This window comes from Oncorhynchus kisutch, linkage group LG18 (genome assembly GCF_002021735.2).
Source record: "Oncorhynchus kisutch isolate 150728-3 linkage group LG18, Okis_V2, whole genome shotgun sequence".
Taxonomy (NCBI): domain Eukaryota; kingdom Metazoa; phylum Chordata; class Actinopteri; order Salmoniformes; family Salmonidae; genus Oncorhynchus; species Oncorhynchus kisutch.
The window spans coordinates 39,843,339-39,915,427 of record NC_034191.2 but is presented as its reverse complement, the minus strand read 5'-3'; the positions used below and the strand labels follow the sequence as shown (position 1 = coordinate 39,915,427).

General features: G+C 42.0%; 2 protein-coding genes across 3 annotated transcripts; one reads left to right on the top strand and one right to left on the bottom strand.

Annotated features, from left to right (window-relative positions):
* Window positions 1–25,330: 25,330 nt before the first annotated feature.
* On the top strand, window positions 25,331–58,738 carry gipr (gastric inhibitory polypeptide receptor). 2 transcript variants are annotated; one of them, XM_020507713.2, is made up of 14 exons: window positions 25,331–25,493; window positions 46,035–46,205; window positions 46,692–46,788; window positions 47,050–47,157; window positions 49,749–49,870; window positions 51,360–51,466; window positions 51,922–52,075; window positions 52,209–52,368; window positions 52,466–52,526; window positions 52,622–52,691; window positions 53,614–53,702; window positions 54,585–54,723; window positions 54,947–54,988; window positions 55,439–58,738. In XM_020507713.2, exons 2-14 carry the CDS (start codon window positions 46,152–46,154, stop codon window positions 55,793–55,795), a joined length of 1,560 nt encoding a protein of 519 aa, XP_020363302.1. In that variant the 5' UTR covers window positions 25,331–25,493; window positions 46,035–46,151; the 3' UTR covers window positions 55,796–58,738. The 2 variants fall into 2 exon arrangements, with proteins under 2 accessions (XP_020363302.1, XP_031652091.1); XM_031796231.1 differs by lacking the exon at window positions 25,331–25,493 and adding an exon at window positions 27,612–27,749.
* A 3-nt stretch (window positions 58,739–58,741) lies between these two features.
* Window positions 58,742–68,633, bottom strand: LOC109908921 (cytochrome P450 2M1-like). Its single transcript, XM_020507716.2, has 9 exons — window positions 68,393–68,633; window positions 67,493–67,655; window positions 67,196–67,345; window positions 66,766–66,926; window positions 62,494–62,670; window positions 62,133–62,274; window positions 61,584–61,771; window positions 61,344–61,485; window positions 58,742–58,963 (listed from the first exon to the last, which is right to left on the bottom strand). Exons 1-9 carry the CDS (start codon window positions 68,582–68,584, stop codon window positions 58,764–58,766), a joined length of 1,515 nt encoding a protein of 504 aa, XP_020363305.1. The 5' UTR covers window positions 68,585–68,633; the 3' UTR covers window positions 58,742–58,763.
* Between the last annotated feature and the right edge of the window lie 3,456 nt (window positions 68,634–72,089).

The following is a 72,089-nucleotide window of genomic DNA, read 5'->3' as shown; positions in this document are numbered from 1 at the left end:
TCTCCATCCAACCTCACTGAGCTCGAGCTGTTTTGCAAGGAGGAATGGGAAAAAATGTCAGTCTCTCGATGTGCAAAACTGATAGAGACATACCCCAAGCGACTTACAGCTGTAATCGCAGCAAAAGGTGGCGCTACAAAGTATTAACTTAAGGGGGCTGAATAATGTTGCACACCCAATTTTTCAGTTTTTCATTTGTTAAAAAAGTTTGAAATATCCAATAAATGTCGTTCCACTTCATGATTGTGTCCCACTTATTGTTGATTCTTCACAAAAAATACAGTTTTATATCTTTATGTTTGAAGCCTGTAATGTGGCAAAAGGTCGCAAAGTTCAAGGGGGCCGAATACTTTCGCAAGGCACTGTATGTATGCTAATGACAAAGGTTTCCTAGGTTGCAAACGTGTGTTAGTCAATAGCACACTACAATCTCCAAGACTCTGGTTCTTGTCCCCAACAGTGCCAGACTGTGCCTGACATGACTAGTCACTGTAATGATAGAGGGAGCCATGTTGGTGGTTAAACGGCTAATATGCCCCAATAGAGGAGGGGTGTGTGCAAGGCTGACGCTCCAAACTAAATAGAAAAAGAGAACAGACTCACGGTTCAAAATAATCATTTGATGAGGTCATTTGACTCAAGTAAATCAAAATCGACAAACCATGACATGTTTTTATTTCTCTGCAATCCAGAATGTGTTGGTCTGTTTGGTAATGTGTGTAAATCTTTGAGATACATCAGTACAATTACGTCATTAAATGTTTTTTTTTATGTATCTTATTTTTCATTTGTAGCAGACGTTCTAATAGAGAATCTAACCAGCAGTTGTTAAGTCCAGCCCTGGTTTCAACAAGGCTTACATTTGTGTGTTCCTGGGAAAGTGAGGACCAAATTACAGTTACTATGGATAGATGTGATTATAACATTCCCAGCTCTGGATAAGAGCGTCTACTAAATTACTGAAATGTAAAAATGTAAGTGAACAATATTGGTTTTGTGTAAGTCCTTGATATTGGATGTCAGACGCCTCCCAGAAAATCAGGAACATTCCCAGATCATTATCTAAGTTTCACTTTAAGTTCTAGTTAAGGTTTTCTCCACTGTAACATTAGGATGATACCAACAAATGTTAGCAAATTAAATATCTTTGGAGTGTTCTCCGAAAGTTCACTAAAATGGTGTGCACAACGTCTGCAACAACCACCACAGAACATTCCCCAAATGTTCTCATTAGGTTTCCAGGTAACGTAACAACAAAATGTGACGACAAAATGTCAGCGCAATCAAAATGATTCTGAGAAAACACTATGGGAGCGTTCTGCTAATGTTGATGGAAATGTTATTAAAAACACCCATAACAACAAGCAGGGAATATTCCTACAAGGCTCTCGTAAAGATATACTGTGACGTTATGACATGATAACGTCATGTTCCCCAAAAATTATTCAGCAATCATGTCTGGATGAAATCAGTCCTGAAAAATCATGACTGGAAAGCTCCTCTAACTTTAAGTAGAGGATGTCCTAAAAATGTCCTAAAAATGTCCTAAAAACATAACTGCCTTATGTTGCCAGGGAATGTCATAACACAATGTTCCGGTAATGTTCTTGGCGCAGCGGTCTAAGGCGCCACTACAGACCCGGGTTCGATCCTGTGCTATATCCCAACAGGCCATGATCGGGAGTCCCATAGGGCGGTGCACGATTGGCCCAGTGTCGTCCACGTTTGGCCTTACAAGTAGGCCGTTATTGTAAATAAGATGTTTTTTCTTAGCTGACTTGCCTAGTTCAATTAAGGTTAAATAAATACACAAAATGTGGGAGCAATAGAATAACAAGCAGGGAATATTCCCACAATGGTCTTGTAAAGTTATAGCGTGACATTATGACATGATGGCTTTAATAACATTTCCTGAGCATTCTTCAGCAATAAAACGTTTGAGCAATAGAAGCTGTTCTAAAAAACATATTCAGCTAATGTTGATGGAGACGTTACCACTAACAGAACAAGAATAAGAACAAACAAGAAACATTCCTGCGAGACTCTTAGAGTTTCTCTGTAGAGATGGGAGAACCTTCCAGAAGGTTCTGCAGCACTCCACCAATAAAGCCTTTATGGTAGACTGGCCACACGGAAACCACTCCTCAGTAATAGGCACATGACAGCCCGCTTGGAGTTTGCCAAAAAGGCACCTAGAGGACTCTCAGAAACCGGTAGGCATTATGACAGTAACCTTATTAGGCCTATTAGATGTTGCTCTCCTTTTGATCTCCCTTCTCCCTCTCTCCTCTTCCCTTCTCCCCCTCTCCCCTCTCCCCCATCTGACTCCACATTAGGGGTCCAATCAGTGCTGAAATGGTGAAATCTTTAAACCCCCCTTCTCACACTGGCTGGGGTGCCTTCCACACAGCCTACTTTCAACCTCTGGACATTAATAACATGGGTAAAATGCATGCGTGCTACCCAGGAGAAAGGTATTTGCTGAAGGATAGGACGGCCTGAAATGAACGGCTAGTGTCGTCATCTGGTGCCAAGCCTCCACTGTCTGCCTGACATTCATCTCCAAAGGATTGAACCTTATTGGTGAGTGGTTTTTAAATGTAATACATCATCGCCAAGAGTCATATACTGAATATAATGCACCTGCTTCATCACATCCTAATGGACAACTTTCAGCAGTGCTCCATCCATTTATCTGGAGGGTTTGGCATGTGGCCGTGGCCAGGACAGTGCCTTCAAAAAGTGGTTGGCTGAGGAACACTTTTTACACCCCTCCTCTGCTTTCCCTGCTCACCCTTGCTTTTGAATGATGTGTTTATATTCACCTCTAAAAGGGAAAGGAGCCTGTCCTTCCCCCTCCATCTCCACTGAGAAAAGATTCCTCAGGGACTCTGTCCCTTGTTAAACCAATCCAGCAGCATTATTACATAAGTAGCAAAAGCACTAAACTGGCACATTCAGGAGTCATTCCTCTGCTTATTAATCACCCCACTAATTCCAATCACATGAAATGGGGGCTTAAACCAGGGGTGGGTGAGTTTGACAAAAGCCGTGGTTGGTTTGAGAGCCAAACTTGCATAAGCTCACTTACTAAGCAATGATATTTCTCTGGTACATTTAACGACAATGTTACGTTTTATGGCTCCAGTCCATGGCCAGTCTGTGGCTAAAGTCTGGGGAAGATCAGCTCTGTGTTCTCTCACAATGATTAAGCAGTTTAAACTAAGTTGTCATAAATTGACCAGAGTCTGCAGATCTGCTTTACAGTGCAAGCTCCCGAAATGCCTCATTATATAAAACATTGTCAATCAACACTGAATAAGCCGCCATGATAATCCAAGTCTTAGAGTGGGAAACAAACACTTGAAGGGGTTGACCTAGGACCTAACTCTGATGAAAGAAATACCAGTCGTTTTAAAACCATCTTAGAGAACGTTGGAGAAAATAGAAGGTTGGTGTATATTTGTTTAACCTTAGTTTCAGTGATGGTTGAAATGTGGTCCCTGAGAACCAGAAATCTATCCAATCTCTATGTTTGTTTGTAAACTGACTGGGAATATAAAACTATTGCAGGTATAAAGACAGTGGTTATGGACTGGTGGTGTTCACATTTGCAAAAACTAGCACTCCTTGCTCTAAAGCCATGTTATGGCTGTGCCTTGCTCTACATAATAATCCAGGATATGTGACAGAGAGGTGAAGGGAATTAGCCATGCGATGTGAAATGTTATATATATCCAGCCCAGTAAGCATGCCCCTGGATGACGGGGTATTTCGGCAGCCTGTTTGTGTTCATGAAGCTCATTAGGCTTACAGCAATCAAGGCTTGGATCACTTCCACCTCAGCCACAGCTATTATGCAATGTCATGGATTGTTGCAATGGCCACTTTCCATTTATTTTTTCACAGGTTATCCATTTGTTATTCACCAACCCCTTTAACGGCTTGGATAACCTTCACACTGTTTTTTAAATGTATCAATGGTACTGCAGTGCCTTGCAAAAGTATTCATCCCCCTTGGCATTTTACCTATTTTGTTGCTTTTACAACCTGTCATTTGAATGGATTTTTATTTGGATTTCATGTAATGGACATACACAAAATAGTCCAAATTGGTGAGAAAAAAAAAGAATTAGGTTTCAAAAAATAAAAAATGGAAAAGTGGTGCCTGCATATGTATTCACCCCCTTTGCTATGAAGCCCCTAAATAAGATCTGATGCAACCAATTACTTTCAGAAGTCATATAATTAGTTAAATAAAGTCCACCTGTGTGCAATCTAAGTGTCACATGATCTGTCACATGATCTCAGTATATATACACCTGTTCTGAAAGGCCCCAGAGTCTGCAACACCACTAAGCAAGGGGCAACACCAAGCAAGCGGCACCAGGAAGACCAAGGAGCTCTCCAAACAGGTCAGGGACAAAGTTGTGGAGAAGTACAGATCAGGGTTGGTTTATAAAAAATATCAGAAACTTTTAACATTCCACGGAGCACCATTAAATCCATTATTAAAAAAAGGAAAGAATATGGCACCACAACAAACCTGCCAAGAGAGTGCTGCCCACCAAAACTCACAGTCCAGGCAAGGAGGGCATTAATCAGAGGCAGCAAAAAAAAAGATAACCTGCAAAGCTCCAAAGCGGAGATTGGAGTATCTGTCCATAGGACCACTTTAAGCCACACACTCCATAAAGCTGGGCTTTACGGAAGAGTGGCCAGAAAAAAAGCCATTGCTTAAAGATAAAAAATAGCAAACTCTTTTGGTGTTTGCCAAAAGGCATGTGGGAGACTCCCCAAACATATGGAAGAATGGACTCTGGTCAGATGAGACTAAAATTGAGCTTTTTGGCCATCAAGAAAAAAGCTGTCTGGCGCAAACCCAACACCTCTTATCACCCTGAGAACACCATCCACAGTGAAGCAGGGTGGTGGCAGTAGTAATAGTAATGCACGCTCAAGTTTTCTATTTTTATGTATTATTTGTTTGTTTCACAATTAAAAATATTTTGCATCTTCAAAGTTGTAGGCATGTTGTGTAAAGCAAATGATACAAACACCCCCAAAATCTATTTTAATTCCAGGTTGTAAGGCAACAAAATAGGAAATATGCCAGGGGGGGGGGGGGGTGAATACTTTCGCAAGCCAATGTATGTCAACTGTAAAAGGGTATTGTTACAATTATTTATTTCCCACAGTGTCTGACATGGCATATTTTGCTTATGGAAAAGACTCCTGTTTCTTTTAGTGCTCTTCATGTTACTGTAACGGTTCTCTTTAGTTGAAGGAGAGGCGGACCAAAATGCGGCGTGATGATGATTCATGTTTGTTTAATGAAGAAAAAATGTACATGAATAAATTAACGAAAACAATAAACGTGAGAACTCAAAACAGCCCTATCTGGTGCAAACACAAAGACAGGAACAATCACCCACAAACACACAGTGAAACCCAGGCTACCTAAATATGGTTCCCAATCAGAGACAATGACTAACACCTGCCTCTGATTGAGAACCATATCAGGCCAGACATAGAAATAGACAAACAAGACATCCAACATAGAATGCCCAACCAGATCACACCCTGACCAACCAAAACATAGAAACATACAAAGCAAACTATGGTCAGGGTGTGACAGTTACATTAATGTATAATCTATACATGTACTTATTGTAGACTGCATCATCTTTTTATTACACCTTGTATGCTTGCCATATTCATCCTTTAAGTAATAGTTACACAGTGCTATAATGCATTTGAATGTCACATTGTTCATGTTTGATTGTTCAATAGTACAGTCGTGGCCAAAAGTTTTGAGAATGACACAAACATACATTTTCACAAAGTCTGCTGCCTCAATTTGTATGATGGCAATTTGCATATACTCCAGGATGTTATGAAGAGTGATCAGATAAATTGCAATTAATTGCAAAGTCTCTCTTTGCCATGCAAATTAACTGAATCACCCAAAAAACATTTAGACTGCATTTCAGCCCTGCCACAAAAGGACCAGCTGACATCATGTCAGTGATTCTCTCGTTAACACAGGTGTGAGTGTTGACGAGGACAAGGCTAGGATCACTCCTGTCATTTTTTTTTACCTTTATTTTACTAGGCAAGTCAGTTAAGAACAAATTCTTATTTTCAATGACGGCCTAGGAACAGTGGGTTAACTGCCTGTTCAGGGGCAGAAAGACAGATTTGTACCTTGTCGGCTCGGGGATTCAAACTTGCAACCTTTCGGTTGAGCAAGGTGAGTCCTGTGTCATGCCAACAGTAAAGCAGCCTGAGACTATTCATGTGTGGGGTTGCTTCTCAGCCAAGGGAGTGGGCTCACTCACAATTTTGCCGAAGAACACAGCGATGAATAAAGAATGGTACCAACACATCCACCGAGAGCAACTTCTCCCAACCATCCAGGAACAGTGTGGTGACGAACAATGCCTTTTCCAGCATGATGGAGCACCTTGCCATAAGGCAAAAAGTGATAACTAAGTGGCTCAGGGAACAAAACATTGATATTTTGGGTCCATGGCCAGGAAACTCCCCAGACCTTAATCAGGATGTGGCCCAGAAGTTAATTGATAGCATGCCAGGGCGGATTGCAGAGGTCTTGAAAAAGAAGGGTCAACACTGCAAATATTGACTCTTTGCATCAACTTCATGTAATTGTCAATAAAAGCCTTTGACACTTATGAAATGCTTGTAAATATACTTCAGTATTCTATAGTAACATTGACAAAAATATCGAAAGACACTGACGCAGCAAACTTTGTGGAAATTAATATTTGTGTCATTCTCTAAACTTTTGGCCACAACTGTAAAATAAAGGGTTCACCCATCAACAAATATCCCATATTTTCTATATTTTTGTCTTTCCACTCTTGCTTGGATTGTACAGCAGTAATTCAATTATATACTGTATTTGACAGATATTAAACAAATGGAGCCACATAAAAGCCTCATCATCTCCAAACCTTTCTCTGTCTTCTTCTGAGAGACATTCTGAGTGATATGGATCAGATTGGAATGGAATCGTTTGTTTATGTCATCAAATGAAGAGTACATAGCATTAGCACCTGGCTGAGATGAGGCATTCATACAGATGATTTAAAAAAATGGCGCTTTGTTGTGAGCCTAAAGAGGTCATACTCCTTCGCATGTAGCCAATCACGATTCATCATGGCACAGCAATGCACTTGAGACTGCAGAGACAGAGCTGTTTAGCATGCTTGTTGAATGGTTTGCTTTTTGGAACAAGTCATTCTTTACTGTTTTGATATTGTATTACTTAATGGAATTGTTGTCATGCTAGAATTGTTATCGTACTAGAATTGTTGCCCAACAAACCATAGTAAATGTATTTGCCTAAGCTGTCACTTATCAAGAACACATGATTTAAGATATCATTCACCAACTACTTTAAAACGGGACATTTCTTAGTCTTCACAAACCACTAGTTGACAAAGATTTCACATCCATCCATACGAAGTCTATAGAAATTGGACTATGCTACATACTGTGCCTGGGAGAAATTGGCTTGTCAAAACTGGTAGATGTTGATTCGAACATAACACATGCAGTATATTTATCCAGCCACGTCTATCACAGGTCTGCATGCATCTTGTCACAGCTCTGTGTAGCGCTATTGCTCTGTCTATGCACTCTCTTCAGTCAGAATCCTCTTGTGGCCATCTCTTTGGGTTTATATTGGCACAGTGTGTACAAATGTCAATAGTGTGAGTGAGAGTCTATGGTGAACTGTGCCAAGCACCTGTCTCTGAACTCAGTGTCCCTCAATGTTGTGAAATGGTTATCCTCGTGGAAGGTTTCCGACCAAGTGAACCCTTGAAAACTATAGGCTGCCATAAGTCTGCAGGATAAAAATCTACCACTCCTCTCACAGCCCTAAGTCTAGATTTAAAGCTATGAAACTGGGCTCTGGATTCTGTATTCCTACATTATGCTATTTTGATAGCCCATGGACACTGTTTTTTCTGCAATCTGAGAACGTGGTGCAGGTGTGCTGTATTGACTATGTCCATGTCCGAAATCTGGCTTGCTTACAATTTACTTAAACTGCATACAGTTGACTAATTTTACTACATACTACTTAGAACGTCCTGTTGAATACAAAAGTCTGCATTAAGCAACAAATATCAACATATTACTCATCCATACTGAGAAGGCGTCATCGAACGTGCAATTGTGCGTGTTCCCCACCATTCGTTCATTTTTGTTGTGCGCATCCCCTATTCTGATGATCAGCTGTTGTTGAACACATGTCCCACTGGGCACTGTCATGATGTTGGCCTGGGGGGTAGGTTTATGACAGTCATAAATACCTCTTCCCCCCTTTTTCCTCTCTCTACCCTGCTGATGTTACATTTGCAAAACCCTTGGTTAACATAGAGATTCTGGAAACATCAGAAGGTGGGGGGAAATTAACTATATTCTGGTAATCAGACCAATTGAACATATGCGATGGTACTTAATGATGACATAAAGATGACAAACTTTACAGTGGAAAGTCTACAGAGTTATCGGATTCACATGGAATTGTTGTTCAATTTAAATGTTTGAATATGAAATTATTCGTGATGGGATGAAATGGGATTTTAGCTTCTAAAATGTGAGATTTGGGTTGTCATAAGATTGATCAGAGCCCTATCAGTGGCTTGCCCCTGTGAAGGGACATGGGCTATAAAACTTTTCAAACATGCCCTCCTCTCCCTTCCTATATAAAGCCTTGACGACAATATAACCTCCTGCTCCGAGGACGTGAGGACGACGGTCCGATGTCAGAATGGTTCAGATAATAACTACAGAACGAAGCCAACATCAGCGTGAGCTTTGGTTGCGAATGGAATGAACTTTGAACTCTCATTCATTACAGAAATGATACCTCCTAGCCGTTGAGTTAGCAACAGCCGCTGCAAACGAGGGATAGGAAGGAACAGACAGAGTCTCCCGTCTACCACACAACGACGTTACTACAACATATTCAATTTACCAGCAGAGACATTCTTCAAAGGACAAAGGACTCAGTTGGGCAACACGGCCTTCCATCTACCACCAACCTACTGAAGCGCAGCTCAGAGTAAATATTTATTGCATTTTCCTTTTCCAAATGGGCGGTAATTTAGAATGCATAAGATACTGTATTTACGATAGCACAGCTTCGCCCTTTGTTCCTCAGTCTTCCCGCTCTTTCACTCAAACCCAGCCCCTTTTCTTTTGTGTAACCAACTGTCATATCTGTTCCGCCCTCTAGGGACGTTTTCCTTTATGACGTAAATTGTAATCAAGTTATGATTTAATTATGTGTATGTGTTATTAGTTAGGTATTTGGTAAATAAATTATTAACCCCAATTTTGTATTGCTGATTCAAATTGTTAACCAGGGTTCATGCAGATAACCAAGAATTTACAACTTTCAGATGAGACTGATTTCAGATGACGATTAATATTGACTGCTATTGATGTAAAATATTAGGTCTTTAAGAGTTTATTCGGAAGATAACAGCTCTATAAATATTATAGTTAATTACATTGACATGATTAGCTCAATCAGGTAATATTAATTATGGAGAAATTATTTTATAGAATAGCATGTCATATCACATAGTCCGGCATAGCCAAAGACACGACAGCACAGACGTCAGTTCAACATCTACGTTTGATTTACATTTACTTGAGTCAACTAACGTCAATTCAATTTGAAAACAACAAATACATTTACCATGTCATTAGACTTCGGTTAAAAAGTTAGGGGATGTCCTTTTCAAATCCAAACAGTTTGACATTGATTCAACATCATCACATACATTTTTTTTTGTTAAAATGGCATGGAAAAAAACATTGATTCAAACAGTTTTATTCCCGGTGAGGTGGTGTGGAAAGATGATTATCTTCAATAGTCAAATCAAATGAAAAAAAAAATGTATTTGTGTCATGCGCTGACTACAACAGGTGTAGACTTTACTGTGAAATGCTCACTTACGAGGCCTTTCTCAACAATGAACAGTTACCAAGTATTTTTTATTTGTTTTGCTAAATAATGGTAACTCAATAAAATAACAGCGAGGCTATATACAAGGAGTACCGGGACCAAGTCAATGTGCAGGGGTATGAGATAGTTGAGGTAATATGTACATGTAGGTTGAGGTAAAAGTGACATGGCAATCAGATTATATAATAAACAGTAGCAGCAATGTATGTGAAGAGTGGGAAAGTGTGTCAATGTGTGAGTGTGTGCGTGTGTTTACTTTTTCTCTGAGCATATGTAGTGTGTGTGTGTGTCACGCCCTGGTCTTAGTATTTTGTGTTGTCTTTATTATTTTGGCCAGGCCAGGGTGTGACATGGGTATTTATGTGGTGTGTTTTGTCTCGGGTTTTTTTGTAGGTTATGGGATTGTGGTGTAGTATAGTAGTCTAGGAAAGTCTATGGTTGCCTGGAGTGGTTCTCAATCAGAGGCAGGTGTTTATCGTTGTCTCTGATTGGGAACCATATTTAGGCAGCCATATTCTTTGGGTATGTCGTGGGTGATAGTTCCTGTCTCTGTGTTTGTTTGCACCAGATAGGGCTGTTTTGGGTTTTCACATTACGTTTAGTGTTTTGTATTGTTCGTTATTATCTTTATTAAAAATGTATCGAGATAACCACACTGCGTTTTGGTCCTCCTCTCCTTTGACAGAAGAAAACCTTAACAGAGTGCGTGCGTGTGTTGGAGTGTCAGTGTAGTATGTATGAGTGTGTGGGTGGAGTTCAGTGAGTGTGCATAATAGAGTCAGTGCAAGAATGTCAGTGAAAAGAAAATGTATGCAGTGAATTCTACTAGATAAAAAGCCAAAATTGTAACGGTTCTCTTGTGGTGAAGGAGAGTCGGACTAAAATGCAGCGTGTAGATTGCGATCCATGTTTAATAAACAAACGTAAACACGAATCAATACAAACACTACAAAAACAAACGTAATGAACGTAACGAAAACCGAAACAGCCTATACTTGTGTAAACTAACAAAGCCAGGAACAAGGACACTAAGGACAATCACCCACAAAACACTCAAAGAATATAGCTGCCTAAATATGGTTCCCAATCAGAGACAACGATCAACACCTGCCTCTGATTGAGAACCACTTCAGACAGCCATAGACTTAACTAGAACACCCCACTAAGCTACAATCCCAATACATACACACCACATACAAAAACCCATGCCACACCCTGGCCTGACCAAATGAATGAAGATAAACACAAAATACTTCGACCAGGGCGTGACAAAAATGAACATGATATTTCAACAGGAAAATGGAAAAATGACAGAAATCTGTCAGTCATTGTGAGACGACATCATTTCTGTATGTGAATCCATGACAACAATGACAGAAAAATCTGATTATCTCGAGGGACAATGAAGGCGGAACAACATTGTTGTGGACGGAAAACCCACCGGCCCAGGTGACAGGCCCAAGCCAAATGTGGTCATGTTTCTGAGGTTCAAGGACAAGGTAGCTGTTCTGGAAAGAGCCAAGAACTTGAGAGGAATGTACATAATCCTCAAAGAGGACTATCCTGAAACTGTGCGCCAGAAGAGGAAATAACCCAGCCATGAAAGCTGCCAGAGTGCTTGGGGACATTGCTTACATCAGCTATGACAAGCTGTTACGAATCCCTTTTGGGCCGACAGTCTAGGGGGGATGGTAATGAGACCCGTAACATAACTCATGCAAATTATTGAGACAAAGTAAAAGTGTAAACGAAATAACCACGACAACAGAAATCTACCGTCAAACTCCAGGTTTATTTATAAACACACGGTAATGGGGGGGGGGGGGGGGGGAGCAGGAAAAGGGGCTGAGCTGGACCCAAGGAAAGAAACAATTTACAAAAACACCCCTAAGCTAGACTAGCCTACTTTAACAACAGCTAACTAACTAACCAAAAATACAGTGGGTGGTCCGTCCAGTTCTAACTAGTGTATTTAACAAAGTTCACCTACGGGTAGTGTATGCCCATGGGCGACTTGTCTTGGTTTCCCCCTTTTCCCACCAGCAACAAACAAACACCATAACCAAAAACAATACTCACAGGTGATGACAAAGTGCTATGGAGGTGCGCAAACAAAAGAGAGGTTAAGACATAAAGCGAGAGTGAAACACAGAGACCTACAGACATGGAATTTACAGAGAGATTGAGCTCTAGAGCAAACAAATGATGGGGTTTTTAAACCATGGGGAAGGAACTGTGATAGGGTAGGAAGTAGGAGGAGTTGTGTCTTCTGATTGATGATTGATTGGGGAGTGATGATTTTCACCTGTGAGGGGAGAAGGAGAGAAAAGAAACACACACAGGATACACACACACACAGGATAACTGTATCCGTAACACTCCCACCCTTAAAAGAGCAACCCTAGGGGTTGCGACTACAGTATTTCCATGAATACTCACAACAACAAAGCAACAACCTTGCAAAACACAACAATTATTACACACGAGACAAAGCATCTGCCAACACATTATCTGAACCCTTTTTGTGACGGATCTCCAAATTATAATTTTGTACAATCAGCGCCCAACGCATAAGGCGCTGGTTCTGGTTGTACATTCGGTGGAGAAAAACTAAGGGGTTATGGTCAGTATACACAATCACTGGTAGGGCACTGGAACCAATGTATACTTCAAAGTATTGCAGAGCCAACAACAAAGCAAGAGCTTCTTGTTCTATTGTCGCATAGTTTGTTTGACATTTATTAAATTTAGGGGAAAAATAACAAACGGGATGATCCACTCCACTCTTGTCCTGCTGCAGTAGAACAGCACCAGCACCTCTGGCACTAGCATCTACCTCAAGTTTGAACGGTTGTTCAAAATCTGGAGCAGCAAGTACAGGTGTACTACATAAGAGTGCTTTCGCTCTTACAATCAGGGGACCACACAAATGGTCTTGCCGGACTAAGCAAATCGGTCAATGGAGCAACTACCGCAGAGACATTTTTACAGAAGCTACGGTAGTAGCCAACCATCCCTAAAAAGCGGCGTAGCTCTCGTCTGGTGGTAGGTGCAGGGAATGCAGTTATAGCCAAGACCTTGGCATCAACAGGGCGCACCTGTCCATGGCCAACCTCTTTACCGAGATAGGTAACAGTAGCCTTCCCAAACTCGCACTTTGCCAAGTTCAGGGTTAGAGAAGCAGCTGCCAACCGTTCACATACTACCCTTAGCGAGTCAACATGATCTGACCACTCAGACGAATAAATCACTAGGTCATCAAGGTATGCACTACAATTAGGAACGCCAGCTAATATGGAGTTAACCAGTCGTTGGAAGGTGGCTGGTGCATTTCGCATCCCAAAAGCCATGACTGAGTACTGTAGGAAGTTGTCTGGGGTCACAAAGGCAGAAATCTCAGAAGCACGTGAAGTTAACGGAACCTGCCAGTAACCTTTTAAGAGGTCTAACTTAGTTACATACTTAGCAGCACCAATAGTGTCGATACAGTCGTCCAGTCGGGGTAACGGGAACGAATCTGGCATTGTGACAGAATTTACCTTTCGATAATCCGTACCATCAGGTTTAGGAACTAGAATGCTAGGAGAACTCCAAGGGCTTGAACTTGGCTTAGCCAGGTCATTCTCCAACAAATATCTCACCTCATCCCTCATTATCTTCCTCTTGGAAGCGTTGATACGATATGGGTGTTGCTTGATAGGTGTAGCATTTCCAACATTAATGTCATGTTCCAACACATTTGTGCGAGTAGGAACGTCATTAAAGAGAGATGGAAAACTGTGTAGTAGCCTCACAATATCATTGGCCTGTCCATCCGTTAAATGAACCAGACCGGATTGGATAGACAGCAGCATTTCTGAGTTGGGCAATCTAACACACTGCTGCTGAGTATTGCGCAACTCCAAGCCATCAACATCATCAATATGACAGTCCACTATCATAGCAGTAGTAGCAGAGGAGACAGCAGTACCTTCCTCTGTTTTTGAACTCTTTAACTGTGTGATGGGTCGGGTGTGGTAAGCTTTCAACATGTTAATGTGACACACACGAGATTGGCGTTGTCTATCAGGAGTTTGAAGCACATAGTCAGTTTCACTTATTTTCTTTTCAATCAAATAAGGACCAGAGAAACGAGCTGACAGTGAAGATCCTGGAACAGGTAATAACACCAGTACTTGGTCACCTGGCTGTAGTGGACGAGAAACACCCTCTTTATCATAGTGTCTTTTCATGCTCCTCTGTGAGGAAGACAGAGCTTCCTTTGCGAGAGCACAAGCTTGGTGTAGGCGCTCACGAAAGCGACTAACGTAGTCCAACACATTCTCATCTCTGGTACACAACTCTTGGGACAAGAACTGTTCTTTAAGGACTTTCATTGGTCCTCTCACTGTGTGACCAAACACCAGTTCAGCCGGGCTGAAACCTAGGGACTCCTGCACAGTTTCACGAGCAGCAAACAAAACTAGAGGAACTCCCTCATCCCAATCTTTCTCAGATGCCAAACAATATTTACGTAGCATAGACTTCAGTGTCTGATGCCATCTTTCAAGCGCACCCTGAGACTCTGGGTGATAGGCGCTTGACACACGGTGCATAATTGACAAGGATTTTAACACCTGCTTGAAGAGCTTGGATAGAAAATTGGTACCTTGATCGCTTTGTACCACCTTAGGTAACCCGAATGTCGTGAAGAATTTTATTAAGGCTTTACTCACTACCGGGGCTGTAATCCTTCTCAGAGGAATGGCCTCGGGGTATCTTGTAGCCATACACATTATCGTTAACAAAAACTGGTTACCCGATTTTGTCTTCGGTAACGGTCCGACACAATCAACCACCACATGCTCGAATGGTTCACCTATGACAGGTATGGGACAAAGAGGAGCGGGAGGAATAACCTGATTTGGTTTTCCTGTTATCTGACATGTGTGGCATGTCCGACAGAACTGAGCCACATCTTGTTTTAAACCCGGCCAAAAGAAATGTCGAAGGATCCGATCATAAGTTTTTGTGATTCCTAAATGACCAGACCACTGGTGATCATGAGCAAGGGATAACACATTTTGTCGAAAGGCTGTAGGAATCACTATTTGGTAAACAGCATTCCAATCTCCATCCGCGTCAACATGGGATTTCCATTTACGCATGAGGAGATTACCATCAATGAAGTAAGCCACGTTCTTCTTCTTCACATCTTCCAATGAGACAACATTAGAAAAACATTTAGCAAGCTTGTTGTCAACCTTTTGGTTAGCAATCAGCTGCTCACGAGTGACTGGTAACTGTATTGCCTCAGCAATAAGTTCAACGTTCTTTGATTCTTTCCTGGGCTGTTTGTCAGTCCATCTTCTTGATCAACCTCTTTGAACAGAACAGTGTTCGACAAATCTATCACGTCACCCTCTTGTCGTGCCTGAGCACGAGTGACAGCACAAGCGGGGAACACATGTGGATAACTCTGTGCCAGCTCATTCGAGAGAGAGTGGTCACTTTTATCCAATACTTCCAATACGGGTACTACCTTTCCTCCGGCAATATCGTTACCCATTATAAAGGTCACACCTTTCACTGGCAACATAGGACGTACCCCCACTCTGAATATTCCACTGATTAACTCAGAGTGTACTTTCACAAAGTGCAATGGCACTGGGACAAAACCCATTTCAATACCCTGCACTAACACACTGGAACCGCAGTATGTATCGTCAGATAAGGGCAACACATCAGACAATATAAACGACTGCGCCGCACCAGTATCTCTAAGGATTTTAACCGGACGCTGAGACGCTTCGTCATTCGTTAGGGACACAAACCTCTCGAAAATGAATGGTTCATAACTGCGGTCGGGGACTGCGACCTTCAAACTACAGTTACCCTGAGGCACCTGTTTTGTTGCAGACCTCTCAACCGTACGAATTAGAGCAACACCTATTGGTGGCTTGGCACGAAGAGGCATCCCTTGTTTGCGTTTAAGCAGGAAGCAATCATTAATCATATGTCCTACTTTATGACAATAGAAACAGGGACGCTCATTCTTCTGGCGTGCTTGATATACTACTGCTGGCCGACTAGGGCTAAAGGTAGGAAACTCAGTGGCTCTACTCTCAGTTTGAGCCGAAAACACACTCTTGTGTGTCAACACAAACTCGTCTGCCAACACAGACGCTTCTGCCAGGGAGGATACTTTCTGTTCGTTTAGGTAAACTACAATGCGTTCGGGTAAGCAATTTTTAAACTCTTCCAACAAGATTAACTCCCGGAGAGAGTTGAAATCAGTTACCTTACTAGCAGCATGCCATTTATCAAACAGATTTCCCTTGTCTCTAGCAAATTCCACATAAGTCTTACTAGAAGACTTTCTATGAGACCTAAATCTCTGTCGGTATGCCTCAGGCACAAGCTCATAGGCACGAAGAACAGTAGCTTTGACCACTTCATAATTCAAACTGTCCTCTAGAGGCTCTTGGGCTTTACCAGTTAATTTACACTGAAGTAATAGACACCATACCTCTTCAGGCCATTTCAATGCTACGGCTATACGCTCAAATACACACAAATAGGAGTCAACCTCTGACTCTCAACAAAGGTACTAAGGCAATCTGCCTACTAATGTCAAACGTGTTTGAGGACACAGCAGGTGAGGACGGCTCACAAACAGGCACAGTAGGAACGAAGGCTAGCCTTGCTGTCTCTGCCTCCAGTTCCATCTGGCGCATTTTGAACTCCAACTGCCTTTGTTCTCGTTCCTTTTCTGCCTCAATTTTACACATCTCCAACTGGAGAGTCTCTCACCTAATTTGGGCTCTCTCTTCCACCTCCAGTTGGAACTGTGCTAAACGGACATCCTTCCTGGCATCACCATTTGACAGTGGGGAGAGTGGATCAAAACGGGACAATGTGGCTGGTGTTTTAGCCTCTCCCTCATTATCAGACACCAATGGGCTTACAGGAGCAGCAACATCCCCTACAGGGGTAGTAGACTCAGGCAGCGGTAAAACAAGCACCTGCTCTTCCAACAATACATTTAATACTAACTGTTTAACCGCCGCCTTAACTAAACTCTGCGGAATCGATACGGAATAATGGTCAGCCAAGGTCATTAAATCAACTCTACGACATTTGTCAAAAACCTCCCACGAAGGGTTATCCAAAAAGGATTTCAAATCAAAAGTAGTCATTTTACACTACTTCACAAGTGCCAAAGAAAATAGCAAACACTAATGCTACTTCAGCTATGACGCTCAACACTGAACTATACCACTACAACAATCTACATGAGCGGCATGGGTGTCAGTTATGACATATCCCGGATGAGCACCCACTTATGTTACGAAATCCCTTTTGGCCCGACAGTCTAGGGGGGATGGTAATGGTAAAGACCCATAACATCCCTCATGCAAATTATTATTGTGACAAAGTAAAAGTGTGAACGAAATAACCACGACAACAGAAATCTACCGTCAAACTCCAGGTTTATTTATAAACACACGGTAATGGGGGGGGGGAGTGCTAAAGTGCTATGGAGGTGCTCAAACAAAAGAGAGGTTAAGACATAAAGCGAGAGTGAAACACAGAGACCTACAGACATGGCATTTACAGAGAGATTGAGCTCTAGAGCAAACAAATGATGGGGTTTTTAAACCATGGGGAAGGAACTGTGATAGGGTAGGAAGTAGGAGGAGGTGTGTCTTCTGATTGATGATTGATTGGGGAGTGATGATTTTCACCTGTGAGGGGAGAAGGAGAGAAAAGAAACACACACACAGGATACACACACACACAGGATAACTGTATCCGTAACACAATCTCATTGTCCACCCTCCCTCCCAAAAGCCTGGAAGAGATGAGAGAGCCAAGCCTATGGGTGCATAGCTTCAACCCCACAGCACACATAACCACACACTTACACACACCAACTGATTACTGGACTGCGGAACTGTTTTTTTCTCCAGTTTTTTTTATTTTTCAAATTATGTCTATCTCTGATAAACTAACCAGGAAAGGGTTCAAAATAGCCCATATGACAATAAGAAGATTGTGGGAGCTGTATAGTTACATTTCAGTGCAGCCTTTGATATTATTGACCATAACCTGTTGTTGAGAAAACGTATGTGTTATGGCTTTTCAACCTCTGCCATATTGTGGATTCAGAGCTATATATATAATAAAACCCCTTTTCTTTAATTAAAGCTTCTCTAATGTCAAACATGTAAAGTGTGATGTACCGCAGGGCAGCTCTCTAGGCTCTCTACTCTTTTCTATTTTTACCAATGACCTGCCACTGGCATTAAACATTATTCAACCATACCATATTCAGCAACCACAGCTAATGAAGGCACTGAAACCCTTAACAAAGAGTTGCAGTCAGTTTTCAAATGGGGTGGCAAGTAATAAACTGGTCATTAATAGCTTTAAAACTAAGATAATTGCATTTTGTACAAATAATTCCATAAGTTCTAGACCTCAGCTGAATCTGGTAATGAGTGGTTTGGCTGTTGAACAAGTTGAAGGGACTAAATTACTTGGTTTTACCTTAGATTGTAAACTGTCATGGTCAAAACATAAGGATTCAATGGTTGTAAAGATGTGGAGAGGTCTGTCCGTCATAAAGAGATGCTCTGCTTTATTGAAACCATACTCCACAAAGCAAGTTCTGCAGGCTCAAGATTTATCTTATCTTGATTATTGTCCAGTCATATGGTCAAGTGCTGCAAAGAAAGACATACAGTAGTTAAGCTGCTGGCCCAGAACAGAGCGGCAAGTCTTGCTCTTCATTGTAATCAGAGGGCTAATATTAATACTATGCATGCCAGTCTCTCTTGGCTAAGAGATGAGGAAAGACTGACAGCATCACTTCTTGTTTTTTTTAGAAACGTTAATGTGTTGGAAATTCCAAATTGTTTGCATAATCAACTTATACACAGCGCTGACACACACACTTACTCAATCAGACATGCCACCAGGGTTCTTTTCACAGTCCTCAGGGCCAGAACAAATTCAAGGAAATATACAGTACTATACAGAGCCATGATTGCATGGAAATACCTTATATCTCATATTGCGCAAGTGAACAGCAAACCTGGTAACAAAAAACAAATAAAGCAACACCTCACGGCACACAGCCTCTCCCCCACGTGTCCTACTTGTTGTGTGTATGTACTGACATGTATCTGAAACTGATAGATAGACACACACACACACTACATGTAGCACTGTTTTTAAATGCATTTTTTGTTATTTGTCAGACCTCAGTAAAACTAGCAGTCGCCATTGGTGTCGGCTAATGAGGATCCTAATAAATCAATCAAATCTAAAGTATACTCGATTTTCTAAATTTCATGTACTATAAAACTTTGTTTTTTCACATACTCAAATGGCCTACTATTTAGGATGCAAGTATGCGTATTTGGACACGGCCAATTCCATGAGGAATTTCATCAGTGCAGTAACCTTTAGACTAAATGGATGAATTTCCCATATTTAGTCCTTATGTTTGTTCTTTCTCCATCTGTGTTGGAATGTCACATTGAAATCCCACAGGGAAAAGTATGTTTTATTGTTGACTTAAACACTGTTGTTCGAAAACTCCAAGTTGAAGGACCAATCGATGTGGCCTGTCACTTGAAATTATATCAACAAATTTGACATCCAAATGACATAACACCTTGGGACCACAACTTGTCACATAGTTCATAGAACTGCAGAGTCTAGCGTCCCCAGCGTCGTCAGGGTTTGGCCGGTATAGGCCATCATTGTAAATGAGAATTTGTTCTTAAACTGACTTGCCTAGTTAAATAAAGGTTACATTTAAAAATGTAAAAATGAAAACTCCATCGACAAAAGAACAACCAACATTTGCATTGTTTTTCAGTCAGAGGTTATTTAACAGTACAATTGCATTTTGACTTGGTAAAACCTGACAATAAATGAATTTAGAATCTTTGTTTCCATTCGCAGGTATTATATACTGGTGTTTGTTTGCTTTATCCATGGTGTCTTCCAGGGGACGACATGAGAAATGTAAACCGTTCTTTACTGTACAAACACAGCTTAATCACCATGACACTTGAGATTCAGGGTCTAGGAAGGTGCTACAGTTCAATTTCTTTGAATATGAGGCATAAAGGGTAGACATGGCTGGGGAGACACACAGCACTGTACTTCATTTGTTTCATGCGTTGTTCCCCCTGCTTACGATTTATCACTGTTTTACTCTGCTCACTGGCTGGTCCCTATAATGGAAACCTCAAGCTCCTCAGTGAGAGGGAAAAGAGAAAGGAAAGGGGATACCTAGTCAGTTGTACAACTGAATGCATTCAAATGAAATGTGTCTGCCGCATTTAACCCAAGAGGGAGATGCTTTAGTAGTTGTATCTCTGTTGTTAAAGGCAGTAAATCGTCTGGATTCTGAAGATTCAAACTAGAGAAGTACCGTATGTCTAATTGGAGAAGAAGTGGTTTGTCTTTTTATTTGTCTGAGTTTGACACATGGTTAAGACTTTGAACAAACAGCAGAGAGCAACAGTATGCTCTCATGGGTAATTCATAGATTGTGCTTCGTCTTACATCAGGTGTCATGTATGCCATCGCAATGGATAAGGGATGCAGTACACTGGATTGCCATTGATGTTGCAACGAGACTCATTGGAAAAATGCCTCCCCTGCTGTGTTCTTATGGCGGGGGGGGGGCGTGAGACCGACTGTATGCCAAAGAGGTCATCGTCACCATCTGTTGTGTGTCAGGTAGGATGGGCAGCACTTGAACAAGAGACCCTGAGAGGAGCTTTTCCTGTCCAATTTCCTTGAATGGATCTGAATCTAGAACATCTAGAGTCCATTTGAATGTATGGCACTCAATCTCATTTCAAATGAGGCAGAAACGGGAGCGGCTGCTGCTATGTGCCCTTAAACTTGCCTCGGAGCCCAAACGCTGTGCAGCCAACAGTGTGTTTAATAACCTGCAGCCGACATGCCGTTTTATGGGCGAACAGTGGTCAATTGCCCTATCTTTCCCTTGACTATTAAGCATGAGCACTCCTGTACTTCGTTTTGGGACATTTATGAGACAATGTCATTGTAGAACCTTGAATAGAATCCGTGAGGATAACATACACTTAGTCATGTAGCCATGTCACATAGACAGGATGTCATTTATTCATTAGCTATGATAAATAGATATTCCCTGGATTTCTCATGGGCCAGTGGAATAATCAAGTGGAACATTTCTCAGAGAAAACACCAGAAGAACCATAACCACACACATAAAAGTTGTGTCAACCCCATGACATGTATGATTATGGAGCTGAATATCCCTCTTTGTGTGGTGCATCTAAAAATAACAGTGACTTAACCCTGGCACTTTAAATAGTGGTGACCTCAGTTAATCGCATCATAACTCCGTTTAAATACACTTGAATAACAGCTGTATTTATTTTCCTAAGAGGCACTGTTGACGGCATAATCTTAAGCAATGCAGTTTCCTCGTTAAGAAAATACTGAAAAGAAAGCGTGAACAATGTCCATGTTAAAGGTTGTTTTTAAAACCTCTGATCAAAACACAACTATCCTACTGTCTTTTCCTAGAGCAGGGCTGTCCAACCCTGTTCCTGGGGAGCTACCCTCCTGCAGGTTTTCACTCTAACCCCAGTTGTAACCGGCCTGATTCAGCTTTTCAACCAGCTAATTGTTAGAATCAGGTGCGCTAGATGAGGGATGAAATGAAAACCTACAGGACGATAGCTCTTCAGGAACAGGGTTGGACAGCCACGTCCTAGAGCATTTATCTCCTGCGGCAGAGGTCAAATGCAGAAAAAGTCTGAGGCATTTTTATTTAAGATTGCAATCAATGAGAAATGTCACATTTCCCTGTGACAGTACAGTCCTGGATTTGTGCGAAACATAAACATTTTGGTCTTCACACAGAGGCATGATTTTTTGTTTGAGTTTTGACCTCCCTACCTGTTCCTCCATGAAACACTCTCCACATGATGCTAACTTGGTGATTTCTCCCTCAAATATCAACCAGGCAGTAAATGATGGACCACTCTTTAATGTCAGAGCCCTATTTACGAGATATCTGAAGTATATACTGTGTACATGTACCACGTTGACCTGTGAGTACTGCATTTTCTCACACAGCAATCAATGGTACAAATTTCCATCTCCTGCAGGTTTAAAACTTTCCGGAAAGCTGTTTATTATACAAGCACTTTACACTTAAATATTCCAGCCATCCACGGTTCAATATGGTTGGGTTGATTACCATTTCTGATAATACCCGACTGCTTTCCCTGATAAAAGTCGATATCATTTCCCCAACACTGACGTCAGTACATTAGTAGAGTCAATGTATTGACGTAAGGTTATGATTCAAGCTGGTTTAATGCCAGAAAGAGCTTGACAAAAGGGATGGCTATCAGCCAACACATTCATAATCCACCCAACAATCCCCCTGTGGCCAGCTCAAGGACAGCCTTCCAATGGTTCCTGGTCTGCTGGACTTTACTGTGCTTCAATGCCTTATTAATTAAGTTGATCATTTACTGAATGAATGTGGTAAAAAGTCATCCTTTAGGGCGGAGATCATCAACTCGATTCAGCCGCGGGGCCGATTTTATTCTTGAGGGGATGGTCAGGGAGCCAGAACATAATTACAAATAATTAGTAGACTGCAAATTGAAGCCCAAACAGATTTGTTTGACTAAAACAGAATCATTTCAAAACATTCCTACATTTTTATACGATCACGTGTCTCTCTATTATGGTTGGGAATAGTTGGGAACGGGTTTCTTGAAATGAAAATCACGAGCTGATTTCTTGGTGTTTTTACAGTCTTTCATGTCCAACAATTAAAACTTACTCAGAAAACTTGGGGGGCCAAAAAACCTGGCACGAGGGCCGCCATTGGCTGACCCTGCTTTAGTTATCCAGGAATGGAACAAGTTCATCTCAGTCAGGAGGGTGTGAGTTCCTGGAGACAAGAGAAAAACACATGCCGCAAGCCTCAATTCTTTCATTCCAATCACTCATTTAATCATTTGTCTCAGGATGGTTGGAGTGGGCCAGATCAGCTTCCTCTCTTGTACTGAGATGGGCAGCAGAGCTCCAAAAAAATCTGCTGCTATGAAGCTCATGCATGCAGCAGCTGCCAGACTGCCACTTGCCAGTTGGAGGACTTTGGCCTGCAGCCACACATTAACATTCAGCCTGCATCCCTAATGATTCCAGACAAATGATCCCGTCCAGCAATGGGACGTTTCCACTTCTGATGTCTGACATGGTTCTATGTTTTTCATGTGTTTCCCTGCAAATCCTGATCTTGTCATCTTTCCAGCCAGAGGATATGATAACCTTCTATTACTATGTCTCCCAGTTGGTAATACTGGATCACTCTCAAGGCAACATTTATCAAAGCTTAGTGAGTTATTCAGCTGTCTCCTGTGCTAATTTATAACGTGCTCTCTTGACAAACACTATGACTGGTGTCATGTCAGCTGTCAGCAGCACCAGCCTCAGCTGCAGGAGTAACAAGACACATCTTGTGAAATGCTTGAACCTGAGAATTGTGCCAAGAGGGCTTCTGTGGGCTGCCATTGTTACAGTGTGTTCAGGCAGAGGCTTAGCCACCAAAGTCTCTCCGACCGCTGTCACAGGTCTTGTTTCTTAAACATGCATACTCCACTCGATGTCACAGTATCCAACTCTATGTGTACATAATATCGTAATCCTCTCATTATTTCTCTATTGCTTATTTCTCTCCAGCTACCTGCTGCTATTCCCTTCCTTGCACCCCGCCTTCTCTCCCCCTTCCCTTTCTCCTTAAATCTACAAAGTAAGAACTTGGCAGCTCTCTTCTGACCTGGGTGAACCCTCTAAATTGTGATGCACTGGTTCCCTTTGATTGTTGTCCAGACATTTGTGAGGCTCTGTAAATCAGTTCTGACTCCTTTCCCCTTGTACTGCTGCAGGACGTGGTACTGTAGGTTCCTTTTGCCTTGTGATGGTCATGGTGCTGGGAATTGCTAGAATTGGTTGTTTCTGTTTATCCTGCAAAAACAACAGCAGAGACAGCTTATCAGAGAATCACCCAGAGGTGTGCTGAGACAAATAATGAGTGTCAGAGATAATGGTGGTCACACACAAAGCATGTTTCCTGATAGAGGGCTATAGACAGAATACTGGGCAATAGGTTGAATGGATAGATAATGATCTCATTGATAAAGAGAGGGAGTTACTCATATTACTCAGAATACCTGTTGGTAGCTTTTGCTAGTTGGGAGTGTTATGACAACAATTGTGTGCTGGCAAAACAAGCAAGGTTCATGGATTAATTAGAGACTTCTTTACCATGAGGGGTGGAGGGCCAACTTCACAATAAATATCATTCCTTAGCAATACACTGAGGTATCCCTGTATGCCCAAGAATGTGAGGCTGGAAGGTCACCCAACTGGTTGACATTGAACCCTGCCCTTTGTCCATTGTAACCGTGGATGAGTTTGTTGCTGGTATGTTGGGTCTAGTGTGGGCGGTCATGTGGGATTGGAGAGATAGTTTTTGATGTGTAAACAGTCACATGACCTTTGTGTGGTCAAGTGTGCATGAGAACATGGACAAACATCGAAACAAAAGGTTGCGAAACAAACAGTGGGATTCTGGCACAGTTAATATTCACTGAATTATGGTTTGTTTGGTAAGACATTAAAGATTCAAGTATTCTTGTCTTTTGACCTCTGAATATCCTTAATCCAGGGTCATTCTCTGATCAATTTAGAATATAAACTACTTCACATAAATGAATACCAATTGCTGTACCTTTTAATGGGACAATCTGCAGTTACTACATCCATTTTTGGAATGTTTAATTCATGATAAAGCTTAAACCCATTGATTCTTAAAGAGTATAATTTTAAAATTCCCCTTGGGTTTAGTTCAACTGTCGTATCCCATCAGAAGCTAACCTAAATGCATGTTTTTCCAATGTTTGTAAAGAAAGTATATGTAAACTAACACTGTATAGCCTCAAAACATGGTTAGAACTATCATTTTGATACCATGGATGGTCAGTCCTTGCATCCATAACTCGGTCTATGAATTTGTGTGTGGTTACATTTCTCCAGCCAAATCCCTTAACCTTTTGCCAAAACAGTGAATTGTGAAAATGCTTTGTTATGGTTTCAATTGCGTGAGCGACATCATTTTCCAATTGTATAGTGTTTTTCGTGCATTTCTGAGCGCCCAGCGCAGTCGACAGAGTGGGCGAGCCGTGTGCTAATTTGTTTCAATTCCTTGCAGAGTGGTTTCACAAGCTTCACAAGTATTTCAGCGCTACGGGTGGAGGCGACTCTGTCTCACAAACCTTATTGATTCCTCTACATACCTGTAATTTTGAAATACGTTCTGTATTTGCCGTTTAAAGGCCATTTCACATGCGCACGGGATCTAGAAAAGAAACCTCCACTGAAAAAAATGATTCCCAGAACGGTAAGATAATGCTTTCATTATGCATTTCAGTGATAGTGTTTATTAATGGTCTAAATTACATTGGCTGGCAACTTTGTAGTCTGCATTGATAGATGCCCTTTTGCGCATAAAGGATATAAAATATATATATTTTTTAAGTGGTTTAGCTCAGTGTGAGGCACATGAGCCACTTGCTGATAATTGTACATCATTTGCCCAATTATGTGTAACATGATTGTCGTTCAGCGACTTCAGGCGTCCAGGATTATGTAATGCTATTTAACATGATCAGAAAGCAGACTTTCGCCTGGAGAAATGTATATTCGGCCTAAATAAAACAATGAATTGATCATTATCACAGTAACAATTGATTAGAAATAGTAGGCTATATTATTAGTATTAGTATTTGTTGTAGTAGTAGCTGTAGTGGTAGTAGTAAGCCGAGTGATATTTATATGATTATTTTCCTATTATGTGGAGTAGACTTTATATTTATATGTTATTCTTTATATTTTATGCTGCTGCATGTTATTGGTTTTCCTATTAGGCCCTTTCGTTTCCCTTTCCATTATGCCTATATTTATCTGATATGGTATGGTTACATGTTTGTTTAATTTTCAAACTGACAAGTTTGCAAACGCCAGTAGGCCTGCTGTCACATCAATATTATGATAAGTGCTAGAAAGTTACTACGTTGGAAATAACAAGTCATGGTTGTGCGTGCAGACTGCAGGTATGCTTCACGTCTGTGCCTTGCGCACAACTAGCGACTATGACTTTGCTCTTGACAGCTGTAGTGCACCATGAGGGCGCGCTTCCAGAAACAAATGGAAAGGAAAGGGAAAGGGGGATACCTAGCCAATGGAAGGCGCGAATCTAATGTATTGATAGTTGGGCAAACAGCTGAAATCTTGTTGGTTTGAGGATTAACCTATTTGCTAGGATTAACCTATTTCTGTTTTAGACTGTACAACTATTTGTGTGGCGTGGTAAACAATATTTTAATATGGGGGTCTTTCATCTTATAAAGAACGGAAACCTCCTTTTACGAGAAAGCATATAAAACAATTATTGCTCTTTTGTTGAGGTTTGAGGTGAGTTCATGGGTTATTGAACACAGGACCTCATAATAAAAAGAGTTCATTACAGATGTTTTATGTGATGTGTTCGAAACTGGTTGGTCAAGTTCTCATAGCAAGTAGCTGCAAGTAGTCCTATCTACAGGTGAATTATTCTTCAAGAGGCAATGGTGAATTCCTGACAAAAGACAACTGGACACTGACTTGCATCATTTTGCAGCTCCAAAATGCAGGTGTTTCAGCCTAGCTCAGTGCTTTCTGTGGTGGTGCGGCAGCCATCTGAAAATACGGAGCGTAGGGGTTGGTAATGTTTTCTAGTTGTGCCGTGTTTGGCTCAGTGTTCTGTCACTCATAGGGACACTATCACCGCAAAATCTACACGGAGAGCAAAAAAAAAATCAAGCCCCTTGGGAGCTGTCATAGAGTTGAATTAGAAGTGCCCATCCAAGAAGGCTCAAGGTCATTGGCCACAGATAAAATGTCAACTCACGTTATATCTACAGTAATTTTGATTGGACTGACTTTCAAAATCTTAGCTAGCAAGCTAGCAGTCATCATCATGAATCAAGTCGACAATCTACTGGCAAATTCTTTTCAACCCGTGAAATTATTGATAAAACGTATATCGGTGCTCATCGGCCTTTGGACATAAACATTGCACAACGAGTTGGAAATCGCAAATTTCACAATGGAAGGAGGGAATCAGGAATCAGTGGCTAACTGCAAGCATTGCAAAGCAATCACTAGCTTGCTATTCAGTGGAGTGGATGTGTGGTCCAAGTCTTGGTTTAAGGGTCTTTTTTTACAAGCTTGGAAGGATAAACATTCAACATTGGCCATGCTGTCAATCCAGCATGAATTCTGTCGTTTTCAAAACAACTGGAAACTCAGAACTGGGAAATCTCAGACCTCAGTGAGTTCAAGACAACTGGGAACTCTGGGGGAAAAAAAGTGCTCCGACTGGAAAAATACATTTTGAAAGCTCATCCAACTCAGAATTCTAAGTCGAGAACCCTAGAGCTCCGACCTGAAGGTCACTAACGTCATGATTTGACCTTGTTTTTTTTTCAACTTCCCACTTGTCTTGAAAGCACCATACATCCAGAGAATGCCAGACTTTGACAAAGTTTGATGGCAAAATGTGCCCACAAAGGAATGCAGCGCCAGCTTCCTGTTCAAGTGAGCACTGCACAACAAGGTGAGTCCTAACATGTCTTGTATGCTGCTGCATAAATTATGTAATATGCCAGGGATGTGTGTATACCATAGCTAAGAAAGTAATACTAAGTGTAGCGTGTGTAGTAAGCTGTTAGTAGCCATTTCACCCTCATACTTTAGCCTACTGTCCTGACTTGGTGGTGCACATGTAGCCTATAGCCTGTTATAGAGAAATGTCATCATTGAATATTGTACGCTTGCTTATATGCCCCCTTTATTTATCCTACGGTTCTGTCTTGGTGGACAAGGAGAATACTGTAAGAATGGCCCATGTTCTAAATTTTGTCGCTGTAAATAAAAAAAATGCTGAACAAACAGTTATATTGACTACGTCCGTCCTAGCTCGCTCATTAATGTCTTTATCGAAATTCCCTCTAATCTGCTCTAATCTGCTTATGCCATAGTTTGTGACCGACCACCTTGATCCGGTCTTACGTAGCAACATTTTAAATTGTTTTTTTTATTTTTACAATGGATGAAAGCAGAGACACAGAGCTACAAAATGGTATATCATACACTGCATTTGAGGAACAATAATTCTGCTTTGAAAATTGATAGACTTTTAACCTCACTTTTGAGAAAATGGCCTCTGAATGTTTTGGTGCCTACTGGAGAGCTCTTCTTTGTCTACACCCATTCAGCATCATTCACACCCTCTTAACCTTTAGTCCCATCCAACTCTTTAAGGGTTGATCCGAGCATTCTGTCCTAACAACAAAAGTCAAACACCCAAGCTAACTGGCTAACATTGGCTAGCTTGCTAGCTACTTCCAGACACAAATGAGAAAACGGCTCACTGACCATTTTACTCCCCCTAGCAGCTGGTTAGGCTGTGTTTATGTTATCCAGAGCGTTGGTGACTGCAACTATGCTGCTGGCAACAATTAAAACATTTTTGCCAATGTTTACTGACATGACACGGGCCATATTCAACGGATGTCAGGCGTTCATAGATCCATCAGTTATTCTGCGCTCTGGCACACTCAGACGAGATTTCTCTGAAATCGGAGTAGATAGCCAGAGTAAATTTACCAGCTACTGTCTATCAACAGTTGTCGCAGTGACATTCTATTGAAATGGTTACTTGCATAGTTGAGTCTTTTGTTAAGAAGTGTAGCTAGCTAGCTAGCTAGGTAAACAATGAACCATAATCCCAACTCATGACGTTACTACCCTGCATGAATCTGCAGTTGGCTAACCAACCAGGTTCAATGTTAGCAAGCTAACATTAGGCTATATCTAGCAAAGCAAATGGCTCTGAGATACAAATAAAAAGATCATACACGTAACGTTAGCTAGCGAGCCAGACAGCCAGCTAAACTAGCTAGCTAACAGTACACTTTAACTTGAAATGAAAACGACTTTCTGTCAAAATTAGAAATGAGTAATATCTGAAAATGTAGCTCTGCTGTGAAGTAGTCACCCGCGACATACGCCTAGTTTCCTGAGACAAGTCACATTTGTTTTAAGCAAGTCAGCCATATCAGCTATGGTTTTTTAAATGGCAGTAAATGTTGCTGAATGAACTGTCATGCTGCCAGACAAGGCTCCGCTGATAGCCAGTTGTAACAGTGGTAAGGTTTTGGAACTGCTGTTGGGACTCTGCTGTTGGGACAGCTTTAAGGAGGCCCTAACAGTTTGTGGGCATCGTTTGTCACTGTTATAGTCCAATGAATGTATTATTCAGTGTTGTGTAATGGCTTTGCTGGCATGCATCTAAAAAAAATGTCAGTTTGCCCCACGAAGATTTACATGCTAAAATCACAACTGATGATCACTATGATTTATGTTTAGAGATGTTAGTTCGGAGTAAAGTGTCCGTACAGTACTGAGTGCTGATAGGAACTAAGAGATTTGGCTGAATGATAATACTGATGGACTGTCACATGTGTTTCCCTTCGCCCTCTGCTCTCCACCCTCCTGTTAGTGGTAGGGGCTTATGCAAACAAAAACCTTGGCTCCCATTGTCACGCTGTACAAAATGACGAACAGTACTGTTCATCTTTTCTTTTTGTTTAGACCAGCGCTGTTTCCTAAACATCATCCCCAAACACAACCACCTCACTACCGTTGCCTTCTACTGGTAAAGCATGCAAGCTAGATTAAAGTTATTTTTGAACATGTGAGAAGAAAGCACTGGGTAACAGTTCAGAGTGGCTTATTGCTTCTTCTTTCGTAGCAGGTGCTGTCAGAAAGTTACATGCAGTGCATATACACATGTTTGTACGTCCAGATGTATTCATATTCACAGAGATTCACTACAGGCTACACAGACACACATCAGCTTAGCAACTCACGCACACATATACTGACTCTCTCTCTCTCTCCCTGTCTCTCTGTCTCCCTGAGAGACGTGATCACGGAGGCCAGCTGTAGTAACGGTCCCATTACGTAAAATGAGAGCTCTTTCTGTCGGGCGTGTCAGCGTTAATTGGGCTGGCACCTAATGCCTCTGTGTGCTCCTCTGTTAGAGACACAGACAGTTGTGCCGTGTGTCTGTCAATGCGCTGGCCCACGCACCTGACACCACTCAGAATGACAGGGTTGTGACATCAGGCACTCCAGGGATGTGGTGCTAATGGGTTCAGTAATCACTGTTTAGAGCAAAGGAATTTTATACCAGCAGGGGGCGTCTGGTTGCCACATCCGTGGCTTGCAATTTGTTTAAAGAGAATCCGCCGCAATACGTGCAGACGGACACAGAATGGATGTCGTGAGCAAGTAAAACGTTGTGGGCATTGTCCTATGGTACCTGAATGAAATAGATTACTGTCGTATTGACCTATTTGTGCTGACAGTGAGCCAAAGGCCCAATATATCTGATTTGATTTTGATGGATTGTATTAAAATATGTGCACGTACAATCTAGGAAGATTGGTCGATGCTTTATCAAGGTGTTCTAATTTTGAAGATTATAAAATGTATCCGTCCTTGAATATTATCAATGATCTTCCAAACATGTTTTTTTTAGGATTTGTTTGGGATTTTCCTTAATGGATAGTGTTTATGTACCGATATCAAGATGGGGAATTTCCTTTGTACCTGTTTGCCGTCTTGAAAATATAAGTAAACAACACAAACATCTTGTAGGTTGTTAATTGATTACTTTCCTAATTTCAATTACACATGCAGTGTAACTTTCCATTCAGTCATACCCATGATCCGATCAAGCACTCAGATTTTAAAAAAATCTAATTTGGTCAAAGAGGTCAGCATGAATGGGCAGAAGTCTATGGAGTCCCTAAGTTGTACAGAAAGTTGATCATGGCAGGATAAAGGCCAGTAACACCAATTTTCAGTCAGACAAGCATACATAAAGCATCTATGACCTTATGAGACACCACCCTGCATAGACAACAAAAAAACAACCCGACAGCAGACAGCAGACAACAACAAAAAAACAACCCGACAGCAGACAACAACAAAAAAACAACCCGACAGCAGACAACAACAAAAAAACAACCCGACAGCAGACAGCAGACAACAACAACAAAAAACAACCCGACAGCAGACAACAACAAAAAAACAACCCGACAGCAGACAGCAGACAACAACAAAAAAACAACCCGACAGCAGACAACAACAAAAAAACAACCCGACAGCAGACAACAACAAAAAACAACCCGACAGCAGACAACAACAAAAAACAACCCGACAGCAGACAGCAGACAACAACAAAAAAACAACCCGACAGCAGACAACAACAAAAAAACAACCCGACAGCAGACAACAACAAAAAACAACCCGACAGCAGACAGCAGACAGCAGACAACAACAAAAAAACAACCCGACAGCAGACAACAACAAAAAAACAACCCGACAGCAGACAGCAGACAGCAGACAACAACAAAAAAACAACCCGACAGCAGACAACAACAAAAAAACAACCCGACAGCAGACAACAACAAAAAAACAACCCGACAGCAGACAGCAGACAACAAAAAAACAACCCGACAGCAGACAGCAGACAGCAGACAACAACAAAAAAACAACCCGACAGCAGACAGCAGACAGCAGACAACAACAAAAAAACAACCCGACAGCAGACAACAACAAAAAAACTACCCGACAGCAGACAACAACAAAAAACAACCCGACAGCAGACAACAACAAAAAAACAACCCGACAGCAGACAACAACAAAAAAACAACCCGACAGCAGACAACAACAAAAAAACAACCCGACAGCAGACAACAACAAAAAAACAACCCGACAGCAGACAACAACAAAAAAACAACCCGACAGCAGACAACAACAAAAAAACAACCAGACAGCAGACAGCAGACAACAACAAAAAAACAACCCGACAGCAGACAGCAGACAACAACAAAAAACAAAAAGTTGCTTTAAACATCCCATGCTGTCATTCACTATGGGACATTCGCGTCTCGATTTGAAGGGAATACCTTAACTGGTATGCTATTGTTGCAGGTCTTTCTGTTGGCACATCTACCGTACATGGGAACCCCACGAACAGTTCTCCCCTCATTTCCTTCACCCTCTAACTTAGGTAGACTTCTAAATTGCCTGAGGCGTTTCATTTGTTTCTAATCCTCCTCTATGGGGATGTGCCAAGGCATAGCTCCGCTGCAGCTGGACTGAAGATAGACAGCGCATAGAGCTTTTCTTACCTGCTTTGTGTAGAGAGGGAATCTATCAGGTATCAGTGCAAATATGATATCCGAATCGCTTGACCATTTTAAGGACGATATTGAGATGTGAATCAACTCGCATAGGTCCAGAAGTCCAACCTTGGGTTGATTCTTATAAGCTACAGAGTTCTCATGAATTTACTGGGTCTTTTACAACAGTTCATTTTCTTGTCGCACCAATTGTTCATGTTAGATTTTTCTTTGATATGAGTCTTTGGTCTTGACAGAGTAGTTGAAGTCCTATTTGTTCAGTTTACAGTAAGTAGGCTATTGCATTTAGAAGGAAACATTTCTTCTCATGTTTACTCAGTCCTCCATATTTCACCTTTGAACTTACTGACCTATGATTTTGACAGCCGAAGTTACTTCCAGGGAATGTCTGCTTAATGATTGATTAACTGTCTTGCCAAGTCATGGCTGTCATGTCATGTGTTGAATTACTAATTAAAAGGACTAAGGCGCCACTTATGAGGAAATGGGGAAAATGTGCCTATCATCAAGCATTCAAGACAGAGAAAAATAAACTGGGGAATTTAATGACGCCTCCTCTTTTATTTGGCAATTTTGTTGCCTCATGATTTATCAGGGAAAGACCGTAACGTAACCTATCTGTTATGAGATCTCAGACATAGCTATTGTTTGTTTTAGCATTATTGTGTGTGTGCGTGTGTGTATTTGTGTGTGCGTGCGTGCATAACATTAATACATTTAATTTGTATAGCGCTTTTAATTACAGAGTTATCTTAAGCTCTACTGAGGATATTTTTTTACAATTATATAATAAAACAACATTTAGAATCAAGGCAAGTTAAATAGCGATAGTGGGCTAGGTGCTAAATACATTTTGGATTGGGACAAGGACTATCAAAAATACATAGGCACGGGAGCAGAAGGCTCGGTCCCCCATACTTCGAAGATGTGTCTTGGGGACTTGAAGCCTTAAGGGGAGGCTGGAGTGGAGAGTGCGAGGTGGCTCACTGATTGAGATGAGGTCGTTGATTTAGGTGGGGCTCAACCCATCAAGGCTTTAAATACAAGCATGAGGATTTTATAGTTGATCCTGTAGTTGACCGGTAGCCAGTGGAGTTGGGCCAGGATTGGGATGATGTGGTCTGACTAGGGCTGTTTCGGTGACCATATTACCACCACACCGGTGGTCACGAGTCATGAATACAGTCAAATTCCACGTTTACCGTTTAGTCACTGTAATTAGGCTTCTCCAAGCTCTGATGGTCATGGCGGTCATTAGTAGCCGACCAAACGTTTTAATTACCTGGTACTCAGTACTCTATTGTCCCTCTAATCACTCTGACATCAATGCAAATTGAACATCTAATCAAACACTTCATAAGAGCCCATGAGTTCATGTTGCGCAACATTTCTATAGGCCATGCAATTGCGGGAGAAAACAGAGTGATGGGCTCTATTAAAAAGAGGAGGCTCCCATCAGCTTTCTATAGGCTAGGCCTACTATATTTATTTCTCAACTTTCCTAATATTGAGCATATTGCTTCTCTTTAAAACAGGAGTATAGCCTACCTAGCTGGTATGAAAATTAACCGAGCCTTGTCACACATACATAATTTAGTATATGTAAAGACAAGATTAAATCAAGAATAGTTTGATGGGGAAAAATATTAGCCTATCACTGGTGAATGATATATTATCACTTGATGCCCAGCATAAGGCAAGAAACAATGTCTTTTTTTTGCGACTTTTTCGAATCATAGTCACACACCTCATGTAGCCTAGCCCAGCCCATAGGCCTATAGGCTTTGATAAGGTTTGAACCACAGCTAAAGTGGTCAAATAACTTCTTAAAATTAAGCACATTAATCTGCTTTACAAGGAATATAGAGCCTAACTGGCATACATAAACTTGTGGCGTGTGTTTCAAGTTTGGGAAAGATAATTTTGACCATGAAAATGCACCTTTAGCCTCCCGAGTGGCACAGCAGTCTAAGGCACTGCATCGCAGTGCTTGAGGCATCACTACAGACCCGGGTTTGATCCCAGGCTGTGTTACAGCCGGCCGAAACCGGGAGACTCATGAGGCGGTGCACAATTGGCCCAGTGTCGTCCGGGTTAGGAAAGGGGTTTTCCTTGTCCCATGGCACTCTAGTGACTCCTTGTGGCGGGCCGGGTGCCTGCAAGCTGACCTCGATCACCAGCTGGACGGTGTAGCCTCCACACATTGGTGCGGCTGGCTTCCGGATTAAGCGAGCAGTGCGGCCGTGTTTTTTTCGGGGGATGCATGGCTCTCGACCTTTGCCTCTCCTGAGTCCGTAGGGGAGCTTCAGCGATGGGCCAAGGCTGTAACTACCAATTGGATATCACGAAAAAGGGGTACCAGTTTTTTTTAAATAATGCAACTTGTGGCGAATTCCTGCATGGAGCCTTCACCGTGCGCTGCCACTTTAAGAGCGCATCAGCAGTCAGAAAGGAGGAAATAAAGATGGCTCTTTCAGCTCTCTGGGAAGTAGCTCTCAGTTGGCGCGGCAGTTTGATTGGGGTGTGCAATGCTGCAGAAGTCTTCTCTATTTTCAGCGTGCTGAGTTTGTGAAGTGTTTTAACTCTATCATCGGTATTGCCTCTCTAGATTGGGGTTGTTATCTTTTGGGAACGCACCAGTTATTGATGGGATGGATTTTTTATTATTATTATGATTTTTTTTACCTTTATTTAACTAGGCAAGTCAGTTAAGAACAAATTCTTATTTTCAATGACGGCCTAGGAACAGTGGGTTAACTGCCTGTTCAGGGGCAGAACGACAGATTTTGTACCTTGTCAGCTCGGGGATTTGAACTTGCAACCTTCCGGTTACTAGTCCAACTAGTAGCAACATTGTTACGAAACTTTGACATACAAACAAAGAAACCATCAGACGGACAGACAGTGCAACTACAAGCCTGAAGTCAACAGCTAAGACCACTCTCTCTTTCTAGCTTCCCTCTATCGTTCCAGTGCTTTACACTGCAGCTTCTATTTTTTTCAATGTGCTTCGCTTTGATGTTCAGTGTCGCTGGACTATTATTGCCAAAAGTGTTTGGGTTTACATTGTAGTTAAAAGGGAGGTTGCTTGCAAGTTTATGGTTTATTGCTATTTGAACTGTATTGATGTGGGGTGATACTATTGACATGTGGCCAAGAAGATTTTGGACATTTTAAGGCCTTTGTTTTGTCTATGAACACCCCCATTCATACCCTCTGCACTCCTCCACTGGGAGGTAATACAGATTATTGCAAATCCTCTAATGTTGATGACTGGGTTCTTTCTTGTAAAATTGTTTCTATGAAGTTGCCGTTAAATTTCTCTGCCATTCTTATTGTATGAGGTATTATTGGTTGGGTTACCCCTGTGCTGTGATGTGGGATCTGGTAAAAAGGCTACACTCTAGGCAGTCTCTTCTGCTGATGTGTGTGGGTCTGGTAGTGGTACTCTCTCTATCCTACTCTTTTCCTTTCGGTAGGGTTAATACCTACCCCTCTCTAACAATACCGCTACATCCTTTATAATAAAAGCATTACATGCATAATCGCATTTGCGGTCACTTTTGATAATGGTGTTTTCCCGCTAATGGAAGATTTGCGCTTATAGCCTACTGCCATGTGCACATTGCTGCCCTTATAATGTGAAGAAATAGCCTAATACTTTATCAACATTGAAAGCTAAATGTATTGATCTGTTGTGTCAGCCACATTGCGTAAAACCTTTTTTTTATGCTAGTGCTTGTATTAATTTGGGATCGCATCCCACAACTCTCCCAGACTATGTTTGGAATATTTATTTTTCACACAGAATAGAATAGGTCAACTTTTATACGTCTGGGGATAGTAGATTGACATAGGCTAGTGCTTTTCCTGTTCGTTAGGCCTATTCATCTTGTTGGCTGACGAAGAGTAAATGTGGACAGTTCTTCCAATATCTTCAATACGCACCTTGGAATTGGTTGAAGAAATGCGTAGTTGCGTACCCAATGTATCTGTCTTTACTTGTAGCCTGGGAGAAAGAACTGATCACGTGATGGATAGTCATTTGAGTGACAGGTGCTTCGTACCGTGCAGCACTCAGGGAGAAGGGCACAACGCAGCTTTCCGGGCCAAGGGCACAACAGCCACACAAAGGGGATGCCGCTGTGAAATTCGAGGGATTATCAAGTGATTGTCAAATTGCGAATGAGAGACTGATGAAGTGTGTACAGCCTGCTCAAGAACCAAAGCAGAGATCATGCCTTTCAAGAGCCTATTTTCAAGTCATCGTTAGAGTCGCATCATGCAGCGTTACAAAGTATTAAAAATGAAAACATATAATCCAACGTTTGTAGAACAACTGAAGTTACATTAATAACTCTAAATTAAGCATATAGGAGTACCCATTTCTTTGTTAACCACTCAACAAAGAATAGCCGCATGTGCGCACTTCCCTCAAATCGTTTGGAGAAAATATCCTTTCTATTTTATTCAGCTTTGTTCAATTGTATTCTTCAAACTTTAAAATAAATAATGCCAAGAAATTGTAAGCAAATCTTGCCAGCTAAATTAACTAGTGTAGCCCACAGCCATGTGGCATAGCCAGATCAGGGTATGCTATTCTGTTCTTCGGAAATGGAGTATTTAAACCTGTCTAAAATAAATCATGGTTTATTGTGAAGGTGTAGGTTATATTATATGGATTTATTAGACTTTTTAAAATGTAGATGTTCCAAAGGTCTGCATCAGTGGCTTGTAGGCCAGTAGATGCTAAATGTGTTTGTCAATTAACGCAGAGAAGGATAGAGAAGGATCAAACTTGATTCCTAAGCTGGAAGATGACAGAGGACAAGTGGATGGCCTGGCCGCTGATTGTAGGGCAGATGTTTCCAGCACTGGTGACCTGCTTGGGTTTCCCAATAAGCATAGCCTCAGTCTTGCTACTGTTCAACTGGAGGAAGTTCTGACTTATCCCCAGTGGAGGCTGCTGAGGGCTGGACGGCTCATAATAATGTCTGGAACGGGGCAAATGAAATGGCATCAAACACACGGTAAACATGGTAACCACCTGTTTAATGTATTTGATTCCACTCATTCATTTCCAGCCGTTACCACAAGCCCGTCCTCCCCTATTAAGGTGCCACTAACATCCTGTGACCCATACCCATGTGTGCGTGTGCTTTTGTATGTGTGCCCACATCGCCGCCTATGCGCGTGTGCGTCTACACTGTGTGCGTGGGTGCTTAGAAGCCTACTGTTTGGGTGTGCACAGGACATACGTGAGATGTAAGGAGAGTTGCATCTTTAGCCATCTTTGTATACATTCTCTTGGAATGTTATCAGCCCTGGTGAACTTTGTGTGGAGACGAGTTTTATGAAAGCAGACAGAGAGGAATCTGTATGTCACAGCCCAGTTCTTTTTTTTAGCCTACAAGCTCTGATGTCTTGCCATCCTGTGTAGTCGAAATTGTAATTTAACCACACAGCGCTCTTTGGCATTGGGTCGTTATGATTTATCAGGAGAATCATGTAAAGTAGCCTCAATCTATTATGTATACACAGACACAATAATGATCTCATAAATAGGGCCAGGAGTTTTGAGGCACGATGCTTTTACCGGTAATTCCAGCATTGTCCACTAGTGTTGCTGGTTGTGCGTGTACAGCATGTTCGGTAGGGGGGGATTGTCTAAGCCAGGGGAGGCATAGCTCTACAAACCTTAATCCCACACAACCGATTATTTGTCAGGGAATACTATTTGTAGATCAGTGATTCTACTTCTCAATTTGCTCAAGCTGATCCTATCCATCACTCAGAAGTTGTATCTAAAAAATAGATCAGTTGAAAAAATATATATTATTGTTCTTTATTTAACTACACAAGTCAGTTAAGAACAAGTTCTTATTTTCAATGACAGCCTAGGAACAGTGGGTTAATTACCTTGTTCAGGGGCAGAAGAACAGATTTTTACATTGTCAGCTCAGGGATTCGATCTTGCAAACTTTCAGTTATTAGTCCAATGCTCCAACCACTAGGCTACCTGCCGCCCACAGTTAAAAAGGAGAGTCAATGAAACCAACCATGGAAGTCCATTGGATCGAATTCAGGGGGGTAGCACCGACCGGGACTCGAACCGATGTCCAGTAACTGTCAAGCCAACACCTTAACCATTACAGAACATTTCCTAGGATTTCCCTCTAGCAGCAACACCAGTGGACAATGCTGGAAATACCAGTAATAGCACAATGCCTCAAAAGTGCCCCCAAACTTTTTTTATGGATGTCAGACACTGTGTTTTATCATTATTGTGTGCATGTGTGGGTGTGTGCTTACGTGGGTATGCTGGCTTGCGTGCCTGTGCATGTCTTTGCCCATTTCTGTGTACTTTGCCATATAGTATACCGGTATGTGTGCGTAAACATGTGGAAATTACAGCTCTCTCTCTGGAGTAAAAATCACAGTGGTTACTATGTGGATCCCCCCATTCCTCCCTCCCCTCCTCCACACAACAACATGACTGAAGATGGAAGTCACACAAGGAGAAGGGCCAACGGGTCCACAGCTTCCTGTAACTTTCCTCAGCTCATCAGAGCTCTGATCTGCCTCAGAGACACAACAACAGCAGGAATTCAGCAACAATTCCTCTCCTCTTCCCTTGTTAGCTTTAGTGCTGAATCTGACCCCAGCTTCTGAGTTTGAATGTCTGGATTTTAAAAGGCATTCATTATTCTCATCTCTGTAGCTTACGCCATCCATGCACCACACATTTCATTTTTGAAATATGCTGCCTGTGTGCTACAGTGCTAATGCATGGAGAACGTTTATTTTCTCCCCGCTGACTGTGTCTACAGCAGTGGCGACCCCGATCCCGTCATTCGGGGGGGGGGGGGGGGGGGGGGTAGCCACCCTTTGCCTTGATGATAGCGTTGCAAACTCTTGGTTATTCTCTCAACCAGCTTCTCGAGGAATGTTTTTCCAAACGTCTTGAAGGAGTTCCCACATATGTTAAGCACTTGTTTGCTGCTTTTCCTTCACTCTGCTCACTCTGCGGTTCAACTCATCCCAAACCATCTCATTTCGGATGTGGTCGTGTGATTGTGGAGGCCAGGTCATCTGATGCAGCACTCCATCATCCTCCTTGGTCAAATAGCCCATACACAGCCTGGAGGTATGTTTTGGGTCATTGTCCTGTTGAATAACAAGGGATAGTCCCACTAAGAGCAAACCAGATGGGATGGCGTATTGCTGCAGAATGCTGTGGTAGCCAATCTGGTTAAGTGTGTCTTGAATTCTAAATAAATCACAGACAGCGTCACCAGTAAAGCACCCCCACACCATGCTTCATGGTGGGAACCACACATGCGGAGATCATCCGTTCACCTACTCTGCGTCTCAAATTTGGACTCATCAGACCAAAGGACAGATTTCCACCAGTCTAATGTCCATTGCTTGTGTTTCTTGGCCCTAGCAAGTCACCTTTAATAGTGATTTCTTTGCAGCAATTCAACCATGAAGGCCTGATTCACGCAGTCTTCTCTGAACAGTTGATGTTGAGATGTGTCTGTTATTTGAACTCTTGAAAGCATTTATTTGTACTGCAATTTCTGAGGCTGGTAACTCGAATGAACTTATCTTCAGCAGCAGAGGTAACTCTGGGTCTTCCTTTCCTGTGTCGGTCCTCATGAGAGCCAGTTTCATCATAGCGCTTCATGATTTTTGCGACTGTACTTGAAGAAAGTTCTTGAAATTTTCCGCATTGACTGACCTAGGGGCTATCTTCTATATACCACCTCTATCTTGTCACAACACAACTGATTGGCTCAAACACATTAAGAAGGAAATTAATTCCACCAATTAACTTTTAACAAGGCACACATGTTAATTGAAATGCATTCCAGGTGACCACCTCATGAAGCTGTATGCGAGAATACCAAGAGTGTGCAAAGCTGTCATCAAAGCAAAGGGTGGCTACTTTGAATAATCTCAAATATAAAATATATTTTGATTTCTTTAACACTTTTTTGGTTACTATATGATTCCATATGTGTTATTTCAAAGTTGTGATGTCTTCAATATTATTCTACAATGTAAAAAATGAAGAAAAACCCTTGAATGGTGTCCAAGCTTTTGACTGGTACTGTATATGTCATGCCTGCTCCCGCTCCCCCTCTCTGGCGCTCATTGTGCACACCTGTCACCATCGTTTCGCGCATCAACGCTTCTTTGGACTCACCTGGACTCCTTCACGTTTTTGATTGCCTCCCCTATATCTGTCTATTCCTCAGTTTCATACCTGTGTCAGCATTAATGTCGTTTTGTTTCCCCTGTTCTGTTTCATGTACGTTGTTTATTAAATGTTCACTCCCTGTACATGCTTCTCGTCTCCCAGTGTCTGTCCTCACAGTATATATATATGTATATTAGTTTTTTGGTGGCTGTTTTGCATCTTATTTTGGCATTAATACATGTCACATATCAGTTTGCAAACAATGTAAAAAAATAATAATCATAGAGTTAATAAAGCCGCATACAAACATGTTCTCTTTTATGCTTTCTTGAGTAAGGCAGCTCCATAATGCAGGTGTTTCAGCCCAGCTCAGTGCTTTCTGTGGTGGTGGGGCAGCCAGCAGTAAATGCAGAGCATAGGGGTTGGTAATGTTCTCTAGTTGGACTGCCTCTTATCCACTCATTGTTCCCTTATGCCATAGCTTAAACAGCTCAACAGTCAGTAGAAACCACATTTGTTAAGCAAGTCAGCCATATCAGCTATGTTTTCTAAAAAGGCAGTAAATGAGACTGAATGAACTGTTTTGTTGCCAGACAAGGCTCAGCTGATAGCCAGGTGTAGCGGTGATAAGGATTCACTCCATGGTGCTGAAAAGAAAGCTCTGCTGTTGGGGCAGCATTATGTAGGCCCTAACAGTTTGTCAGCACCGTTTGTCACAGTTATAATGCAACAAATGTATTGTTTAGTGTTGTGTTGTGTAGTGGCTTTGCTGGCATGCATCTAAAAATAAATAAAAAGTTTGCCCCACCAAGATTTACATACTAACTTTGCCACTAGTCTACAGCACTATAAAGTGAGCAGGGGGCAGCTGACTTGCCCCAGCTTGCCGTATAGACGGCGTCTATCTGTCTAAAACTGGCCGGGTCAGGTCGCACCTGTCCATTGCCCTAATTATGCACACAAACTCAAATCCCCAGTTCTAATCTTTCCCCTGTTTGAAGCTGCCGCACTTCCAGGCCTTAGTGTTATTACCTTAGTCACAGATGATGAGTTGGAGGGGTCACCGAGGGCCACTGGACTGACCTGAAATAGCCCGGGTGTTAAGGAGATCCAGTAGCCTAGCTCTGATCCTCTTACACTCTCTGCCGAAACAGTTTCCCGCTTGACCAGGGTGGAGAGGGTCACACATCATCCACCCTGTTTTAAAAGCATGTCTGCCCTTGATGACAGAAAAACTGTGACAGCACTGGTCAGAGACAGTCCCTCTACTGCAAGTTACATGCAACCAGAACCCCTGGCTCATGTGCTTCCTATAACTGTTTGTGATTGGTGAGAGATGCCAGCTTCCACACAAGATTAACTGTGTTGTAGAAGCTTGGGAAATAGGAAAAACACAACCTGAAAAACTGGGGCGCAGTTTAGATAACACAACTGGCGAGATATCCTTAAACCTTGTGTTTGGTTGGTGAATTACTTGCAGTTCTCTCTTGTTTTCATTCTCAAAAGACTGTGACTCTACTCTATATCACCAGGTTGGCATTGATACATGAAGTCATTGACATGGTAAGTAGACCTGAAATACAATAAATAAATAACCGTCTAGATCTGTGCACTATAGACACTATATCAGCCAACTCCAAGCTGTCATTGGTGAACATTACCCCACTTCTTGACAGTCCCATTTTACATCTTTCTTCAACATCTTCTTCATCTGCTTATATTTTTGCCTATTTGATTCCAGACGAAGTGCCATTCTGTCCCGAAGCGATATTCTGTTTTTCATAGTCATTGTCATTTGGGCTTAAAATGCAGTGTCCTCGAAGCATTTTATCATTACAGGGTGACAGAGGTTTGCCAAAGACACATGAATAGAATCCGATTTCTCCTTCAAAGCGTATCGTCAGTTAAAACCTGAGCCAATGTTTTGAAGGAAGCCTAGACGGAGGACATTTCTCACATCATTTCATCTGGTGGATTGAAGAGTGCGCATGTGTTCCTTTACTGGGCCAAGCTTGTCACTGCCGACACAGTACAGGGATGGATTAAACCTACTTAACCTACACACAAACGTCAAAACATTGCTACCTTTATCACCCCTCATGAAAGGAGGCATGATGAACATACCATTGATTATATACAATACTCTAGATTATATCACTTTTTGAAAATGACGTGGTACCTTGATGAAGAGTGCCTGTACTGTAGCTTGGTTTTGAAAAGTAATTTCTTTCCTGACATAAGTCATCCGTGCTATGTTGCCTTTCTCCTTATTCCTCACGTCTCACAAACTTTGGCCAAACCTGTTATGTTAGCCCAGGTTGTCTCATGATGCTGCCTCTTACCCCGTCTACATTCTGGCGTCAGAGGTTCGAGTTTGAGTGGTTTCCTGCTAGGTATGACTGGCAATGAGGCAGGTTATCATCATCCTCACTCCCATCTCATGCCAAGAGCGCTCTTTGTATAGATACAGTCTATGTGCATACTGTAGCTGTACATTCCACTGAGACCCTACAGAGAATACCTCTTTTTCAGATAAGTCTGTAATTGTTTGCCTGAACCCCAGCAGTTCTAACGGTAGGATCCCCTGGATGTTTTGTGAGACGAATTCCAATAATGAGAATTCAACCCTGAATATTCTGGCAGAACGTAAACTCTCGTAAAAAACGTATTATTTTCTTCACAGTGGTGCACTGGAATTGCCCGAGGCCCAGGGCCACGCTAACGAGGCCGGTTTTCATTAGGATTCATTACTGTGCAGATATGACCCACCACATAATGAGCAGGTTCTCACCCAGCCGATGTGCAAATCATTTCCTCATATTGTCTGTTGGATAACATGGAACTTCCTTTTCTGTTTTGCACGGCCATAGTACGTGTAAGGGCTGTAATTAGGGTTCAGTAGCTTGACTGACATGTTGACTTAAACGAAGATGTGTTTATCATGATGAGATGACATGGTAATAATAGCCTGTCGGTTCTTGGTTTTAGTCCAAACCCTTCTTGGGTCAAGAAAACCCTCACAGTTCGTCTGCTTGTTTAAGAGTTACTGAATAAATTAAACCAGAGACATCTTCAGCTTTGAACCTTAATAGTTATTTTCTTTTCTTTTTGAAATGGCTGCTCATAGTTTGCGAAGGAATAAAGTACAGACGGTGTACTTTGGATCACAATCTGTGTTTTGAGTAGCTACTCTTGATCTTGTGTGTATGCTACAGTGTTTGTCTGCAGACTTACTGGGTTTTCTTTTGTACCGAGGAAAATAATAGAGACACCTGCTGGGAATTGGCCCCTGAAAAGAAAAACAAGCTAGACGAAGGCAGGATACTGTGCAACTCCCCCTCAACTCTTTTATGCCCTAAAACTCAAACATGTCATGTTCGATGAATGTACACAGTTGGGATTATTTTTGTAGATGTAGAACGTTTTTCAAATCACGAGAGATGTAATACAGCACAAGAAAAATAGAATTCAGAGGAAAAATAAGTCTTGTCAATGTGACTGATGTGATGCGTACAATTTCCCAATTCCTTGTGCAGGAAGAATTCTCGGTCTGAAAAAGGATCCTCTGTGTGCATGAAGCATGAACTCTTTGTAAACAAAAGCACAAACTCTTTGTATAAAATGTTTGATCCCCAACAATGAGGTTAGCACAGTACAGTATGTACATTGAGGGAGTTGCTGTGTAGACCAATGTGTTCCAGCTCTTTAAGTAACATAGCAGGCACAATGGGAACAATATTTTATGTTCAGTGTTTGTATTCTTTTATTTTAAAAAATAAATGTTTCCCTACTTTCGTAGTTTGCAATTGGTAGTTACAGTCTTGCCTATTCGCTGCAACTCCTGTACGTACTCGGGAGAAGTGAAGGTCGATAGCCGTGCGTCCTCCAAAAACACAACCCAGCCAAGCCGCACTGCTTCTTGACACAATGCCCGCTTAACCAGCCGCCGGAAGGAAACACAGTGTCGGAGGAAACGGCGTCCACGTGACGACCGTGTCAGCGTGCATTACACCCGGCCCGCCACAGGAGTCGCTAGTGTGCGATGGGACAAGAACATCCCTACAGACCAAACCCTCCCCTTACCCGGACGACGCTGGGCCAATTGTCCACAGCCCCATGGGTCTCCCGTGGATCTCCCGGGCCGGCAGCAACAGAGCCTGGACTCGAACCAGGATCTCTAGTTGCTCAGCTAGTGCTGTGATGCAGTGCCTTAGACCTCAGCACCTCTCTGGAGGCCGTGTTTGTATTTTTTAAGATAATTCACACAGTTTTCCACACTGTTTAGCACACCCCACAAAAAAAAAACATTTAATAATTGACCACAACCCGGTCATACATGACTGAACAAAACACTTTGTCTCTAGATACAGGCATGCAGCTTCTTCAGAGCTATATTTAGAGTTAGGCCAACTTTTATAATTTTTTTAATTGTTCTAATTCTAGACATTCAGTTACATAGCATTTTACCATGGCATTGTTGGACACTCATTTCTGATTGGCTTGAAGGGCATTCTAAATTGTGCATTATTTCCCCATAACAGTGTATTTGCATGGTAGAATTCAAAGGCTATAGTTCATTCTTACCAGTTTGAGCTGCTTTTGAAAGCAGAAGAAGAATTGAAAACGTTATTGGCATTGTTGAATTCAATGTTCTTAATAGCAAGCTAGGACTGATGGTTTGGTTAGCTAAACTAGCAAGTGTGTTTGTTTGGTTACCAAGGCAGTAGCCCCTCGTTGATGATCTGTTTCTTGTTTCAATTTTCCCCATGTAATATTAATGGGGAGCTAACATGGCTGCCATAATTATGTTGTTGTGACATGTAAATGCATCATAATGCAGAAACCTCAATGTCCGAACTCTCTAAATACAGTATATGGCTCTGAGCTTCTTTATGTAGATGTTTCCAAGAACGACTGGCCCCCCCCCATCAGATTGTTAGATAGCACTCTGGTTAGAATTCATTGAGATGTCTTTGGGAGACTTGGGTGTGGACATGCTCAAATGAGCCTACACTACAGTAGCAACAAAATGGGTGTCTTGTTGTCACAGTGTCCTTGGGAAATAGTGAGCCGAAACCACACATGCTCTAATCAGCTACATGGCCTCATTGGCCTTCATGGATTCATGAATGATTATATGTTGATTGGGCTCATTAACATTTGAACTAAGTGGCTACATCACTTGACGAAATTAGAAATTCTCATCTGCCACAATTATTGGGCCGGCATCATTGATCCCGTGCCATTACGTTTTGACTTCCTTTCCACAAATCATATGCCAAATCCTATTCCCATTGTGGACCCACAAGCTTGTTTTAGCGTACTACATGATAAGAATTGTAACCCAAACCCATATTGTGTGATTGTTCTGTACTGTACACAGTAGGTCTAACTGATTGTGTGTGTTGTTTTGCAGGGTGTGGGCTATGGGGTGGAGGTCTGAGGCAATGCCTGGTTCTGGCCCCCCTGGGTCAAAAACACCCAGCAGCCCTGAGATGATGAGTGGCCCTCCGCCCTGGCACTCCTCTAAGTGATGAAGACCCCTGCCATCCTCCTCCTCATCCTGTCTGTCCTGTGCAGAACTGTGGTAGGCACATTTAAATTTGTTTCTGCTCATTACGGCAGTAGTGATTGTACTTATAACATTACTTTGCACCTTCAATCCCATCCGTAGAAGTGTGTCGTGTCATTAGACCCTTCCGTGGTTAGTTTGTTTGATTGTCCTCAGGAGCCGTTATGAAATGTAAGTCATGTGAAGATGATTCACCGTTCTGAATCACTGCAGATAATAATGGTCTGTGTGCTTTATAGAACACAATCAGAGTGCTGGGAAGCTGATCTTAACAGTAGTGTCCGTGTGATGTGCTTTGCATCCTCAATCAATGCAGCTGGTTTAGTGAATGTATATGTCAGCTTTTATGGAGAACTTAAGTTACAACACTACAGTAAGCCAAGGCATTAGTGCTTTATAGCCAGTCAGGTTTTTAAACCCAGTGAGGTATTGTAGGGCTTACCCAGAAGAACCCACTGGGGTTGACCTCTGACCCTCAATCTTGTGATTTATGACCGGCAGCTTGTGTCAACGAAGACGGTGAAGCACACGGTGGAGGAATGGAACAGATACAGGAACGAGTGCCTGCTGAAAATGAGCACGGACCCCACACCCCCAGGTAAGACTCAAAAACAGACGCCTGTCCTAATCAGACAAACCCCATTACGGGTTTATAAATCAGATCAAATAACATCTAAAACGTTATCGTCTAGAGTAGACAGTAGAAATATGCAGTTGGCTTCACAATTATAATGGCTTCATCACCCCTTAACTAATCAGTCTCTATCCTGTTTAGGTTCAGACAAAAAATTAAGGATTCAGGGTCTGTCTGCTTACTTACTTACTTACGGATTACTTATATCTTCTCTTCTCCCCCCAGGCTTGTTCTGTGGCCGTATGTTTGACATGTACGCCTGCTGGCCGGAGGGTGTCCCCAACACCACGGTTAAAGTGCCCTGCCCGTGGTACCTCCCCTGGTACAACCAAGGTACTGGTGTGGCATTGGTTAGTGCTTTATGGTTCGGTAGGATAAATGAGATTTAGTTTCATCCGACCTCCAGCTAAGAGGTTAATGCTAACACTGTTTCTGTCTAAAGCCGTACAGAATCAGGCCCCCAGTGTCTGGTCTGGAGTGTGAAATCATAAGCTCTGCTGGTCGGCTGCTGCGTAGCAACCCTAGCGGCACCAAAAAGCCCTGGGGCCGTATTTATAACCCTGCCCATTTCTGAAATAATATTGATTTTGATCAACTTGGCGTATGACATACTGTACACAGTATTACAAGCATACGCATGTTGCCCATTATAAATCAGCCTCGTCTGAAAACTGTGGACGCTTGACTGAGCATTAAAAAAACGCTTCATTCCCCTTTTATGATGACAATAATGCCATTTATTTGCAGGATTATTTGGAACTATTGTCAATAGACCACGTAATGCAAAAGACTAATTGTTGTTCAAAAGTTAATCAATAGATGATTGGGTTTTTGGATTTCCTGCCTTGGTATAGACTCTAAGGTGAAATAGGCAATGATGTCGCGCTCCTATCGACACAGCAATACTGTAACCTACTCATACTGTCAAATATTTGACGTAAGCTACCGGTCTATTTACTGTGTTGGCAGAATGTTTTCATCTTTAGCAGTAATTTATGCTGCGTCTGGAACAGGCCTGTGCCCGTTTCTGAACGAGAAACAAATTGCAAATAGTCGGGGACCTGTCAGCGGAACATTTGAATTCAACAATGTTTTATGATGGACTGCCCCCGCACTCTGAAACATTGTGGGGCTACAACAACAACAAATGACAGCGCTCACAGTTCTATTTCTTGAGTGTTTTTGTTCTATTTGGCTTTTTATTTAGTTATTAGAGCACTACTGATGGAATACTGAAGTATAATTACAAGTATTTCATAAGTGTCAAAGGCTTTTATTGACAATTACATGAAGTTGATGCAAAGAGTCAATATTTGCAGTGTTGACACTTCTTTTTCAAGACCTCTGCAATCCGCCCTGGCATGCTGTCAATTAACTTCTGGGCCACATGGCAGCCCATTCTTGCATATTCAATGCTTGGAGTTTGTCAGAATTTGTGGGTTTTTGTTTGTCCACCCACCTCTTGAGGATTGACCACAAGTTCTCAATGGGATTAAGGTCGGGGGAGTTTCCTGGCCATGGACCCAAAATATCAATGTTTTGTTCCCTGAGCCACTTAGTTATCACTTTTGCCTTATGGCAAGGTGCTCCATCATGCAGGAAAAGGCATTGTTCATCACCAAACTGTTCCTGGATGGTTGGGAGAAGTTGCTCTCGGTGGATGTATTGGTACCATTCTTTATTCATGGCTGTGTTCTTAGGCAAAATTGTGAGTGAGCCCACTCCCTTGGCTGAGAAGCAACCCCACACATGAATGGTCTCAGGATGCTTTACTGTTGGCATGACACAGGACTGATGGTAGCGCTCACCTTGTCTTCTCCGGACAAGCTTTTTTCCAGATGCCCCAAACAATCGGAAAGGGGATTCATCAAAGAAAATGACTTTACCCCAGTCCTCAGCAGTCCAATCCCTGTACCTTTTGCAGAATATCAGTCTGTCCCTGATGTTTTTCCTGGAGAGAAATGGCTTCTTTGCTGCCCTTCTTGACACCAGGCCATTCTCAAAGTCTTCGCCTCACTGTGCGTGCAGATGCACTCACACCTGCCTGCTGCCATTCCTGAGCAAGCTCTGTACTGGTGGTGCCCCGATCCCGCAGCTGAATCAACTTTAGGAGACGGTCCTGGCGCTTGCTGGACTGTCTTGGGCGCCCTGAAGCCGCCTTCACAACAATTGAACCGCTCTCCTTGAAGTTCTTGATGATCCGATAAATGGTTGATTTAGGTGCAATCTTACTATCAGCAATATCCTTGCCTGTGAAGCCCTTTTTGTGCAAAGCAATGATGACAGTACGTGTTTCCTTGCAGGTAACCATGGTTGACCCAAGAAGAACAATGATTCCAAGCACCACCCTCCTTTTGAAGCTTCCAGTCTGTTATTTGAACTCAATCAGCATGACAGAGTGGTCTCCAGCCTTGTCCTCGTCAACACTCACACCTAAATTACGATCGGCCACCCCCCCAAAAAAACGGTGGCTATTTTGTGCTCTAAAATGTGTTTATTATGATCAAGTTTTATCCCCACTGTCAATTATTTTAAATTCTAGTACAAATCGCGATATTTAATTCAATCGTGATCCATTCTGACTGCTACATACATTTTGTCATCACACAGGACCACGTGCGGATACAGACCAATAATGGGGGGACACAGACCAATAATGGTCATGCAGGATGAAAACCACTACATCGACCATGATCCTTTGCTAGTTATGCTAGTTACAGATACTTTCACCATGATGCTTAGCAAATTTGGGGTGCCATTCAGTCCCATTCAGCAATATGGCGCGCTTCGGGAGTTTTCCATAGGAATACGTGGATGACTTCAGCGCTATCACCATCTACTGGTTTTAATGTCAATGTACAGAATTGAATTTATCTCATCTGTTTGACTTCTTCCTTCATCTGTCCCTCCCCATGTCTGTGAAGTTCGTAATGGGTATGTGTTGCGGGAGTGTGGGCCTGATGGCCAGTGGGCCGTTAACAACACCAGCAGCACATGGAGGGACCACTCCCAGTGCAACGCAGACAACAACCAGCAGGTGGCACAGGTAATACCCATCATGCACCATTCCTGAAATAGACCCTCTTCTCAGACCCCATAAAACACATGGCTAAGAGGAGAACAAGATCCTTTCAAAGGGTTAATGCTTTTAATTACTACATGTCATTTTTTAGAAAACTTCACCAGTAGTCTTAGAAGACCCTCCAAGTACTGACAGATGCTTTGAGAGGTTAACTAATTCATGGCCAAATAGCCATTCAAAAAGCAATGAGTAATAGAGTAGGTATTCCAATGGCATATCACCTGTAGGGGACATAGAAATGCAATTACCAGAATGGCCATTCTTTTACGATAATGCCCGAATGCTCTGATTGCTTATGGATGTCGAGGTGGGCTAGCAGCAGCAGTTGCTGTCCCCTCATGTTGACTTCCAATCATCCCTATCAGCATGCTCAACTCAAGTCATCCTTACCCTCTCTCAATTTCACATCTAATGCTGCACTCCATTACGAGCTCAGTAATGAATGGTCCATTTACTACATCAATAGAAAAGATGTCATTACTTTCGTCAGTGTAATGAATACTCAGGAGGAAAAAGGTGTAGATTCACGGGCAGAGCGCGGCAGGTGTTTATTTCGCCTTCGCAGAAGGCAGGAGCCGTGGTCATACACAGGTAGGCAAACAGGCAGGTGAATCAAAACTAGGACTGAAGGCTATAACTGGTTCTCACAAACGAGCTAGGAAAAGACTTAGTAGAGTCAAAACGAACAATACCTCACAAAGGCACAAACAGAATGTACTGAACTAAATAAGGAGCTGATGAGACCAGGTGAGTAACGAACACAGGTGAAATCAATGAACGAAAATGAAAGACAGGGCTACGTTCAAGAACACAAGGAAACAGAACACAAGGTTGACTAAGGAAATTAAATACAGAACCTTACAGTCAGTACTACATACTGGATTATAGATCTGCCAGGGCTTCAGAGTGTGAGGGTGAGCTCTGAGAGACACACAGTCCTCTCTTTATGAAGAGGGAGACAGCCGTCACCTAGGGGTTATGTTTTTGCTGGCAACCAATGATACAACACTGCTTTGCCTCATTGGCCCCACAGCTGAAATGTACTCCAGTCTGCAGCCAGACTCCCTGATGATAAGAAAAATAGGTTGGTAAACGCTGATCGCTGTTCGCAGTGAATTAAATAACGCTCCCTATATTTCCAATGCATTTTTTCCCCCACGATTGATGTGTAAATGTGCATTTTTAATAGGAGTTTATTATAGTGTACTGAGCATCATTAAAGTGTTTTTGAACATTTTCCAAGGCATAATAGGCAACAAGACAAGAGGACTTTTTGCGGTCAATGCCTCTGCTTCGTCTGTGTCTGTGTCCCTGTTTGCACTCTACCAAAAGGACAGGACATTAGTACAGCACAGCACATCAACAATAGAGTCAGAGAGTTATAGGTGAAAACAGGGTCATGTTGTTCCCTCGTCCACTTGGGATTTGAGTGCAGGTCTTTGTTTGTCCACAGGAGAACCAGATGGTGATCTTGGCCTACTTCCGGGTGATGTACACTGTGGGCTACTCTCTGTCCCTGGCCAGCCTTTCCCTGGCCCTCATCATACTGCTCATCTTCAGGTAAATGCTGGCTCTGACCACAGTCATAAACAGTATACAGTCCATATTTATATGTCAGGATTTTACTCTGACTATGGGACTGTTTGTTTGGACTAAGGCAATGGCTTCACTTCTAGTCATCTGATGTGAATTAGGTCAATGTAAATCATACAGATCTTCATTTGAGCCAGTTTGCTAAAGCAGGAAAATAATCCTGCAGCAAGAGGAAATGTGAATTATGTGGATTATAATTAATGGATATTTCTTGTTATGGCAAGTTCTGACATTTTAAAGTGGAAATTACAAACTTTAGAAGCCTTTTTAAAGTTTGAATACACCCCTACTGTGCATGACAATTCTCATCAACAAAAGAGTGATCAAATTAAAATCCTACACTTGACACATGACATATACTGTACATGATACTGAAAGAATTTTGCGATACAGTAATCTCATTGTCAAGCGTTGTACCCTAGGAAACTAAGGTGCACCAGGAACTATATCCACACCAATCTGTTTGCGTCCTTCATCCTGCGAGCCATATCCATCCTCACCAGAGATGCTGTCCTCACCAGGGACACCCCAGAGTTCAGAGACAACAGAGACGTGTCCAACGTCCTCAGTGATAAGGTCGGAACCAAAGGCTGTACACACTAACGCACGTTACAGAAACACACACTCGAGCGTACCGTTTAAAGACCAAATTCGTCTCTCATACATTACACAGCCATCCTTGAACTCCGCCCCTGACCTTTGCCCCCAGGCCCTGTCTGGCTGCCGTGTGGCCCAGGTGCTGATGCAGTACTGTGTGGGGGCTAACTACTACTGGCTGCTGGTGGAGGGCCTGTACCTTCACAACCTGCTGGTGCTCATGGTCTTCTCAGAGAACAGCTACTTCTGTGGATACCTCTTCATCGGCTGGGGTAGATATATACACACACACACACACACGCATGATAAATAATGTAAATGCTGTTTCCTGACATGTATGTAATGTATGGTTTATGACACTGTGTGTAGGATCCCCAGTGTTATTTGTGGTTCCCTGGATTATAGTGCGGTACCTATATGAGAATACACGGTGAGTCACTCTCATTTCCATTCAATCTTATTTCCTCATCATCTGTTACTAAAAACAGAATTCCGACTGAGAGATTGTGACATATCTCCTCCCAGGTGCTGGGAGATCAACGAGAACATGGCGTACTGGTGGATCATCCGCACACCCATCCTCCTGGCCATTCTGGTGAGTGTGTGTAACGTGTGTGTGTGTGTGTGTGTCGACTGTGCTGTGTGCCCTAAAGCAATGGGGGTCCAGGGGTTACTCATTCGTCAACCCACCGCTCCTCTCCTCTTCCCTCTGCAGTCTTGTCTCTTTGAAGTTAGCAGACCGTGACAAGCCTGGGGAAATTGTGCGAATGTGAAAGCTGAGTGGGCATGTTTTGGTTCCGGAATGCACCGTACATTAAAATGAATGGATGACTCATCAACCCAGAAGACGAAATGAATGTCACTTGGTTTCTTTTCTTTTCTTAGTAAAACTTAACATGTTTCTTGAAGCTTGATCTAAAGAGTGTTTAATTAGCGTCTCTCAGTGAAACTCTGAGAGGAGGAAAATATCATTTTTTTCCTACGGTATTTTGCATCAGAAGCAACATGCCAGAAGAGATGAGGATTCTCCTGTCACAGATGATTTGTAATTTGTCCCACAACTCACACATTTCCCCTAAGGTCTAAATGCCTAACATCTTTTGACATAGTTAGTAATGTTAGACTGTGTTTTCTATCTCTGTTTTACCTTTTTCATTGTATTGATGTGTATATTTTTATAATTGCAAGGCTCATCTGTAAAATAGCATGACAGCCTGTCAAAATAAAGGTTGAGTAAATAGGAGTAATTCGCACGTAATACGACGTGCAGTTGCACTCTGTCACCTGGACTTTGCAGTTAATACCCCTAACATGTTGCAGTCTGACTTTGGAACTCGAACTTATTGTGGAATTCTCACATATTCACCCTGCTTCAACAGTCATATAATACTGAAATGCCAGAGAACAGAACAGACCTATTTGGATACAAATCCTTTTTTTCTCTCTCTGACATTAATAAAGCTAATGGTTTGATGTTGATTGTGTTTAATTGATCTTTTTTTATTTTATTATTCCAGGTAAACTTTTTCATATTTATTCGGATCATACAGATCCTTGTCTCCAAATTGAAGGCAAACCAAATGAGGTACACCGATTATAAATTCAGGTAAGAAAGATAAAGCACCTTCTAATCCATGAATGACATGAAAGCAGATCAAAATGAAAACACTAAACAAACACTGTATCTTATAAAAACTGATGAAGTCAACTCATTGCTTACACGTGTTTTATGTGTTTCTTTGTCACGTAACTTTGTCTATGTCATACCTTGTTAAACACTGTCGCATTCACGGAACATTAACGTACCTCGGGCAGCGCCGTTGTCACCTATCCTCCAGCCTAAACACACGAGGACTCTAGTCTTGTGCGAGTCAGCAGACATTAGGATGACATGACACTATCCACACAATTATTTTTGTTGCTCCAAACTCCGTTGACATCCATTACCTCAATAATCCATCACTAAGTTAACTTGCCCTTTCGTAGTATGCAGCGTAAAGGGAGCTGTGGAATCATTTGATGTTTCTGTGGTGTTCAACGGGGGGGCCTTCCTGTCCTTTGATTGTGAGCCGTGGTCCTTGGAGACGGTGTATATACTTCTTTTTTTTAGGAAACCAGCCACATCCAAGAGACCAGTTGCATGCATAATCCTCTGAACTAAGCCTGGCTTCGAGGTACGCCGGACAACATGAGTCTGATTGGAATCTAAGGTGCAGCTGATGCACTGATTCTGAGCCACCAAAAGAGTCATGGGAAGAGAATTGCCTTTCTGATTTCCCAAGATGCTTTGAAGCCGTTACTTAACATTCCTGCTCTTGAGTCCAGGTGTGGAAGTTGTGGCTTTCTTTGTTTGGCGTTTTATGTGTTTGTGTGAAAAGTGAACCATCCATTGATGTCATTGATGAAAGCGATTCACCATATAGGACCAAACAGACCTCTCTAATAGTTGCCCTTGCTTGGTTCTGTAAAGGATGCTCTGTGTGTGCAGGTTGGCAAAGTCCACTCTGACCCTCATCCCTCTCCTCGGCATCCATGAGGTTGTCTTTGCCGTGATGTCAGAGGAACAGACCGAGGGCGTCCTCCGAAATATCAACCTCTTCTTTGAACTTTTCTTCAACTCTTTCCAGGTAATATGATGAGATACAAAAGTTATTTGTCTATATGGGGGTGTGTTTGGGTATGTATGCTGTGTGAGTGAGTGTGCATGTGTCCCGTGCCCGCATGCACTCTTGCTTGTTACTCCATGAACTTTCTCTCTGCGGTGCTTCTGTTAGGTACTGTATGTGTTAGATGGGGGAAGATTGATTACCTCTCTCTTCTTCTGATGCCTCTCACTCTCTCATCCCACAGGGTCTACTGGTTGCCATCCTGTACTGCTTCGTCAATAAAGAGGTGAGTAAGGAAGTGAAGTGTGCTCTCAACAAAGCCCAGGGCAAAAGGAATGCAGTTGAACAGCCGTAGCACCTGAGTTTACGACACGTTCGTCTCTGTTTGTTCCTATGAGAAGCCAGCGCTTTCTGTGACCTGCTGGTTATGTCACCCTGTCACTGTGGGTTAGCTGTCACACAGAGAAGCTCACTACCTAAGTCCACAGGGCAACGGTGATGTCACTGAGGGGTCCAGCCATGTCTAGAGTCAAGACGTGGTTAGGCCCCTGTGTGACATGAAATGTCTGATGTATTTCCTGTTGAGATATGGCCTAGTTTGGTTGAGGTAGCATACATACTGTAGTGCTTAAAGAGAATAAAGATCAAATTTAGATATGATCTGACCAGGATACAAATTGTAAGGTCAGGAAAAACTCATTACCTTCCCTCGTTCATCTCTCTCCATCTCTCCCAGGTGCAGTCAGAGATAAAGAAGAAGTGGCAGCGATGGAAGCTGGGCATGAACGTCCTGGACGACCTTCGCAACACGGGCAGCAACACGCCACAGGGGGGCACCGGCGGTGGGCAGTGCCACCACGACCCGCCCTGCCAGCCTGACTGTCCACAGGAGGATACCCACAACCTTTTCTCGGACGCCTCCGCCTCGGGGCCGCATGCCCACCCGCGCCCACACCACCACCCAGGGGCCAAGAAGGGCAAGGCCTACTGCTACATTTCCGCCCGCAAGCAGGTGCTGAACGGCCTTGATGGAGCTCCGCTGGAAAAAGGGGGCGGAGAGGGAGCCATCAAATACTCTGAGAGCTACTGCTGAGTGGCTCGGCGGGGGGGATAACAACTAGCTGGCTACCTTTGTAATTTCTAGTGGGTGGAATCCAAAGCAGACAACCTGCCTGCTTCAGTTGTGTACTTCCAGATCTATGTGGCCGACTGTAGTTGGTGTTTCATCGAACCCATGTCTTAATAGTTGTGTGAACATGATCCGGGACTCATTGGATGATTGCCAGAATGTTTTTTCTGCACTGGCCAATCAGGCTGTGTGTTGTGACTCCTATAGGTTTTCAGTGGCAGATAAGATGACCCATCCCAAGTGCAATATCGCCTCAATCGACCTAGATTGACTTAAATTTTTTATTTAACCTTTATTTAACTTATTTACAATGACAACCTACCCCGGCCAAACCCGGACGACGCTGGGCCAATTGTACGCCGCCCTATGGGACTCCCAGATGTTGAGGAAAGCTACTTCAATTAGGAAATGAACACCGTCCAACCTTGATCTGCTCTGATTCGACTGTTTTGGGGGTTTGCTTCTTTTGTTTTCTACCTCTTGCTCTACTAGTGGACAAAATGGAAACGTTATGTGCCAACCGTGGACCGTCTTTTCATGTGCAATGGATAATTCTAACAATAGTGTGTCTATATGTTGGTATTGGACAAACTCAGTGAGGGACTTAGAGAAGGCAAGAGGTGAGTAAAACCAATATTGTCTTCCCCAGTGAGCTAGCCGCACAAACACTATGGTTTCCCTTGGCAACACTGTGTTTTGAATTCTTCTCACCCAATCGTTTAACATCTCTAAAGCCCCTTGCTCACTCGTCATACATTTACTGCAACCTTATAGGCTTAACTGAATACAGTGAGCAAAGGAACGGCGTTCTTACGCAATATCGTAGACCTTAAGGCAGGCACATTACTATCATGGTGGTGGCTGTGTGTGAGGCATAACTTCTGCAAATGAGAATGATACATTCTCGGATTACACGCGCTGTCAAAATGGGTTGAATGATTTGTAAGGTCCTATTGACATAGTGAAAACTATCACAGAATGGAAGGTGAACGTAATCCAGAGGTCTTTTAAGCGCTGTATCTACATGCAAATGAAAAGACGATAACTGGAATGGCGTAGTCTGTGGCACCTTCTTCTTTCATCTTCTGGATTTATCACAGGTTTATGCAATCTGAAATGCAAATGATCTCTATCGCGGTGAGTTCTGGTAGCCTGTTACCCTCCACAAATAGTTTTTTTTCTTGTAGGTTTTCCAGACTAACCATAACCACTTACCACCCAGCTGACAGTTTTATATTCCCCTGAACACAGGTCGTAACATGCCTAGAGGGAATCTCTCTTCTGCTTCTGGGAATTAAGGTCCCAGTCCCCAGTACCCCTGCTGTCATGTGGCCTAGACACTATGGTGCAATAGGAAATGGCTCTCTACATGATGAACCACAGCTACAAAATGCTCAAGTATTCTACTGTATGTGTGTTGATGGTATGTAGGTCTATGTGTCTGACAGCATGTTTGCAAAGCTAGGATTCATTCTGTTCATCCTATGTGAAGACATCTGTTACATTACATATATCTGTGCAAGGATGAAACAAACTCAGTTCTCCAGGCTGGAATCTGTGACAAACAAAATGTTTTGCCCTGATTACACACTCACCCTTAGTGAAGATTTGAAATACCAATCAACCAATATGAGTTTCGCTAAAAGGCCACTTTTATGTGTGTGAGCCCAGGTAACAATCTCCTACTCCTATTTAAAGAAGGGTCTCAATCTAAAACGAACACAGCATAACCCTAACTTCTCCAGATATAGCTTGACTACTCGGTGTGTATGGATCTGTCTGAGCATCCAGAGCCCTCAACTCATTTTATGGTTTGTCATTTGAGGGTCACATTGCACCTAGTCGCTATCCCCCGGTTGAACAGTGGTTCTATAGGCAATTAAACCAGGCAGCTGTCAACTTCCCTGTATTTCTGTCTTCTCATTCACTCCAAATGGGACCAACCCATTACCCAAGCATGTCCACCATCCATCTCTCAGTGTCATCAAAATGTATTATGTCATACAAATGAACGGATCATTTTTTTCACGAGCAGTATTCCTACGAAGGTCATTACTGGTGCTTGCCTCGATGCCTCAGGTGGCAAAAATCATTACTCGAATTGTGTGTGTGTGTGTGTGTGTGTGTGTGTGTGAGATATTATCTTAATTTCCAAAGTGGCTTGGCTGAACCTCACAAATTCTGTAATAGCATTCACAAACTGAGCATTGTACTTCACATATCCTCTTGTATAATGTACCTTTGGCAACAGCACATGTAACCTTTTGGAATTTTGTTTGTAAAACTGCTTATGTCAGACATTGACTCTTCAATAATAATAAAAAACTAGCATAGAGTTAGTTAGCATTGCTAGTATATGTTACAGTGGTGCCGTGACCTGGATCTAGGAGAGTGTACAGTAAACTGTGGTCAAAGGGTGGTGGATTCCATGGATGCCTACGAACCATGCAGTGAGTTAGTACTGGACTGTCACCCTGGACCCATAATGCATTGGGTCCATTGTGGCATGGGTGGAACGTATTATGTAAACGGACATGACCTTCTGACTTAACTCGGCATGTTCTATATACCTGTCAACGGGTAAACTGGGTGCACTGACACTCAAGTGATATTTCACTATGTGTGAATATGTTATCACGGGGCAATTACGGTACAAAGAACAGCACCAAATCTGACATGCTGTATATGTGACATGAATGGACACTATTTTTATTCACTTTTTATGTACATGTTTGTTATTTTCACCAGTAATTGAAATTAAATTATTCTTAATCTGCCAGTTAAATATTTGTCTATTTTTTTTTTTTTAATGTATCTAACAACAAAAAAATTGACATTAATAATGAAAGATATGACCACTTTGCTGTTGAGCCTCCTTGTTCAGAAAATAAATCGCATTGAATTTCATCAAGATTAAAAGTTGTTTTATCAATTAAATATTTGCTGTCCTGAGTTTGACATAGCATGTGTAGGGGCGTGCCAGGCGGCCAATAAAGTAGGATACTACAGTATCGTCAATTTCCTCTGGAGGTTTTGTGCCCCTGAAGGTGAAGCGCTGAAGAAGGGAAGTAAAGAATAGGAAGAGCACCATCCTGGGAATCCCCATTCCATCTCCCAGGCAGGAACGCTTCCCTGAGGGACAATGAGAGAGGTTACCTTCAGTACTCAACCTACAATCCTGAGACTGAAACCTACACATATATTTCACTGGTCATCCCCAAAGCCAACACCTGCTTTGGCCGCCTTTCCTTCCAGTTCTCTGCTGCCAATGACTGGAACGAATTGCAAAAATAACTGAAGTTGGAGACTTACAGTGGGGCAAAAAAGTATTTAGTCAGCCACCAATTGTGCAAGTTCTCCCACTTAAAAAGATGAGAGACAGGCCTGTAATTTTCATCATAAGTACACTTCAACTATGACAGACAAAATGAGAAAAAAAATCCAGAAAATCACATTTGTAGGATTTTTTATGAATTTATTTTCAAATTATGGTGGAAAATAAGTATTTGGTCAATAACAAAAGTTTATCTCAATACTTTGTTATATACCCTTTGTTGGCTGGCAATGACAGAGGTCAAACGTTTTCTGTAAGTCTTCACAAGGTTTTCACACACTGGTATTTTAACCCATTCCTCCATGGAGATCTCCTCTAGAGCAATGAAGTTTTGGGGCTGTTGCTGGGCAACACGGACTTTCAACTCCCTCCAAAGATGTTCTATGGGGTTGAGATCTGGAGACTGGCTAGGCCACTCCAGGACCTTGAAATGCTTCATACGAAGCCACTCCTTCGTTGCCCAGGCGGTGTGTTTGGGATCATTGTCATGCTGAAAGACCCAGCCACGTTTCATCTTCAATGCCCTTGCTGATGGAAGGAGGTTTTCACTCAAAATCTCACGATACATGGCCCCATTCATTCTTTCCTTTACACGGATCAGTCGTCGTGGTCCCTTTGCAGAAAAACAGCCCCAAAGCATGATGTTTCCACCCCCATGCCTCACAGTAGTTATGGTGTTCTTTGGATGCAACTCAGCATTCTTTGTCCTCCAAACACGACGAGTTGAGTTTTTACCAAAAAGTAATATTTTGGTTTCATCTGACCATATGACATTCTCCCAACCTTCTTCTGGATCATCCAAATGCTCTCTAGCAAACTTCAGACGGGCCTGGAAATGTACTGGCTTAAGCAGGGGGACACGTCTGGCACTGCAGGATTTGAGTCCCTGGCGGCGTAGTGTGTTACTGATGGTAGGCTTTGTTACTTTGGTCCCAGCTCTCTGCAGGTCATTCACTAGGTCCCTCCGTGTGGTTCTGGGATTTTTGCTCACCGTTCTTGTGATCATTTTGACTCCACGAGGTGAGATCTTGCGTGGAGCCCCAGATCGAGGGAGGTTATCAGTGGTCTTATATGTCTTCCATTTCCTAATAATTGCTCCCGCAGTTGATTTCTTCAAACCAAGCTGCTTATCTATTGCAGATTCAGTCTTCCCAGCCTGGTGCAGGTCTACAATTTTGTTTCTGGTGTCCTTTGACAGCTCTTTGGTCTTGGCCATAGTGGAGTTTGGAGTGTGACTGTTTGAGGTTGTGGACAGGTGTCTTTTATACTGATAACAAGTTCAAACAGGTGCCATTAATACAGGTAACGAGTGGAGGAAAGAGGAGCCTCTTAAAGAAGAAGTTACAGCTCTGTGAGAGCCAGAAATCTTGCTTGTTTGTAGGTGACCAAATACTTATTTTCCACCATAATTTGCAAATAAATTCATTACAAATCCTACAATGTGATTTTCTGGATTTTTTTTCTCATTTTGTCTGTCATAGTTGAAGTGTACCTATGATGAAAATTACAGGCCTCTCTCATCTTTTTAAGTGGGAGAACTTGCACAATTGGTTGCTGACTAAATACTTTTTTGCCCCACTGTATATCTCCCTCACTAACTTTAAGTGTCAGCTGTCAGAGCAGCTTACCGATCGCTGCAGCTGTACACAGGCCATCCAACCAACAACCTACCAAGTCCCCATATTTGTTTTGTTTTTCTGCTCTTTTTTGCACACCAGTATTTCTACCTGCACATCCTCATCTGCACATATAACTTGTTAATTGCTAAATTGTAATTACTTCGCCACTATTGGCCTATTTATTGCCTTACTTCCTTACTTCATTTGCACACACTGTATACAGATTTTTCTATTGCGTTATTGACTGTACAATTGTTTATCCCATGTGTAACTCGGTGTTGTTTTTGTCGCACTGTTTTGCTTTATCTTGGCCAGGTCGCAGTTATAAATGCGAACTTGTTCTCAACAGGCCTACCTGGTAAAATAAAGGTGAAATAAAAAAATAAAAAATAAAACAAACACATTGGCCTTGTTTGCAAAACATATCAAACAAGATTTTAGCAATGTGTATGTATATTGTGTGATGATGATGAGTCTTTTCCTCTGAGAGCTACAATGGAGTGGTTCTTGTTTTCACAGTCTCATATTATTTTATTAGGCACTTGTAACATGATCTTACCCAGTCCAAAAGCAAGAAATCCATTGTTTTCCTTAAAGCGTCCATTTTCATCCAGGAAGTTCTCTGGGTCAAACTCATCTGGCTTCTTGAACAGTTTGGGGTCAAACAGCACAGAGGACAACAGTGGAAACACCGTGGTACCCTGGAAGAATTACAAAAGAGCACTTACATAAAACAATTGGCAGTTTAGCAGGTAAAAATAATAGACGTTTGGGATAAGTTTTCAGAAATGGTGGTCACCTTTGGGATGTGGTAGTTGTGGAACGTTGTGTCTCGGGTCATTTGGTGAGGGACAGCAGTGGGAGCAAGACACATACTTCTCTGAATTTCGTGGATGACAGCGTCCGTGTAGGGCATCTTATGTCTGTCGTCAGCCGTGGGGACTCTGTTCGAGCCAATCGCCTCGTCTATCTCCTTCTGAACTTTCTCTAAGGAAGGGAGACAGTCATAGACGTTCATAGCATTTGGGTTCTGTCATGTATGTTTATATACCGTGTTTATAGTGTATTGAGAATGAAGAAATGCCAGCATGTATGTGCTGCTTACATGGTATGTAATGTAAACTCTCTGTTACAGCTCTTCTTTGGCTGGTTTTCCAGACCCATATTATTCCTCTGACTAAAAACATGTTCAATAGGGAATCTCCATTCATTATAGTGCTTTTTAGTCCAGGAAAAGGCTTAATCTGCATCCTGGAAACTGGCCCATTAAGTTGAGTTGCAGTATTATTTGCTATATTTGCAATAAATGAGTATAACTTCAATAACAGTGATACAGAAGAGAGGATACCTTGTATGTCAGGGTACTTGATCATCATCAGACAGGCGTGTGATAGGGTGGAGGACAGGGTCTCTGTGCTGGCAGCAAACAGATCCCACACACACGGAAACAAGTTGTCATAGTTGAACTCGGTCCCTGGCTGATCTTTCTCCTAAGGAAAGTTGGAAGATACCTCTAAATCATACACTGATAGGAAATTTATGAGAAAGTTTGTGAGAAAGTTAGACTTTGCAAAAAGATACAGACACAAGTAATCATGAATCATATATTTAGGAAAACAGTGCCTCTTGGTGGCTAGTTGGTGCTATTACATATTTTTGATAGTGTAAGAGGTTTAACATTAAATTCCAGAAATCAATCACTGTTTTACCTCCAGCATTTTAACCAGGAATACATCAAAGTAGTCCTGGGGGTTAGAGGTGTCCAGGCTTTTAAGGCGACGATCTGCTTCCAGTCGTATGTAAGCTTTGGCCTTGTCTATGGCCTTAAACAGCTCTTGGTGTTTTCCTGGAAAGCACTCAACGATTCTGGGGGAAATGTTGTACAGCTGGAAGAGGAGCAACATAGGAAACATGGGAAAGAAAGGGTGGTTGTTATACTTTTGTTATCATTATCCATTTTGGCAGGCAAGCTTATAAGACACAATCAAGCCATGGTTTGGAAGAGCAGGTGTAGATAAATAACAGGCATATCATAAGAATTCACCCCCCACATTTTGTTGCATTACAAAGTGGGATTGAAAGGGATACAATTGTGATTTCTTTGTCACTGATCTACAAAAAAATAACTCATAATGTCAAAGTGAAAAGAACATTCAATAAATGTTTTCATATTAATAAAAAATAAAGAACTAAAATGTCTTAAGTTATAAAAGTATTCCCCCTTTGTTATGGCAAGCCTTATTAGGTTCAGGAGTCCAAATTTGCCTAACAAATCATATAATAAGTTGCATGGACAATAATAGTGTTTAACATGATTTTTGAATGACTAAACCATCTTTGTACCCCACACACACAATTATCTGTAAGGTCCCTCGGTTGAGTAGTGTTTTTCGAGCACAGATTCAACCACCAATGCCTTGCAAAAAAGGGCATTGATTGGTAGATAATTACTATTTATTTAAACAGACACTGAATATCTCCTTGACCATGGTAAAGTTATTAATTAGGCTTTAGATTGTGTATCAATACAACCAATCATGTTTTTTTTAAGGGAAATCGCTGAGCAGTTTCCTTCCTCTCCGGCAACTGAGTTAGGAAGGACACCAGTATCTTTGTAGTGACTGGGTGTATTGACACACCATACAAAGTGTAATTAATAACTTCACTATGCTCAAAGGGATATTCAGTGTCTGCTTTTACATTTTTTTTACACACCTACCAATAGGTGCCCTTCTTTGCGAGGCATTGGAAAACCTACCTGGTCTTTGTGGTTGAATCTGTGTTTAAAATTCATTGCTCAACTGAGGGACCTTACAGATAATTGTATGATGAGGTAGTCATTCAAAAATCACGTTAAACACTATTATTGCACACAAGTACGTGAGTACGTGCAACTTATTATGTGACTTGTTGAGCACATTTTTATTCTTGAATTTATTTAGGCTTTTGAATAGTTATTGACTCAAGACATTTCATCTTTTAATATTTCACCTCAAATGTAATGGCAAAATGTAGGTTTTCGCCTAAATAGACATACCCAAAAGTAACTGCTATTCATGTCTAATTACATGATTCGGACATGCCAAAACGTGGTATATTTGGAAAGAAGACATCTGGGAGATTATGAGGAAATTATAAGAAGATACATAAGAAGTTATAGTTCAGAATACACAAGATCAAGCACACATAAAATAACATTTGTTTTTGTTTTATATTTTGAAAGTCATCTTTCATTGACAAGCTATAAGTGAATTATTGATGTTCAGAGCTGGAAAGACATCAACAATATCAGAAAAAAATGGGATTGATAGACCGAACAACTAGAAATGGGCAGATGTTTAAGTAAGTGGTGTCAGGTGTGGTCACGGGTCATTTCCAAGTGTCCCTAAACCTCTCCAAATGGCATATGTCTGTAAATTAGATAATACCAGTGCTATTACATATTTGCAATCCCTAAATGCTATTTGTTCTGTATAAAAACACTTTCTACCATATCAACCTCACTCAAACATTGTGGTGTTATGGGGTATCCAGGGTACATTCAAGTGTCCTTTCAACCACTCCAAAGTGTCCGAATGTGGTAATTGCACTGTTTTTGCACACTGGATGTGCCTAAAAATTATTGTTCACTATAAAAATTTAATTTCTACAACATCAACCTCTCTCAAACATTGAGCCTAGACATATCCAATGTATTGGTCCCACACACTAATTCATTGTTTACAAAAACAATAGAAAATTAACAGATATATTCAAAAAATATATAAAATGTCTTATTAAACACAAACTTGGTTACACACGTGTCCTTCAACACAAACTTGGTTACACACGTGTCCTTCACTAAAAAAGGTGCAAAAATATAAATAATCTGAACTATTTACAAATGGCATTTGTGTTTGTTTTACAACCCAGGTGTAGATGATTATATTTCACATTCACCGTAGCTTGTCCATGTTATGATAGGCTTTGAAGCAGTCCATCTCTGCCAGGAAACAAAAAGCTGGCATTTCGGACAAAAGATCAGCCATTTCACCTTCCCATCGTGTTTTGTTCAATGCTTGTTGCAGTTCTTCCTTTAGTCTTTTGGCATGTGTGTTGGATAGTGGCGCTCACCTTGAGTGTGGGGTCTTGTGACGGTTGTGAGGTTTCTTTGGACCCCCTATTCATCCATCTCTAAAAACCAGCTGCTCTCGGAAGGAGGGGTTTGACCTTTTGCTTTGGCCATCTGCTTGTGGAGAATGAAAGCATTTACTGTAGCAATGTCTACAAAGTGGTAAAAAAATATATATTATACCACTTCCTGGTCTTGTGGAGGACCTGGTAGTAGACTATGAAAGCATCAGATAGGTCGACACACCACATGCTGGCATTGTAGACCTTCACAGAAACTGGGACATTCTTCCTTTTTTACCCTTCTTGAGACACGGTTGTTATTGAATGCCTTATGCTGTGTGGTGAGCATGGTTACTTCCCTAGTGTCCTTCCATTTCACAAAAAGCAGCTTGTTTGTCCTGTTCCAACGTATGGTCCCCCTCTCCGCTGTCTTTGTCATGTTGTTTACCTTGGTCTTGGGGAAACTGTTAGGACAAATGGTGCCACAAGCCCTATTTTCTTTTTCAAGAGAGTGACTGACATAGCAGTGGGGCGTGAAGACCTTGACCGGCAGGGGTGCTTGCTGGGGAAGGGTGGCTCCCAAATGTCATGCATCCTCCACTCTGTGGTGAATAAAATACAGGGATATATTGTTGTAAGACACACATAATTACTGTTGACTAAATTCACAAAACAACATTACTGTAAAGTAAAAACACCAAGCCTAAACTTTATCTGTACGGTGACTCACATAGGTGTGAAGCACACACAGTGCAATCAGTGACAGTTTGGAGACAAAGGCAGAGGTGAAAAAGACAAATAAACAACGGCCATGAGAGTTTAGTGGCCTTTCCAAAGTTACAAGGATGAAACCTTTAACAGCAAACAGTGAACTAATATGAAACATAGACAATAAATAATTTAGAATTATGTAACATTGAAATGACTTGTTACATAGGCCTTTGTAAACTAAATCCAAAGCACAAAAAGCATACAACTTAAAAATAAAAAATGAAATACATATACTAATTTAGCTATATAAAGTAATGAAAATAATTTACTTACAGATCTAAAAGTGGATCCAATCCTTCTAGAAAGCAGTCTTTGTCGGCCGAGTCGAAATACTCATTGTCCAAATCGCTCCCCTGATCCGAGTCCAGTATTTTATTTAAAGTTTCTATGTCGGTATACTTATTCATAGCTGCCTTTTTTTTTTGCTGTTTGACATTCTTAGTTTGGCCAACAAAAAATCCCCCTTGAGAAGCGATCTTTTATGAAATCTGTTGAAAATGTAATGCAGTGTGCTTGGTGCTTCTCGTTTCTCGTAAAATAAACATGTTGACTCTCGGGGCCGGTGATCAATAACGTTAGGTCACAGGCAGACAAAGAAGATATCCTCATGATCTGTGGAATCCCGGCTTTCGGTGTGAATCGACGTATTCCGTGTTTATTTCGTTTATGCTCCACAACGCTAACCAGAATGTAGGTGGCAGCCATCTTGAAATGAGGTCATTGGCTCGGCCTGCCCTTATACATTCGCATACCCATTTATGATAGTAAGTAACACCAAATATTTTAAGGCACAGATCAATAGCCAATATATTCAGCTTTCCGCAGACACCCTGCTTTTGCAGATAGGGGCAACCGTTCTCATATCAGACTGAATTGAATAAAAAATCTAATAGGGTCCCCAAATATGGGGACTTTACATTTAAGAGGTTAATTAATTTGTAGAAATGTATAAAACACAATTCCACTTTGACATTATAGGGTATGGTGTGTAGGCCAGTGACATGTTGTTGTTTTTTAAAATTCAGGCTGTAACACAATTTTTAGAAGAAGTCAAGAAGTGTGAATACTTTCTGAAGGAACTGCATGTGCTACCATACCATTGACACTTTGCTTTTTAGCATGTCGAAGTATGTATAGACAGGCTTGTAGAAGATCTGAAACTCTGGGTCGTTGTATTCAAACCTGCGCCCAAGGACTATGGACCAGAATAGGTTGATGATAGTATGGAACAGGAGCTCTTTGGGGTTCACAGTGGAATCTGGAAGAGACAGCAGACAAGCATAAATACGCATGCATGCACACCACAGGAGGTTGGTGGAACCTTAATTGGGGAGGACAGGCTCGTGGTAATGGCTGGAGCGGAATTAGTGGAATGGTATCAAATACATCAAACACCTGGTTTCCATGTCTTTGATGCCATTCCATTCATTCTGTTCCAGCCATTATTATGAGCCGTCCTCCCCTCAGCAGCCTATGTTGATGCACACACACACACACAAACAGATGTCACAGACTTAAACAACATACCTCCATATTCACTGAAGGCTTTCACTAGACTCTTAGCTTCCTCTTGGACCCTCTCCTCGAGGCTCCTGCATCCTATTCCAAGGTTTTTAAGGGACGTCAAGGAGAAGTTCCGAAGAGTTTTCCATCTCTGCCCATTACTTGATCCCACCCCTAGATTGATGAGTATGACAGGACAGAGGCACGGACAGATAGGATGAATATAGCACAGTAGTTCCCTCTTCTAAGAAAAGTCAATTTTCACGGAGATTGACTATGACACGTGTGTCACAACATCCCTCTTCCATTCATTTCACTCACCGTGCTCGTTAAAGAGTTTCATGGTAATGGCAGGGTTGGCTCTTCCATTGAACTCTTCTCCTTGGTCTACCAGAGCTTCCTTGATGGCCTGATAGCCAGAGACCACCACTACAGGTTTGGGGCCCAACCACACAGTAAACACTGAGCCGTATTTCTTACTGAGCTGATGAGAGGAGGTGAGAGAAGAAGAAGAAGAATATAACTTATAACTGCTTCATGATCTTAGTACAACTGTCTTATCCCCACACAACCCCAAATAAGGCTGTTTAATCCCATTGTCTCTAAACAAACGATCAGGGTTGGGTAGATTACTTTCTGATTGTTGCTAGGTACCTGCCCCAAATTATAATCAGTAATGTAACTTTTGGAATATACAAACTCAGTAACATAATCTGATTACTTTCAGTTACATTTTGGATTACTTGCCCCTTTAAGAGGCAATAGAAACATATAACAATTATCCAACAAATGGATTTGGTGTGTCATCATATTGGTCTCTGATTGTTCCACTTGCTCAGGTGGAACAAACTTAAACTTTTGCCTTTTTTAAACGCTGAATTGAATGTCATTTATGGGGGAACAAATGTTGTTGTCTTTCTCCCATTCATCCTTTCTGAATTTAAAAGTAAACCGATAATCAATCATCTCGTTTTTCAAAAGTTGCTCTAATCTGATTACAATCATTCGGGTGGTAACGTAACTGACTACAGTTAGTTTTTGTTGTAATCAGACGACATGTATCTGATGACAGCACATGTAATCCGTTACTCCCCAACCCTGCAAACAATGTATACTGCAGCAAATTATTAGAACTATGATATTGATCTATGACTGCAGCGCTTGCCTCCATAGCTCCATCTATGACTGAGAAAATCAGACAGCTTGTGGCTTTTAACTGACCTCCATGTAGGACTTGTCCGGTCGTTTCAGATCCATTTGTAACAAGTTACCAAGCAGAGGAATTAGTGAAGGACCCGGTGGCAAATGTCCATAACTTCTCTGTTTCCCCATGTACTTCCAAAGTAAAATAATAACCACTATGGCCATTATTATGGACAAAATGTCAGTCTGCAGTACATGTTGTAAATCCATGTTCAAGTCACTTGAGGATTGAGATGTGTCAGAGCAACGTGGCAGTTACTCTTAGCTATGTAGGCAGAGAGAGAGAAAGACCACATGAAACCTAAATAATAAAAAAATAAAAAAGCTGCTACAGGTTAGCTGTGGTTGGAAGGTAAACAGGAACTATACTTGAACAAGAAAGACGTGTTCCCACAATACCTTTAGGGTATGTACACCCTCCTGCACTGTATATAGCCTATTTTAACAGACGACTTGCATAACTGTTTTGTAAACATTTTATGCAGACAAAATCATTGAAGGAAATACCCGCACAGTAGACAGCTTCAAATCTAATTGTATTGGTTGCGTACACATATTCTGCAGATGTTATTACAGATGCAGCGAAATGCTTATGTTTTGTAGCTCCAAAAGTGCAGAACCTAACAACAAAAACAATACAAACAAATACAAAAGATAAAAAGAAAGTCATTAAAAAATATCGTAACGAGCAATATCAGACTCCAGAATATGAATGTATATGTATATGTTTGTGTGTATTGAGATTATGGACAGTATGTGAATAGAACACGTGTGTAGTTGAAGTTATATAGGAAATAGGAGCCTTGACTAGAATGCAGTAAATACATATGAGGTGGGTAAAACAGTATGCAAACATAATTCAAATGACCCGTGTTATATTACTATATATAAAAGGCAGCAGTTTATAAGGTGCAGAGTAAAGTACTGGGTGGTAGCTGGCTAGTAACAGTAACTAAGTTTAGGGCAGGGGACTGGGAGGAGGCTGGCTAGTAACAGTGACTAAGTTCAGGGCAGGGGACTGGGCGGAGGCTGGCTAGTAACAGTGACTAAGTTCAGGGCACGGTACTGGGCGGAGGCCAGCTAGTGGTATCTATTTAGGAGGCCAGCTAGTGGTATCTGTGTGAAAAATTAATTGCCTCCTTACAATCAATAACTGGTTGTGCCACCTTTAGCTGCAATGACTGCAACCAAATGCTTCCTGTAGTTGTTGATCAGTCTCTCAAATCGCTGTGGAGGATGTTGGCCCACTCTTGCATGCAGAACTGCTTTAACTCAGCAACATTTGTGGGTTTTCAAGCATGACCTGCTCACTTCAAGTCCTGACATATCTCAATTGGGATTGGGTCTGTATTTTGACTAGGCCATTCCACAACTTAAAATGTGTTGCTTTTTAACCATTTTCATGTAGACTTGATTATGTGTTTTGGATCATTGTCATGTGTAACGTTTGTCTTCCTCCTCTTCTGAGGAGGAGTAGCAAGGATCAGAGGACCAATGGCAGCGTGGTACGTGTTCATGAGGAATTTATTAAACACAGAACACTAAAACAAAAATAACAAAGAGAATGACACGAAACGAAACAGTCCTGTCTGGTGACATACACAAAGACAGAAAACAATCACCCACGAAACACAGGTGGGAAAAGGCTACCTAAGTATGATTCTCAATCAGAGACAACTAAAGACACCTGCCTCTGATTGAGAACCATACCAGGCCAAACGCAAAACACAACATAGAAAAACTAACAGACAACCCACCCCAACTCACCAACCTAAAACAAAGACATAACAAAAGAACTAAGGTCAGAACGTGACATCATGCTGCATGACCCAGCTGCACTTCAGCCAGACCCAACCACAAATATTCCAGTAACAGAGTTCTGATTCTCTGGATAAGGCTGTGGCATCATGAAATTTTGTCAGCCGGTGATTGTCAAGCAAATAACTGCCAGTCTCATGATAATTGACCATTAATTAACATAAACACATTCCAGCATCTCCATTCCAGCATCTCCTATCTTCCACGCATAGCCTACAAGCCACTGATGTGGACCTTCAGAACATTGTCACGGATTTCCCCGGTACACTGCTGCTCATTCCGTTCACCAGCTCCGGAGGTCTAAGTCACCGGCCTTATAGGAGTCACTAAGCTGGATCATTACCACCAACCCCGGACTGTCTTGTCTCATTATGCACACCTGGTTCCCATTCCCCCTGATTTGTTCCACAGACATGTGACTAACAGAAATTGAATAATGTGTCCCTGAACAAAGTAAGTCAGTATCTGGTGTGGCTGCCAGCTGCATTAAGTACTGCAGTGCATCTCCTCCGATGAACTGCACCAGATTTGCCAGTTCTTGCTGTGAGATGTTACCCCACTCTTCCACCAAGGCACCTGCAAGTTCCCGGACATTTATGGGGGTAATGGCCCTAGCCCTCACCCTCCGATCCAACAGGTCCCAGGCGTGCTCAATGGGATTGAGATCCGGGCTCTTCGCTCGCCATGGCAGAACACTGACATTCCTGTCTTGCAGGAAATCACTCACAGAATGAGCAGTATGGCTGATGGCATCGTCATGCTGGAGGGTCATGTCAGGATGAGCCTGCAGGAAGGGTACCACATGAGGGAGGAGGATGTCTTCCCTGTAACGCACAGCGTTTAGATTGCCTGCAATGACAACAAGCTCAGTCTGATGATGCTGTGACACACCGCCCCAGACCATGACGGACCCTCCACCTCCAAATCGATCCTGCTCCAAGGTACAGGACTCGGTGTAACGCTCATTCATGGTAAGACAAAACCGCGACTTGTCAGTGAAGAGCACTTTTTGCTTGTTCTGTCTGGTTCCAGCGACGATGGGGTTGTGCCCATAGGTGACGCTGTTGCCAGTGATGTCTGGTGAAGACCTGCCTTACAACAGGCCCTCACTCCAGCCTCTCTCAGCCTATTGCGGACAGTCTGAGCATTGATGGAGGGATTGTGCGTTCCTGGTGTAACTCGGGCAGTTGTTGTTGCCATCCTGTACCTGTCCCGCAGGTGTGATGTTCGGATGTGCCAATCCTGTGCAGGTGTTGTTACACGTGGTCTGCCACTGCGAGGAAGATCAGCTCCCTGTAGCACTTAGGCGTCTCACAGGATGGACATTGCAATTTATTTCCCTGGCTACTTTTGCAGTCCTCATGCCTCCTTGCAGCATGCCCAAGGCACGTTCACGCAGATGAGCAGGGACCCTGGGCATCTTTCTTTTGGTGTTTTTCAGAGTCAGTAGAAAGGCCTCTTTAGTGTCCTAAGATTTCATAACTGTGACCTTAATTGCCTACTGTCTGTAAGCTGTTAGTTAGTGTCTTAACGACCGTTCCACAGGTGCATGTTCATTAATTGTTTATGGTTCATTCAACAAGCATGGGAAACAGCGTTTAAACATCAATGAAGATCAGTGAAGTTATTTGGATTTGTATGAATTATCTTTGAAAGACAGGGTCCTGAAAAAGGCCTGTTTCTTTTTTTGCTTAGTTTAGTTGCGGAGTCCTAGAATCCTAGAATCAGATCATTCAGGCGAGACAATACATCACCCAGATAGGCCAGTCATTTGAGAAACCTTTTTAATCATGCAATGCTGTTAGATAAGCGAAAATGATAGTCAGTAAAGAAAACTTTAACGTCTGTCAATTTAAAAAAAAAAACATGTCAATACTTTGCCCCTTGTTAACCAGCG

Excerpts from the sequence above, each read along its gene's own strand:
- gipr (XM_020507713.2), top strand. The coding sequence starts at position 46,152 with ATGAAGACCCCTGCCATCCTCCTCCTCATCCTGTCTGTCCTGTGCAGA. Across the intron at positions 46,206-46,691 it reads CTGTCCTGTGCAGAACTGTG|CTTGTGTCAACGAAGACGGT; the intron begins GTAGGCACATTT and ends TATGACCGGCAG. Across the intron at positions 46,789-47,049 it reads CACGGACCCCACACCCCCAG|GCTTGTTCTGTGGCCGTATG; the intron begins GTAAGACTCAAA and ends TTCTCCCCCCAG.
- LOC109908921 (XM_020507716.2), bottom strand. The coding sequence starts at position 68,584 with ATGGATTTACAACATGTACTGCAGACTGACATTTTGTCCATAATAATG. Across the intron at positions 67,346-67,492 it reads GAAACTCTTTAACGAGCACG|GGGTGGGATCAAGTAATGGG; the intron begins GTGAGTGAAATG and ends TCATCAATCTAG. Across the intron at positions 61,486-61,583 it reads ACAACTACCACATCCCAAAG|GGTACCACGGTGTTTCCACT; the intron begins GTGACCACCATT and ends TAATTCTTCCAG.